Raw genomic sequence first — 72089 nt, forward strand, 5'->3', positions numbered from 1 at the left:
ACATGCCACACCGAGAATTGCCAAAATGACACTACGTCTGTTAGATTTTGTATATGAAGTTGAACATATACCAGGGCCACAGAACAAAGTAGCCGATTTTTTGAGTCGAGCGGCGGCCATGGAGGAAGCGAACGAACAAGTGCACCCACAGTGGGAAGGATACATAGTGGCCACTGTCCAGGACATGGAAAGAGTAATTAGTGCACAAGACTCGGAGGAAGCCTACAAGACAGATGAAGACATGGAAGTGATCAAGGGATATGTCACCCACTGATGGCCAGAAAAGAGACACCTGAAGGAGGCACTAAGACGGTACTGGGAAGTAAGAGATGAGCTATCTCTGGCAGAGAACCCGGTGTTTCTTCTTAGAGGCGACAAAGTAGTTCCACCGCAAGGAATAATCGAACACCTGATGGCACTCCTGCATGAAGGGCACCAGGGAATCACCAAAACCAAGGCCCTGGCCAGGCAGGCGTACTGGTGGCCGGCCATAGACGCCCAAGTCGAGAGGTATGTGAGAACATGTGAGTCATGTGCAAAGGCCGATAAATCCCAGAACGTCATGAGACCTGCGTTAGGAAAGTTCCCAGTGCTGGAAGGACCATGGGAAATGGTGTCGGTGGACATCATGGGACCCGTGCTCAACAAGGACGGAGTGGAGAAGTACGCATTCGTCATGGTTGATAGGTACTCTAAATGGCCTGAAGTGGCCATTGAGGAGAAGGTGGACACGGAAGCAGTGATAGACTTTCTGCGCAACGTCTTCATCAGGGAAGGAATCCCTAAGATCATTACTTGCGACAACGGACCGCAGTTCGTGTCTGCTAAGTGGGAAGAGTTCACTACCAGAAATGGAATTGTGGTAAATCACACCCCCATCTATCACCCAGCAGGCAATGGCCAGGTTGAACGCTTCAATCGAGTGATAATGGGCACCATACAAGCGGCTATTGATGATGGACTGGACTGGGAGAGAGAATTATTGAAAATGTTGTGGGCCTACCGAATAACCCCGGGGAGCACGGGGTACAGCCCGTTCAAAGTGTTGGGAGGAAGAGATGCCTTCACGAAGGACAACATGGCCTGGAAAAAATTGGTGGTGCAAAGTAAGTGGTCACCGGCGGTGGTCAGAAAGAACTTAGAGAGAGCACGAGATGTATACACTGATTATTTTAACAAAATACATAATGTGCAAGGAGTGGAGTTGGAGAAAGGCGACTGGGTCAAGGTAAAATCTGCCATCTTAAAAAGGAAAGGGGAAAGCAAGTTCTCACCGCCCCTACGAGTAATTGAGCCATATGCCTGGTCGGCCTTGCTCAGCGACGGCAAAGTGTGGTCACAGGACAGAATGGCGAAATGCAGCAAGATCCTGAAGTGAGGAAGACACTGTGAATGTAGACGAAGGAGAAGGAGAAAGTAACGGAAGATACGAGGAAGGTGTAGAAGAAGGAAGGGGGCAAGTAGGAGAGAGCAGTACGGAAGGAAATGGAGAATACAGAGCAGAGGAAGGAACAGAAGGCGGGAGCAAGGAAAGATCGGACAAGGATGTGATGGAAAGTGTCAAGGAGGGAGCAAGCGGAAGGAGCAACGGAGAGGTGCAGAATGGAAGAGCAGGAGATGGAGTGAGGAAGACGAGAACCGGTAGGACAGTAAAGGTCCCGGTAAAGTTCAAAGACTTTGAAATGGACTACAAGTAAGGACTAGAATTTTGTTTGTCATTGCATAAAAGGGGGGAGATATGTGGTGACGGTCTAGCGTCACGAACACAGGAAACGGAAGGGCGGGACCGGAAGCGGAAGGCGGCCATCTTAGGTCATAGGCGCCGACCGCGGGAAGGTGTGAGAAGCTGTTCCCGGCGCTCCGGTGATTAAAGCAAGTTAAACCTCACAACTGAATGCTGTGGTTATTAGGGGCTTCTACAGGCCTACCCCCAAGACCCCAAATTACTGGACGCACACACTGTGTTAAGGAGTTTCGTTGTTTATTTATATCTTCGGGGCGAGCCCTCCCTGAGAAGTGGTGCAGTAGTAGCAATGTACATGAGAGCCCGGATGGCTCTATACAGCCCTCCTTTTTAGGTCGAGCTGGAGTAAGCATCCGTAGGATGCTCCAGTCCAGCTCGACAACTATAGTGATCGACTTCGGGGGAAGGACGGACAAGAGGGTGCCACCCGCTTTTCCGCTGGATTTGACCTCGTGCACACGCACGTCGGCTCCGTCCACATTCCCAGCAAGTCAGTGCCACACAGAGACACGGAGCCTTGCACTGCCGTATCCTCTCACATTTGCCGTCGCGCATATTTATAATACAGTCCTTGCCCTAGTTACTCACACCTTGCGTATGCGCCCACTCTGCTTAACACAGTGACACTTTACTCAACACACCCCTATGCCATGCACAATCGAGCTCTGCCTTGCACACTCCGTGCTTTGCACACTCACCCCCCAGGATGTTTCACGTGCGCCAGGCTCCTCTCTGCTTTGGCCCGTGCTCCGTATAATCTGTCTGACCTGCGACACTGGCTTCGGGGCTGCCTCCCACCGTATTCCTCCCCCGGAGTGCAGGGCTGGGAGCCCGGCTGCCTTCAGCGGGCTACGGGGCTGCCTCAGAGGGTGCTGTGGGGCTCTGCGTGGCTGCAAGGGGGTCTACGGCTGCTATGGAAGCGTGCGGATCCGGATCACCACACTGGCCGCATGGGGGTGTCTCGGCGGGCGCAGGGCTGTCTCCCGGAGGGGGTAGGGCCAGTTGAGTCAGTCTGAAGCCCGCACGGTGCTGCTGCAGTCTAGCTCTTCCTCCCTGTCCCTTTCTCGCCTCCCCCTGCTCTGATTATACAGAGGGGGCGGCCCGCTCACCTTGCGCCTGGCGGAGGGAGCGGCGCCGTGTCACAGTAAGAGCCCTCCCTCGCCGGGCGGCGCGCAGCTCCCTCTGCTCCCAGGCTCTGACTCCAGACTCCCCGGCAGCCGCGCGGCGCTGCTGGCGCGCGCACTCTGGACGGCATGCGCGGGCCCTGGGTGCACACGCGCGAGGACCCGTGCACGCGAACTTACGGACATAGGAGTGGGGACTCAAGGGTGTGCACATCGAGGGTCAAAGGCACTGGCCTTCGAGGCACGCATGCCTATCTTTGGATTCATTTTTATTTTTATTTATTTATTTTATGCGTTTTTATATAGCGCAGACTTTACCCGAAGGTGTCAGAGCGCTTCACAATAGGAACAGTAATGATACATGAGGAGAAGATGACAAGTGAGCAAGTTACAAAAGCAAACATTACGTTACATGTGGCAATAGTGACAATTGTGCATGTATCGAGAGCAAATAAAATACAAGAGGTAGCAAAGGATACAGTACAAGGGGAAAAGTGACGTGTGCATGTTACAAAGGAGTACACAATACAAGTAGAAGTATAATACTGCAATAAAGACTAAGTCCGCCGTACTCCCATGTTGGATAACATGCACATCACTCACAATCACATTGCTCATGGTAGCGTCTGCTATAAATCGACTGCATACTCTTGTGGTGGAGTGCGATGTGAAAATTAAGATAGTGCTAATAACATCACGTTCTGACGTCACATAGTCCTAGATTGCAGTTCATTTACATGGTGGGAGTGACCACCGTGCTGCCAACACCGGGACCTTGTTTGGATCCACCGCCTGCACTGCTCTCCATGATAGGCCGTCTCCGCTCTGTGAAGGAATTAATATCACAGGCAGATTGTTTGCAAATCTGCTTCTGTTTGTTATGGTTGAGCAACTCCATAAGTGAGGAATATAATGGCTCTTTGGCTGACTTTTTCACTTCTGATTGGCCCGATTGGTGCAGGTAAGGACCGACCCAATCCTTTTAAACATGTTACTCCCCGTTTTATTCCTTATTTGTGATCTTGATAAGTCGCATTTCAGGCAGATCTGTTCTTGGATTTTCGTTACAAGAAAATACAATTTACATAATCTTCACACATTTTTTTAACAAAAGTTTAAGCTATTGCTATTATAAATTACAATAACTTTTATTTAAGTATTAATTATTAAAAAATGTAAAAGCCATTGTTATTTGAAATATCAATACATCTAAGTCACGTAAATGCAACACATATTGCATTACAAATGCTATAAGTGTCACATTTGCGAAAGTTAAAACTATTGGCATTGTAAACGACAAAGCTATTTAAAAACCAACACATAAATAAAAAATGTGTCATTTACAATACTAATAGCTCAAGCTTTCCTAATGCGAGACCTATTGCATTGCAAATGCTTGTTAGGTCGAGCTGACGGCCGGCATGCATGCACTGCTCTCTCTGGGAGGCATGTCTGAAGGCCGGTGCGCATGCGCTGCTCGCTCTGCGAGACATGCCTTATTAGGGTATGCACTGGAAGCCTCCCCAATTTCACGCCCATATTTGTCATTGGCTTGTGTCATTGCCCTTCGTAAATGCTGGCTCCTGATTCGTAAATAGGCTTGTTAGTCCCTACTTGGTACCGCCTTGTCTGCATTTGTTACCTTCCATAACAACAGGACCTTTTCCATGGCTTGTTACACGGTCTGCGTTATAAGTGGGTCAGCACTATTTTGTTTATTCACTAATAGGGACAATGGCAGCTGCATTTTTTTTGTATTTGCAGCGTGCCCACACAGGACAAAGGCGCCCGCTTTTCGTATTTAGCGAATAACTTTAAAAGTGGCTGCCACCTACCCCCACAGCACAATGGTGACGTTTGTTCGCCTTTTTACATTTTTTAAAATAAATTTGCATGCTGAGCACAGTGTCCGCTTTAGGGACACCGCGCTCTGTTTATTTGAATTTTTTTAAACTTTAATGATCATTTCAGCACCCACTTCAGGGACACCGCGCTCTGTTTATTTATTTTTCTTTTACTTTATTTGTGAGCGTGGCACCCGCTTCATGGACACAGCGCTCAACAATACAATAGGGGGCAGATGTATCAACCAGTTTTTTAGTCGCAAACGCGATTCACATAAAAACTGCGTTTGCTACTAAAAAATAGAGAAAAGGTATGTATGAAATAAATCGCAAAAGCAATCGCAAAAATTGCGATTCTTTACGTTGCGAGAACATTATTTCTGCGAATTATTCTGAGATTTCATATTTTGCAATGTTTTTTGTTTGCGAATATCGCAAACCAGAAATCGCAATGACGTATGAAAAAATCGTAAATTGCGAATTCATGAAAATCGCAATTTAAGAAATCACAATTACCACTAAGTGCATGCAGTTGGTAACCAGGTTGAAAGTATAAAAAGTAACCCAAAATGCAACAGTAACCTCCAAAATGGCAGGACTATACCTGATAGCCAGGAGGCTGCGTATCCGTGCCCTTGCACAGAGAAGACAGAGACATGAACGAATATTCAGACTGCGCATCACGCTGTTCCAGCAGACTGAAGAGGACATCTATGACAAGTACAGGCTGCATCCACACACCATCTTGGACCTCATAGATGAGCTCAAACCTTTTTTGGAGCACCCAACAGGCCGGACACAATCAATTCCTACCCATGTGCAGGTATTGTGCTCACTGCACCTTCTGGCCTCAGGGTCATTTCGAGGCATCATAGCATAGGTTGGTGGGGTGTCCCAGAGTGCTCTTTCAAGGTTTTTTCATGCCTTTTTGGATGCAATGCTGAACAGGCTACATCACATTTACTTTCCAAGCACCCAACAGGCATTGCAAGAAACAAAACTTTCTACCAAATTGCAAGTTTTCCCCAAGTGATTGGCTGCATCGATGGGACCCATATTGTCATCACACCATCAGCAGTTACAGAATATGTCTTCAGGAATCGGAAAAGCTATCATTCCCTGAACATCCAGATTGTGTGCAATGCCACATACATAATAACTGATATTGTGGCAAAATACCCAGGCAGCACACATGACTCCTTCATTTTCCGACATAGTGGGATACATGGACGTCTGAGTGCTGGACAGTTTGGAGAGGGATACCTGCTCGGTAAATATATCTCACACATCCATCCTTCCATACATTAGTAATTTGTCAGTGGAACATACACTTACACTTACTTTCCTTCAATGCAGGTGACAGTGCCTACACAGTGCGCGACTTCATCTTAATGCCCTACTAAAATCCATCAAATGCAAGTGAAAGAAGATACAACAGGGCACACGGTCAACGCGCAGCATCATAGAATGCACATTTGCCATATTGAAAAGCTGTTTCAGGTGCATACATAAAAGTGGAGGGGCATTGCAGTACGGGCCTGACACATGTTGTAAGATTGTAACAAGCTGCGCAATGCTACATAACATGGCAATGAGGAAAGGCACTGAAATTGAAGTCAGTGACTTAGACACATCTGATCACGATTGCACACCTCCCCCTAGCAGGGCAACAGCAGGAGCAGGAGTAGGAGCAGCGGCTGGACGGCAGAGACGGTCCGAGGTCACACAAAATTACTTTTAGGTAAGAAAAAAATGTAGTCTCACAAAATTTCTGTATCACAGGTGCTGCGTTTAATCACACTTCACATTAAGAAGAGAGAGATGACCCCTCTAGTTCCAGGGAACAGGATACTTAAGACAAATAAAGCCACAAAGGGAAATCCCTGGAAGCCGGTAATATCTAGTATCTACTATCACATCACCCTTTCACCCTTTCACTCTTGCATACTTCTCACTTTTAGAGCCAATATCGGTTCTCAAGTATATATACAGAATAAAATGTGAAGCTTCAAAAAGTTTTTTTTATTTATATCTTAGTAGTAACTCACGATGATTTCATATTAGCTTTTCTCAGGATTGTTATTTTATTCTTTTTATTCAAATTTTTCCTCATATGTATCACCTTTATGATATTCAAATGTTTGAATGCTCGTTTTATCCTAATAAATTTATTGAAATGATTCTGAAAGACATACATGAATACAGAGCACATTCTTTAAAAACAAATTGTCTAAGTACAGTTTATATATTGTGTGTCATCTTAAAATCATACATTTAACACACAATATATAAACTGTACTTAGACAATTTGTTTTTAAAGAATGTGCTCTGTATTCATGCATTCACCTTCTGTTGGATTTCTAGCCAGATCTTCCTCTTCCTGGACTCTGGTACCTACAATGCTTGTTTTCCAAAAAGCATTTCATGGCTGCAAACCATCTCCTCAATTAAAACGTCCTGCTTGTTTTCAGAAAACATATGCTTTATTTTCCTCTTTTCTGCATCCATGCCCTCCTGTGGCCTCTGGAACTCCATTGCAGAGCTAGCAGTTCAGTTCAGCTTCCAGTCTCCTAACTGCCACTGGGTGTGGCTCAGGCAAGCAGGTGCAGGTGATCACTCCGTCTTCCTGTTTGTGATGTCATTAACCTGCACCTGCTTTGCAGATTCACGTTTGAGCGATTTCTTAAATTGCGAATTTTGCAATTTAAGAAATCGCAACATATTCTGCGATTTTTTTGCGATATTTAAGAAATCGCAAATTTTTTGCGATTTATTACATAATCCCGTTTTGCGAATCTGCAACTGCGAATCGTAAAATTTCACAATTACAGAATCGCAAAACCGATTCTTAATACATCTGCCCCTAGGTCTTGCTTTTGCAGAAGTATGACCTATTGGAACTGTAAATGACAATGCCGTTTAATATTATATAAGGCTTTGCCATATGGCAATAGCTCAAAATCTCGCAATTGCCAAACCTATTGCATTGTAAATGCTTGTCTTTAGCGGCTACCAATCACATTCAATTCATGTTCAAGGGCAAATACACACAAAGTGTCTGAGCTGTTGGCTAGGTGCAGGGTTCGGCGAGAGACCGTACGTCTGGCTCTGGGAGCAGGAACTGGACTTGCTTCTGCTGGACTGCAGGTCAGCGATGCACTCGGGGTACTCTGACAGGGTGCACCGTTGGCTTGGTCAGCTCCACCAGTCCTTGCCTCCTCTTGGCTACTTCCGGGAGTCGGTACATGTGGCAAACTGTCGTTCAGGGGTTCTCTTGCCTGTTCGAGCTCAGTGGGTTCGTCCTGACCTGCGTAGGGTACGGGCATCTTCTTGAACCAGGACACATTCCTGGTGACCTCCTGCGTGCCTCTCTGCGCAGAGACCATGGTCCCCTTGATGCAGATTACCCTCCATACTTTGGGCTCGTATGGGGTCCGGAACTTTCAGCCAGGCGGCCTGTCCTTCACTACCACATAGTCGCCCATGCACAGTGACGGTAGCTCTGTACCTCGGATGAGACTTGCCTTCCGGTTGGTATTCTCCCTCCGGGTCTGCACTGGCATGCCGTCCCTTTCAGTGGGGTGCCAGGAGGGATCTGTCTGGATGCTGTCACATGGGGCCCACCTGAAAAGCAGGTGGAATGGTGCACAGAGGGTGGTGCTGTGTGGGATCTGCCGATATGCGTCAAGGAACTGGTGTAGAGATCTTTCAGCATCCCCCCCCTCTTTCCACTGCAATATGCAGTGCCCGATTGAGAGACTTCATAAATTGCTCGACTTCTCCGTTTGCCTGGGGCCATTGTGGTGTGATCTTCCAGTGTCAAAATGCCTTGCCTGCCAGATACTCCTGGAACTCTCGTCCCTGAAACGGGGGGCCCATTGTGGGATTTTTGTGCTGCTAGGCCTCCCCAAAGAGATCATCTCTTTGGGGAGGCCTAGCAGCACAAAAATCCTCTTGAGGGCCATTTGGACATGCAGAAATGCTGTGGACGCGAGCACTTCCAAGATGGGGAATTTAGAATGGAGGTCCATCAATACCAGAGTGCTGCGGCCATCGGAGAAACTTCCGAAATCGATGCTCACTTTGGACCCGGGTGTTCACTGGGTTCTTCTGTGATGACCGGGGGCGGAGTAGGGTCACCACCCTTGATTGCGCATGAGTGGAGGTTCAGGATTTTCTCCTCCACCAATGCATACATGCAGGGGAACCACACCTTGCAGCGTTGGCGTGCTTTTGTCTTCGCCATTCCCTGGTGTCCGACATGAGCTAGGTAGACAACTTGGACTTGCATCATCTTCGGACCACAATGACATGGCCGCACTTTACGATGCCTTGCTCACCTTCACTGAGCTCTCTGCGGACCCTACATAGTTATTGTCTCGCCAGGTGGTCCTCAGCATTCAGTGCATGCGCCCCATCTAAGAAGTGTGTCCATCCTCTGGCGAGCAGGGCTTCCTTGACCCTTGTCAGGTTTTCATCCAATGCTGTGGCTCTGCTGATTTCCCCCAGCGTTAGTGCCTTGGGGCACGCCTCTTGAGTGACCATCCTCATGAGCGTCTCAGTGCGCTCCTCCTCTGCATGTGGTTGTCGCATGTCAGTCATGATGGGGTGTCATGATAGGTAGTCGTTGGGTTGTTGGCCCCAGGGCGAAACACAACCTCGAATCTGTACGCTTGCAGTTGGGAATCCCACCGTTCTACCCTGGGAGGAGCTAGCCTTGATGTTCCCGCAAACAGGGGAATTAGTGGCTTATGGTTTGTTACTACTAGAAACTTCTGCCCATAGGGGTATAAACGGAAGTGCTGGCAAGCCCAAGGAGTAAAATTTGTGCTTGGACGGTGATGCCAGAAGATGCTGGTGCAAGACGTGACTGAAAGCCAGTTTCAAACTGCACCCTCACACTAACGCAAATGTGGCCTGAAAAGAATGACACCAAAGTGGAACTTCAGTGGCATTTCAGGGGCTACCAATGACACTGTGAGCAAGGAAAATAACCAAAAATATAGAAACAAATACACAAAATTGAAAGGCATGTTCTCCTTTCCAATGGATAAAAAAACACCAAAAAGCAACACACACAGCAGAAACTTTCCTAAAAATATATTATGATGTTTTATTACAGGTGCACCATAAGCATCCAGACGGTTTTCCATTCTCCCAACTGTAAAGTGTAATAGGGAAGAATCATCCCCAGCCCTGTCTTGGCACTGCACAAGCATGCAAGACCCATTTGGCTAAAAGGACGTTAGCCCACCACACTGTCAAGACGGGATTCAGCCTCTCTAGAGGTGCTGTTGCCAAGGTTCAAGCTGTTGCAAATAGCACAGATGATGGACGGAATGCTAAACAAATCAAATATTCACCTCAGTCACAGGTCAAGGTTAAATCCATCATTTCTTTGCTTGGCATGCCAGTTTAGACCCAGTCATATGCAAATCAGTCTTGACCCTGCTCTCCATGGGAGTCCTGCACGAACTGTCAATCCAGGTCCTCCCTGGACCAGAAACAAGCATCCTAGGGCCAAATTCGGAGTATCACCCAATATCATGCCAGGCTAGCTTGAATCCGGTGGCATAGCAGGCACAGGATCCATGTCTGGGAATGCCCTTCCCAATTAGGGCGACAAATGCAAAAAGAACAAATGATGAACAGAAAGTGGCATAGCAAGTGTGCCAAAGACCCTAATGCAAGGAAGGAAATGGGTCCCCTCACCACTGTTGGAACTGTGAAATGCAGCAATAATCAGGGTTCAGTGGGGCCCTTAGATCTCTGGGCCCCAGTGCCACTGCACGTGTTGCACCACTCCTTGGCCGAAAAGACCATCTATAGCTTCACAAGGTGCTTTTTGTCTTTGTTCACTGTACCCCCTGCAGACCTATTTGCACTGCCTAACAGTCCTTCTTGTGCAGCAATGAACAAGTACATTATCTGCGGGTTATTACAGCATAAGCAAAAGCCACAATTATTACAACGCCCCCTATCTACACATAAGCAGGGTTCCTTGCAAAGCCAGCTACAACGAAAGACAGAGAATGTCAGCTGCTATCGGAAAGTAATGGAGAGAGTGAGGTTCAGAGATATAACACAAACATTATTAGATGCATTTTTATATCCTTGAAAATGAAGGAAAAAAATGTGCAATTAGTTAGCTTAATTGTTAATAATGTATATTTTACTTTCCTAAGGGCTAATTATGAGTGCCCATGAGTTACAATATGTGTGGTAACTCCTTCTGCTGCACACACTGCAAATCCGAGTATTGTGTTGCTTTTTGCATGAGAAAACCCAGGGCAATGAGAAACATCACACTGCTAATTTTCCACATTTACAAAGACATGGAGCACTTCTGCTCTCTCCTTGCACTGGCGCACTGTGTGCTGCCTAGTACCAACGCAGGCACCCCTGCACACTAGTGCAAGGATGCCTGCATCAGGGTCAGGATTGATTTTGTGGAGGAAGGCACACATTACTGCACAAAAACAATCCAAAGAGGCATTTCTTCTTTCTCTGCATGATGCAGAGGCAAAGAAAGAGGAAATACCGAGGAGAAAAAAAGTGTTTTCTCCTCCTTGCGCAATCATCTGGGAGGCGTACTGACGACACAATCCCAGATCTACAAACTTTTGCAAACCTACACTAGCATCAAATCCATGGGTGGGTGCACAGGACAGCCATGCTTCACCAGTGGAATGCCTCCCAGCTCACAATGCCATCTAAGGCAGCATATGCAGCTTACATTTATTTACAAAGTCCCGAAAGCCAGCACAATTCGACCACTGCGCGGCTTTCCAACTCTGAATTAAGCCATTGTGCTGTCTTGGGTCGCCTTGTATGACGCAAAGACAGTGCAACACCTTAATAAAGCTGGCTCTTAGTGTATACACTGTCTGGGCCTTGGGTGATCAGAGGGTCTGATGAGGGGCCATGTCCCTGCCCCCTACCCTACATCCACTTAACGTTTCCCCCCCTTATCACTCACAGCCTGTGAGATCTGAACTTCCTTCCCTGAGGAACCAGAGCAGTCCCAAGTCCTACAGGTGATTCTAGGGCCCAGCTCCTTTAAGGGTATCATCTCACGACTAAATGCAGCCCTAAAAAATGATAGACAGATGAATATTGGGCTGAAACGAGTCACCAGGGACAGGGAGTTAGAGTCCCTGCTTACAGACGGGGAGTAGAACAGTGATCTTGCGCAGGTGCAAGAAGTAGCCAGTAACGCCCTATTTAAGTTGGTGCAATTTTACTTCCTCTACAGAGCATATATGAATCCATAGTGCTTGCACAGGGCTTCTCTGACGCGCCTGGCAGGTTGCGCTAGGTGTGGTGTGATACCAGCAACTTTCAGACATGTTGCATGGGACTCTACGTAGTTACAGATGTTTTGGGCTGAGGTACAACAGAAGTACAAAGAGTTTCACCCAACTGGGCTTACTGCTGGACGACAAAGCATAGCCATACACTGGGCTAGCCCCACCTCACCGACTCTGTCTAAATGGAGTGCTGGCTTCCTGGAATGGGCAGCTTCGCAGGAGTGCCGGCTCTGGAAGGTACGCACTGACAATCACGCAGAAAGAGACCTTGAGGACAGGGGTAGCCTGCTGGATACATTGGGTGGACACGATGCAACCCTGGGAAACAAATCCGACTTAGCCACGCCACAAAGGGGCGACACAGCCTTTGCTGCAATAGGTGACTCTGGGACTAAGCTACCTGAGCAGCTGCCTCTTTCACATCCAAACAACACCACTGGGTTTAGGCTCCCAACAGTAAGGCCAACCCTTGAACAGAAAAAGAACGTACCAAATGCCAATACTGCTCTCTTATTCCCGTTCTTTTTTATAAGTGGTCCTATTTAAGAACAAACAACATGAACCACAGACTACTTTTTCTGTCAGAAATTAATCTTCTTTTTTATTTTTAAGTATATCAAAGTTTATACATTATTTTCTTATTTTAAACTTTTATCCCATTTCGAAATCACACTCCTGATTACTTCTCATAAAAACTTCTACTCTCATTCAACATTCTTTCTTTCCAGCTCTCATATTCTGTCTTGATAGACACTTCCCTCTCATTCATTCGCTGCACATACCTCATACACCCTATATTTTATACACCTTTTTAGTCCCTTTCTTTATAACTAGCCATAGTTAACATTGTAAACAAATCAATTAAAGTATTCTCTATGAGTCAAACGTTTCGAGAACTTATGGCTAACAACACATGGTGATCTACGCGTTTCGACCTCTTGCCCTTTCTAGAGTTCTCTTCAGGACCCTGCAGCTTCTCATGTACTTTCTTGGCTCACTCTGCAGCTTTTTGTGTCAAAAAACGTAGGTATTCTGGACTTTTTCCCGTGTTTAATTTGAGCAAAACCGGAGTTGTGAAAGGAGGCTCTTGTATATAGACGGTCTAGTGCGCTGGAAAGGATAAGCGATTCTTTTTCTTTTTACACTCTGAATGTCCACATGGCGTAGCTAGGGGGGGCGAGGAGGCGGTCCGCCCCAGGCGGCACTATGTCGAGGGCGGCAGCTGCGTGGCACTGGCCCGTTGCGGCGGCCTTTATAATTTATTTGGGTACAGTGTCCCAAATAAATTATAAAGGCCGCCGCATTACTTGTGAGACTTCGCAATGAGCACTGCTCAGTGCTCTGCTTCTGAGACTGAGAGTCATTTCGTATTGCGCCATGATTAAGTGTTGTGTTCCAGTGTATGCACGCCTGCGACGTAACAGGCGTGCGGCATGAGTAACACGTGACCGGGTTTTAATAAAGGGGGCCCGCACGTACGCCGGCACTTGGCGACGGCGCGCAGAGCCATACAGACATCCCAGTGTCCGTGTATTATTTGATAAGTGGCCAAGTGAAGGCCTCAGTCTGTGCCCCAGGTGCCCCCTGAGAGTAGGCCCCCCTAGAGCTGGTCCCCAGGCATCACTGGCCCCGCCGACACAACAACTGGCGACGAGGGTGGTTGTGCCCTCGCTGTGCGCGCCACGTGTGCATCCTGGTGTGGGGCGGCTGCAACACACCGATCCTTTCTTGCAGTGCTCGTGCCCCCAAGTGCCGCACATGCTGTGCGGGGAGGAGTGTAGCTCTCGGCCTCCGCCGTGTCGCAGGTGAGCTGCTGTTTGCCCTGGTGCCCCGCTCCCACGCACGGTGCCGCCCGACCTTGCCTGCCGGCAACGAGTGTCGCTGCACCTGCCCTGTGCCACAACATCCCTGCACCCGCCCCCAAGTCCCGTGCAGCGCCTTACACGTGCGCATCGCGGGTGCATGAATCGCGCTGCCCGGGTGAAGCAGCGCCGCGGTGCGCACCGGCCTGGCCCCGCCCCTCGCTGCCGCGCGGACTGGGCGCGGCCCACCTCGCCCCACGCATCTCGCGGGCGTGCCTGCACGCGGCGGACCTCCCGGCCATCCTCACTCCGAGTGATAAGGTGGGGGCTATCGCGCTCCTGGGGAGGTGAGAGGAAGGAGGTGCAGACCTGTAGGCGCAGTTGGGAGGACACAGCTCAGGCCGGCCACGTGAAAGCACACGCATTTGGTGCAATCAATCACCAGCACCCACCAAGCACGAGTTGCCGCGGCCCCCATCACCTCGTCCAGAGGGGAAAGCATCATACAAAGTCCACGACTCATCAAGTGGCTCTCCAAACACAGTGACACTACACAAGAATCATGGCCACAATACCCCCCATCGAGCCGTTTGTGGTCGAAGGATCACCATCCTCGCTGGCTCCCAAATGGAAAGACTGGGTGGACCGCTTACTCATATTCTTTGAGGCCACAAAGGTCCACAAAGAACAGAAGAGGGCCATGGTGCTCCACTTAGGAGTCAAGGACGTCCACAATATAGCCAAAACCTTGGTGGAGGCCACGCCGAAGACTCATAGTTCACTCATGAATGCCCTGAATGCATACTTTGAGCCAATGGCTAATCAGGACTATGAGAGATTTATCTTTAGGCAAGCCAGACAACTGCCGGAGGAGTCACTAGACACGTATCATGCGAGGCTGAAACGACTGGCAATGTCATGTGGGTTTGTGGACGTCACTGAAGAAATAAGGGGTCAAATAATTCAGGGCTGCGCCTCGGCCAAGCTCAGGGAACGAATCCTGGAGGAGTCCGGGAAGCCCTTAGCCGATATCCTGACCTTGGGTCGCACAAAAGAACTGTCCAAAGCTCGAGCTGCTCACATGGAGGCGGCCCTCCAAGCACTGGTAAAAGCTGAACCGGTCAACAAGATCCAAGTAAAGTCACCGGCAAAATGGAATAAGAAGCTCCCTGGAAACTCGATGGGAGCAGCAGGGAAGTCGTGCGGATTTGCGGAGGATCATCCCATGTCCAGGCATCAGAATGCCCAGCTCGAGGGAAGAGGTGCTCAGGGTGTGGTCGGTTCAATCACTTTGAAAAGGTATGCCGATCAAAGAAGTTCCGCAAGCCACAACAATTGGTGAACGCCATACCAGAAGGTAACCACAGCCAGAGTGATATGGACGATGATGAGGAAGAGGAAAGGACAGTGCACAAAGTGCACATGATTGGCACGGCCACTCGAAGAGCCAGGAAGCTTCCCCAGTGCTGCATCAGAGTCGGAGACCAAGAGGTTATGGCGGTGGTCGACACAGGAGCAACTATCAACCTCATGAGTGCAGCCCTATACCGGACAATGGATTGTCCACCAACACTGAGTCCATCGCCCATCACCGTATTTGCCTATGGTCAGGACACTCCGTTACGAATCCGAGGAAGGTTCAGGACGGCAATCAATCATGGTGACAGGACCGTCACCACTAACATATTCGTGTCAGAGGATGGACAAGGCATGCTACTAGGATGCCGAGCCGCGGAGGACCTGGGAGTAGTCACCTTTGCATTGGGAGTTCACCAAGAATCAGTACAGCAACTTATAGCTGACTTCGCAGACATCTTCAAAGGAATCGGGAAATTCACTGGTCGCCAAATACACCTACATGTTGACCAAGCTGTTCAGCCAGTGGCCCTCAGACACCGCCGCATCGCGTTCCACCTCCGACCACTGGTGGAAGAAGAACTCAAGAAATTGGAGGAAGCAGGCATTATAGAGAAAGTGACAGGCCCCACCCCCTGGGTATCGCCCATCGTGGTCACCCGAAAACCGAAACAACCGAGTGCTGTCCGGATATGCGTAGACATGCGTCTTCCCAATGTTGCCATCAAGAGGGAACGCCACATCACGCCCACCATCGATGACCTCATAGGGGAAATGGCGGGGGCGTGCTGGTTCTCAAAGCTGGACCTCCAATCAGGATACCACCAACTAGTTCTCGATGAAGAGTCGCGGAATATAACAACATTCTCGACACACGTGGGGCTCCGGAGGTACACCCGACTCAGTTTTGGCGTGTCCAGCGCAGCAGAAGTGTTCCAAAACGTGATCCAAAAACTGATTGCTGACATACCAGGAGTTATCAACGTCAGTGACGACATCATGGTACATGCCCGCACCATACCCGAACACAACCAGAGGCTTGCCCAAGTGTTCCGAAAATTGAGGGACGCGGGTCTCATTCTGCACAGGGAGAAATGCGAATTCCTGAGGCAGAGAATAGGATTCTTTGGGTACACGTTTTCAGCTGATGGAGTCAACCCTGACCCAGAAAAGGTGAGAGATGTCAAAGAAGCTGCTCCCCCCACCTCAGTCACCGAAGTCCACAGTTTCTTAGGCATGGTCAACTACTGCGGGCGATTCATTCGGGATCTGGCCAATTTGACGCTACCACTGAGAGAACTCATGAAAGAGTCCATGCCCTGGACATGGGGACCGGAGCAAGAAAAGGCCTTCAAGGACATCAAAGCAGCTCTGTCAGATAACACCTCCTTGGCATTCTTCGACCCCCGGAAACAGACCCTGGTGGCGGTGGACGCTGGTCCCGCAGGACTAGGGGCGGTCCTCATGCAAAAGCAACGAGATGAGATGAACTGGACCCCCGTCGCTTTTGCCAGCCGCTCGCTTACGGACACTGAACAACGGTACTCACAAATTGAAAAAGAAGCCATTGCTATACACTGGGGGTGCAGACACTTCCACCTATACCTGTACGGGAAGCCATTCACAGTAGTCACGGATCACAAACCGTTGGTTGCCCTGTTCTCGGGAACATCAACAAAACCCCCTCCTCGCATAGAAAAATGGATGCTACAGCTACAGGACTACAACTGTCAGATAGAATACCAGCCAGGGTCCAGAAATCCGGCAGATTATTTCTCACGACACCCAAGAGCAGCCACCCCGGCGGAGATGGAAGAGGCCGAAGATACGGAAGCTTACGTCAGGTGTGTTATCGCGCGATCCTGCCTGCGGCCCATATCCATCAGCAGCATCGCGGAGGCTACCCTGAAGGATTACAGTCTACAGAGAGCGAGGAGAGCCCTTCAAAGTGGGAATTGGCATCGGGCCAAAGACAAATGGAAGTTACTGACACCACGCGCTCAACGCATCATGGAAAGCCTATACCATGTGAGAGGAGAACTGAACGAAGACCACTCCGGATGCCTGCTAAGGGGTCACCGGCTGGTGATACCCTTTGCCCTGACTGATCAGATGGTACAACTGGCCCACATCGGTCACCAAGGAATGGTGAAAACGAAAGCAAGATTGAGGACCAAGGTGTGGTTTCCGCTAATGGATGATCTGGTGGAGGAGACCGTAAGATCCTGTGCGGCCTGCCAAGTCACTGGAGATGCCCCGCGAGAAGCACCCGTCGTAGTCGAGCCTCGACCTCAGAATGGGAATGTGTCAGCATGGACTTCGGAAGTCTTTCCGACGGACGACACACCATGGTCGTGATAGATGATCACTCCAAGTATCCAGAGGTTGAACTAATAACCACTACCAGCGCCACCGAAGTGATACCCAAGTTGGAAAAGATCATAGCGGCCCATGGGGTAATGCGGGAACTCAGAACGGACAATGGCCCTCCTTTTCAAGGCCAGGAACTAGCCAACTACTTGCACGCCCTAGGAACACGACACCGCCGCATCACTCCTCGCTGGCCACAAGCAAACGGGGAAGCTGAGCGGTTCATGCGAACTCTCAATAAGGTCATCCGGATCGCACATGACAAGGGACAATCGGTGGAGATGGCGATATTCACATTCCTGCGTAGCTATCGCCAAACACCTCACACCACCACGGGGGTAGCTCCGGCACATGTTCTCATGGGACGGGTAGTGGCGGATTCCATTCCCCATCATCCCCAGTGGACACCCGAGATGGCCGATGAAAGCAGGATTGAGGCAAAGCGACAAAAGCTATATGCTCAGGCCAGCCGGCGGAGGAGAGCTGTTCATGCTCGAATCGAACGAGGTGATCTTGTACTACTGAAGAACAGAGTAACCAGTGGGAAGTTCAGACTAACATATGAAAAAAGACCGTGGAAAGTTATCAGTGTGAAAGGCACTCGCATCATTGCCACTCAAGGTCGAGAAGTAGTAACCAGAAACGTATCACATTTCAAACCATTCCATCAGGAGGTGGAGATGACCCCTAATGCCGAGTGCCTGGCACCGCGAGTGACTGCGAGCCCAGCAGCTGAGAACCTCCAGGAACTTAGCAATGATCCCTCAAGAGCCGTCTCTCCTACCACGGCAAGCGAAAACCTAGATTTATTTATTAATTTATTTATTCAGTGTATTTGTAGAGCGCAAAACCTGTCACCCAGAGGGCATCCTGGCGCTTTGATCAAGAAACCATAGACTTTTAACCACTCAGACCATTTATGGAAACAGGTGGGTTTTTAACGCTTTTCTAAATGGAAAGTAGTCCTTGTGGCTTCTCAAAGAGAGAGGCAGAGAGTTCCAAAGTTTGGCCGCTGCAACGCTAAAGGAGTGGCCACCCATCCTCACTCTATGAGGCTGAAAGCTCCAGTGTAGCACCAGAGGTTCCGGAAGATGAGCCTGTCAGCCGCAGCCCTGCTTCCCCGGCCGGGGGTGATGTCCCCCGAACTCGATGGACTGCCACCTACAAATTGAGAAGCAACCCAGCACCTTCCTGCCGCCTTCGGGACTACATCATGTAAGACTGTTCCTGTATGTTATACATGTGTTTATAGTGCCTTATTCTCTATGCTGATCATTGAACCTGAACAGTGCCGCAAACCACCAAGAACAGTATAATACATTCAGAGACTGCACTGATGCTTCAGATGTTTTGCCTGTTTGTTCTTTTTATATTTTAGGAGGAATGTTGTGTTCCAGTGTATGCACTCCTGTGACGTAACAGGCGTGCGGCGTGAGTAACACGTGACCGGGTTTTAATAAAGGGGGCCCCGCACGTACGCCGGCACTTGGCGACGGCGCGCAGAGCCATACAGACATCCCAGTGTCCGTGTATTATTTGATAAGTGGCCAAGTGAAGGCCTCAGTCTGTGTCCCAGGTGCCCCCTGAGAGTAGGCCCCCCTAGAGCTGGTCCCCAGGCATTACTGGCCCCGCCGACACAACAATTAAGCTCGGTGGCGGCTGCGTAGAAGAGCGCTCGTGCAGTACAATCACACCCACCCCGGAAATGATGACAGTAGCGCACGTGGGAGCAGCTGGAGCGCAGGCACCGGCGGCACCGGCCGTGAGCTGCTTAGGCAAAGGGCAAACAGGCATAGCACCTCTCTTATCATGCACAGCGCTTCTTCCCGACTCCTCTGGATGATGCATTTGCATAAGGTATGAATACACAAATGAAGTCTTGTTTATTTGAAAATATTATTTTTCATGTACTTCCGACCAACACGATAACTACATTATTTCTGCTGTCCAACAGAAGATCCGTTGATCCCTCTAATCACAGTTCGGTTTGGGATTATTTCTCATGGCGAACGGGAACATCTTTCTGTGCTGAATTAAGATCGGGCTGAAAAATAACTATGTTAAAGTGAATCTATTTCCCCCACACTACACACACTTCTCAGCCGGGCACATTGGCAGACTGGCGACTTTCCCAAGAGAGTCAACCTGGGCCCCTTAGAGGCTGGTCTCAGCTCCTGTACACCGGTTCCATTCCACCAGGGTCACAAAAACGGAAAGTTACAAGAAAAATAGTTCAGCTCTTCGCAGTCTTAAAAAAAAAAGGACTTCTGCCTGTCCTCCTTGTGAGTATTTTGTTTCTCTTTGTTGTTGCTGCTTTGCAAGGGGGTCAGATGAGTTAGTAGAGCAGGAGGCTCTATAGTTTGAGAAGGAGCAGTGTTTTGAAGGTAAGAATGGCATTTTACAGTTAAGATGTTGTTTAAGATGATAACGTTTACTTTAAAGGTAGGAGAGCAGAGTTGGTCTGTAGAGGCAGTTTTTAAAACCGGAGTGTAGTGTGTGGGTTTTGGTGATATAATGTGAGGGTAGAAGGAGTAATTTAAAGGTTGGATAGTTTAAATATAGGATGGGTTAATATAAGGCAGAGGTAGTTGGAGTATGGAGTAGTTTGGGTGTTGAAGGGGTAATTATGTTTGTATGCATTTACTGATCTAGTAAGTTATAAATGCAATACACTTGTGAGCAGATTTACAAAGATTCACACTATGCAACTATGTGCAATAGTCTCCCTTGCACAACCAAAATTAGCATTGCATTGTATTTACTGCGCATTGTGTCACAATGATGGCATCAGCCACACACATGCAAATAACTCTGTTATTTGTGACAATAAATATGATTTTTCATTTATGCAAAGACAGAGAAACAATACTTTGTAGTTTGTATGGGTTTTGTGATTTGAGTAAACCCTTGAATACAATTCTTTCATGCAGACAGCCTCCTAAGGGTAAATTTGACACTGTGTGTAATTTTAGCAAATATCACACCTAATATGCTTTGAAATATTTAGGAATTTCCCATTGTCTGTTGTTTGTACTGGGCTACACTAGTTTGTATGGCTTTAGTTTAGTTGATATGGCTTTGCTTGGAGTTCTAGGCCTGTTGGTGTGGTTCCTACCCCATTACACCCACTTTGCAAGAAGTGGGTTTTGTGCTACGCAACTAGAGTTAGATTACTCAACATTATGTTGTTACATATATATTATAATTTACGGAGTAATAAAAAGTAAGATGAGAGAGGGTGAATTTCAATATTTGCAAATAAGACCATTTCTATAAATCCTTGGTATAGTCAAGAGGAAGGGGCATGGGGTATTGAGGCTGAAATTGTGACATCAAAGATTTGCTCAGGTAAAATGGGTCATGCTGAGTGTCCAGGGTAAGTTGATACTGGGTGACTGAGTATAGGAGTAGGAGGTGGGGACAGTTTGAACGTTGGCAGTATTAAGAGGTCAGGAGGGATGTGACAAAATATAGGGTAGCTTCGGTGCTGTGGAGGGAGTTGGAATAGTTTACAACTGGAGGTAGTTTCAGTATTCGAAGGGTAGTTTGAAGGTGGAGTGCGCGTGAAGGTAGGGGTAGTTTGTTTGAAGGGGTGACTTTGTTATAGAAGGTAGTAAGTGGAGATACTCGACTGTAGGAAGAGTTCTTTGACAATAGGAAGTAGTTTGAGTGGCGGGGTAGTCTAAAAGTATGGGGTAGCGATAAGATGGGGTAGTTTTAGTGTTGGAGAGGTTGTTTTCGTGCAGTCTGGGTGAAGGAGGTTAGGTTTAAAGGGGAGGGATAATTTGAGCATAGAAGTGCTAGACTGAAGATAGATGGGGACAGTGAGAGGGAAGATTGGGATATCTGATGGTTGGAATAGTTTAAGGGGCAGTATCGGGTAAAAGTGCATTAGCCTTGGCTGTGTATTAGTGCCCTTTAAAATTTGTTTTAGCCACACTGCAAAGCATCTGTACTGCTGTACAGCATGGCTACAAAGCAATAGCTCTCATAAGCAAGACCCTTTGGCTTTGCCCGTGCTTGGTTTTTATTACAGTGTCAGCTCAGCAAAGTACGTCTGTGCTGAAATGGACATTTATAGCTGAAGAGTTAATGTGGCAAGCAACACCTGTATGTTCTTAGTAACACACACACAAAAGAGCGCAGGCGATATGAAGGTGCAGAGACCTTGGCATTACTCATGTGCTAACAAGAGATGTTTGTGAGGACAGGCACATACCGTGATATCAGGACTCACATTCAATTACTTTGCTTTCTAAACAATCACGAATATTGAAACAAGGCACCTTGGGTGCAATTCATTGTAATATTACATTGGCATACTGTTATTAGTATACATTGCCACGGTTCCTTCTGCAGATTCCGTGGGTTGTCCCCTCCTAGTGTACCCTTTCCCCCCCCACAAAAATATGAAAATATTTCTGTAGATTTTCACATATTTTTTCCGGGCATGGGGCTGTCTCAAGTGACAGGTGCAGGGTCAAGGCTGTCTCTACGATGAGCCACGGGTCAGACCCCTCTTCTGGCCTGGGTAGGTAAAAACTGCATTTTTCACATTCTACTGCATTCTCTGGCCTGACACTTCAGCTTATTGAAATGCTTTCGGAGCACTGACAGTCTTCAAAAACTCACACTACTTTACTGGTGTGACCGTAGGCGACACTGAGTTGGTGTTGAATGCTCTCTGGTTGACGGGAGGGAGGACTGGGATGGTCACACTGCTTTCTCCTGGGATGGGGGGGCGGTCAGGGTATGTAATTCTTCTGCGGCTGGGGCAGTGGGTGGCTCCACTGCTCTCTCCTGGGAGGGGCATGTGGGATGGCTTCTACTGAGCTCTCATGGGGGGCTTGGGTGGAGTGAAAAGGCTTCCACTGCAGGGCTGGTACTGCCCCAACTGAAGAACTCAAGTTAGTCTAGTGATCGGGTGCATTAGACTCACCTGTAGTATCCTGAAGGTGCTGCCAGGGGAATCGTGGTCAAACCCAGTGTGGTGGACCAGTCTGCAGACATTGCTGAGGTCATGGACGGGGCAGATAGGGGGCAGGGGACAAGGGTCCAGCACAAGCTGTAATGTTATGAGTGAGATGTCACAAAAAGGGTAGGTAGAACTGATGTAAGTTTTGGGTTCCTTCTGCTTTTCCTTCAGCGACGTAGCTAGGTGGGGGCGGTCCGCCCCAGGCGGCACTATTTTAGTGACGGGGCTGTCTATCCCTGGACCGTGTCTTGTATGTGCATGTAACTTGCATGATCGAGGTAACTATTAGCGGCGATACTACGTGTCTCTCGGACCTCTTTCAGGTCCTCGCCGTCGTTTTTCCCACAGCACCCCCCCCAGGGGGGCGGCAATCCGAAGGATAGCCCCGGGCGCCACAAGCTCTAGCTACACCCCTGCACATGGGTGTTGCCTCATGCAGATCCGGGAGTCACTTTCCGATGTGTTTCAGGTCAAACGGAGCAGCCGCAGCTACGGCGTCTGTCAGTCGTCCGGCTCCGAAAACGAAGGCTGTATCAATCTTTTGTGTATTCTTTTAAACTCTGAACATCCACATGGGTGCTGACTCATGCAGATACATGGATTGTTTGCCGATAGCTCCCAGGGCAAATGGGGCAGCCACGGCCGCGGCGTCTATTAGTCGATCAGCTCCGAGCACGAAGAGTGTATCAATCTTATGTTCGTTGTTTGCAGGCGCGCCACACCCATTGGACTCACCGGGCTTCAGCCCCCCCCCTACCCCCCCACACGTCGTGTGTGGCAGCCCGGAATGAGACAGATCCTGGGCACACACACAGCCACACCCGAACGTTTCACAGGTCTTTAAAAGACCATTTGAATGTTAATTAGGCCTTGCTGTTGTTTCACCCCTTGTGGGAGGCCCTGCAGCTCCAGTCTGCCTACTAATTAACGGTTCAGCCCCCCCCCCCCCCCCCGAAATTTGGCTCTAGTTGCGCCTCTGGTTCTTTGTATCTTGTGATTTAGTCCTAGTCTAAGTCCATGGAACTTCCGAAATACGTCTTTGCGCGCTCACACACTATACAAGAGCCTCCTTTCACAACTCCGGTCTTGCTCAAATTAAACACGGGAAAAAGTCTAGAATACCTACGTTTACAAAAAGCTGCAGAATGAGCCAAGAAAGTACGTGAGAAGCTGCAGGGTCCTGAAGAGAACTCTAGAAAGGGCAAGAGTTCGAAACGCACAGATCATGTGTTGTTAGTCATAAGTTCTCGAAACGTTTGAATCATAGAGAATAGTTTAATTGATTTGTTTACAATGTTAACTATGGCTAGTTATAAAGAAAGGGACTAAAAAGGTGTATAAAATATAGGGTGTATGAGGTATGTGCAGCGAATGAATGAGAGAGAAGTGTGTATGAAGACAGAATATGAGAGCTGGAAAGAAAGAATGTTGAATGAGAGTAGAAGTTTTTATGAGAAATAATCAGGAGTGTGATTCCGAAATGGGATAAAAGTTAAAAAGAAGAAAATAATGTATAAACTTTAATATACTTAAAAATAAATAAAAAAGATGAATTTCTAACAGAAAAAATAGTCTGTGGTTCATGTTGTTTGTTCTTCAATAGGACCACTTATAAAAAAGAACGGGAATAAGAGAGCAGTATTGGCATTTGGTAAGTTCTTTTTCTTTCACATCCACGCACACCTGCTCCCTCTACCACTAGCAGGTCCACTTCAGAATCACGACTGGACTTACACCTGACCCCTTCATGAAGCGCCTGTCAGTATGTGGATGCCTGGGATTTGGGAAATTCCTGAATCTGCAATTACCTCATTAATAATGTGAAGGTGCTTGAAGATGCTTTGCTGCACCATTTGTTTTGTATTGTCTTGAAAATTGAATAAGCACATTTTCAACCAAAAAAAAACACTTTTCCTCCCAGGCCACACTGCCAGGGCATTAAGGTGAGGGGCAGAGAGGTTAATGGCTTCTTCCCTGTGTGGGCAATGTAAGGCCTATGGCAGTAACAGTCCTGCCCTGCCACAACCTCGCATCATGTCCTCTATCCATCCTCTCATCCTCCTAACCTGACCACATTCATCCACAGGATTAAACCCCCACCTTCCTTCACCTGGGACCTAGAACCACACATTCTGCTCCTCCAGCGGGATCCACTTATGCGCTAATTTGTCCCACAGGATTTTCCTTCCAATTGACACCCATCCCCCAGGACACACCAGAGAGGCAATACTGGTTACATCTCAGGACAATTCCTCAGATATTATACTATAAAGTTCAAAACCACGCACTCATTAGGGATGCTCCTCAACTCAAGCTTTGGGTACCACAACTGGTAGCAGGAGAAAAAGAAAAGAAAGACCAGGGGAGAGGGAAGGAGGAAAGACAATAGAGGGGATGATGAAGCAGCCTTGACGGGGATCGGTCTTCCCTTTAACACTATTGGAACACCCACATTCAAGCAACAGATAAACATCTTAGGCCGCAGCCAACCCCACCCTGGCCATGGTACGAAAGCCTGGGCATCGCTTTCCCAATCACATTGATAAAGTCTTCCAAGTGAAAGTAGGAAGACATCTTTGGGGCCTGGATAAGAGAAGAAGCTGCACCGGCTGCTTCTAGAGGAAATTTTGGAAATCAGTGCTCAACCTGCCATCAAGCTTCTCCATGGCCATTTGGAATCAGGCGAGGGTTTCATTGCAATAGGAGATCGCTGTTAGATGGCCGCCATACAATGCAGGCTAAGAAGATTGAGCACAAAGTGACAACTTGATTGACTGGGCCTGGAAAGAACACTTTGCTATGAATATCAAGTCACCTTTCACAACAAGGAAGCCAAGAGACTCATTCTGGTACTACCTCCCACCTCTTGCAACCTCGACCTGCTTAAAAAAAGAAAATAAATTCTAGTGTTAATAAACAATTTTTGAGCCTTGCAAGAGACAGAAACTTGAAGCCCTAGAAAGACTTGGCTGATCCCTCACATAGTGTAAAACAATATCTCACCTTGCTGTCTAATCACTGGGAGAGGAGGGTCTTCGCTCTCGCGAGAGGGGGTGCTTATTGGAAATGACACCCCGAGCAGACGAAATCCAGAAATTTGGAATAAATGCCTGTGGGTGGTCACAGATAACACAAAACACGTGCTGCTGAACTGCAACATGCATTATTCCATTAGGTCCAACACAGTCAACAAGATAATGCGCGGAAAACAGGTCGACCACCCAGATCAACACATTTGTTTCCTCCTAAGCGGCCTTTCAGGCTATACAACAAAACCAACCGGTCTGTATCAGAGTAAAAGATGGGACCTTCGGGTGAAACTTTAGCAAATGGGAAATACAGAAACCTTCCCTGTTCCCCAACACTGAACAATTAAGGGCAAAGCAGAAACCAAATATAAGTTCTCTAAGTACTAAGGGCCAGAGCAGAATACTGGAGAACTGTATAAGAGCCAGCCTTCTAAGGACTAGGGGCAGATTTACAAGCCCCTTGCGACATCTTTACGACACCGTTGCATCACTTCTGTAACGCAGTGGTGTCATAAACAATGCGCCACTATGCAACATATTTACAACGTGACGCATCTAGTGAGATGCGTCATGTTGTAAAGCCCTGCGCTACATTATCCCTGCGTCAGGTATAATGTATGCAGGGTGGGCATTCCGTCGCAAACAAGCCCTGTAAAAGTGACCCAGTGAAATCTACAAGATTTGATGGAGTCACTTTTACGACGCCACTGCGTCAAAACCTTACGCCTGCTTGAAGCAGGCGTAAGGAGTGACACAGCATGTTAGGATGTTGGGAATAGGCATTCCCAACCATTGCTGGAGTTGCGCCGTGCTTGCGACACAACGTCAGCAACATGCTGCCTTTACATCAGAAGATGCACCACGCATCTTTCCATCCTTGCGCCACTGTGCGACGCATTGTAAATGCGGCGCATCCATGGTGGCGCAGGGCTATTTTTCTGTGATGTAATATAACTGGCGCAGCTCTGCTAATATGCAGAAATACACCAGTTATTGTAAATATGCCCCTAGATGCACATTAATGTGTCTTATGTTTGTACAGAAATAATTGGGTTTTTTGGGTTTTTTTTTTCCTAGTACTCACATTTGTATGTAAAATTCTCTGTGTGAAAGAGAGGCAGCTCTGCTTTGAATTATCAGCCAAAAACATCTTCAATAAATTCCAATTTCTTCCCTTAGACAATAGTAGCTCTTCATAAATGCCCACATTGCTTCATGGGGCCATCCTTAGGCACCGGTCCAACAGGCAAGGGGGAAAGAAAAATTAGAAGCAATGCCAGAGAGGAGAGATAAGGAGCATATAGGAGAAGGAAAAAATAGCCTAGAGGGCAGCGCGGTGGGAGTGGAGGAGCAGCAACCCCCCCCCCCCCCCCCCCCGCCCCCGCCCACACACCGTTCTGGGTAGAACATGTAAACAATAAAGTGGTGATAAAATGATTTTCTTACTATTTTATTTTGGACGCTTTCTGCCAGTAAATGGAGTATGGGGGCAGGGCAGGGTGGGGTGGGGTCAGTGCCCCACCCTGCCCAATGATTGGCAGCAGTGAGGAGTGACCACCTACGTTTGAAGATTGCATGTTATTTTGTCCAGCTACCTTGCTACTGCCAAACTGACATGAGCAATTCAAACCACTCCAACCTGGCTGTTGGGGAGCAGGCACAAGTCTACGGTGCCTTTTGGAGCCTTGAGCCAGCCTGCTCCAGCCAATCAAAACATTTTACTGGTGCTGTTAACAGCGCGAGAACAGCGTCTTGATTGGATGAGAGAGTTGGCTGTGGGCTTCATGCTCTGAGGACGTGCTGCAGAACAACGAGGACGTACTGTAGAAAATAGAGCAGCAGTGTAAGGTAAGTGATTTTTTTATGTAAATATTTATAATAATGTGTATATTATTGTGTATATTATTATGTGTGTTTTGTGCTTATTTTTGGAGACACACCCCCCAGTGGGATTGGCCCCCAATGCCACCACTAGAGGGTGTCTGTCAGTGAGAGGGCTTGGGGTGCATATATAGTCATAAAGCATTGTTCAAGATTTACTGGGAAAGGCCAGCGAGCATCCTTTGTATTAGGAGCCTTCGGCCCACTCTCTAGTGTCCAACAGCCAGCCCCCTCATAGGCTAAACAACTTAGCAAAAGAGGGAGATGTAAGAAAGGCACATCACCAGTCTCTGGTAGGGCAGAAACCTTCAGGTTCGAGGTATGAGGCCTTCAGCCATGAGGTAAGAGGCAGAACACGTTGTGTTACCAGCAGAGCAATGCTTCAAATACAACATTTTAAGTGCAGTGTTTTACTGATCTCTAGAGTGCCCCACCTCTGAAAATCAGATGAAGATGTGATCGTGGTTGCTGTGCCTGTCTGTTGTGTCTTCTTGCTTGCTTGCAGCAGGAAGTCTGCAACTCAGCCTTTCTGGCACTGAGTACTCACTCTCATCTGCCAGAAGTATTTTCAATTTGTTTTCTGATTCAGCCCCACTGCTCCTGTTCGAAGGCGGGTATATGCACTGTCTTCCTTCTGCATGAACATTGCTATACTACAGATGAGCGTTCCCCCAAGAAATCATGTTGCAAGATCTCTCCCATGTGCACAAGTTACACATTGTAGTAGATCAGAGCTGCCAAGTTGCCCAGGTCCCTGTGTGAAGTGCTCCAGTTACGTTTTTTGTTTCTTTGAACTCTGGGACTTGTAGTTTTGTTTTTAGTGGAATAAACAAGACTACAAGTCCCAGTATCCAAAGAAAAACAAACATTTGCAATGCAATAGGTCTCGCATTTATGAGAGTTTGAGCTATTGGCACTGCAATAGCTTAAACACTCCCAAATGTGAGACCTATTGCATTGCAAATATTTGTTTGTTTACTAGCGCCCATGGGGCACTTTCACATTCTTGAAGGCCGCACCCTTTCTTCGAAAAGCCGCAACTAAAGAAATGGGTGTGGCTGACATTACAGTGAAACTGCGGCATGGGGCGCTTTGACAAAAAAAAAATCTGCTTGTCAGGTTGACAAACAGATGTTTATTTTTCGTAAAAGCGCCCCTGATGCGCTTTCACTTTAATAGCGGCCATGCACCTTTCTTTAGATGTGGCTAGTCTAAAAAAAAGGGGCACGGCCTCCATGAATGTGAAAGCGCCACATGGGCGCTAGTAAGCAAAGAAAAAAATAAATAAAATAATAAGTAAGAGCGGCTGCTAAACATAAGGCGAACCGCACTGCTAAAATAAAGAAAGAAATGCGGCTGGTATAGTTAAAGGAGACCGCCATTAGTAAATAAAATAAAAGCGGGCGGCGTGCTGTGACGTAGTGAGTGGAATGGGGGCAAATCATTAAACAAATAGTGCTCACAGCCAAGATAAAGAAGACTGTGTAACAAGACAAATAAAAGGTCCAGTCCTTATGGGAGGTAACAAATGCAGACAAGGCGGTACCAAGGAGGGACTAACATACCTAATAACGACTCGGAAGCCAGCGTTTACGAAGGACAATGACATAAGCCAATAAAAAATATGGGCGGAAAGTGGGTGGGGCTTCTAAGCCATACTCCAATACTGCATGCCTCACAACAGCGCATGTGCTGCACAAGCTCGACCTAAAAGAACGGGCCTGGAGAAGCACATTTGAACCTGTAAACTTGTCAGAGCCGGTAGAACAGTGAAGGCCGCACCGACAAATAAATCTGACTTGGGCTCTGTAGATACCCCCAACCCCACCGTTCAGAATCTTAGCCTCCCTCCATCCCTCCAACCCAAAGTTTGAGTGTGGTTGCACCCCGGACATTTTCCATGAAAGAGGTATCGCCTAGAAATAAGCCAATGATATACTAATTATACATGACTGCCATCTAGTGGATTATTACAACACTACTTGCAGAACTATTTTCCACGCGAAAGACTAATAAAGCCGCCAATTCTACCCTACGTTCTGCATCTCTAATTCATCGGCCAGTCATCCGCCGGGCTCTCTACCTCATGCTATCACCCGCACACAGTATTTGCTGCCTGAATCAAAGAGGAAGGATGCTGTGCTTTGATCACTACTGTGCCTAAAGCCAGGGTTGGATTGGGATTAAAAATTGGCCAGGGCATGCTAAAAACAAGCATTTACAATGCAATGGTTTTGCCTTTGTTAAAGTTAGAGCTATTGGCATTGCTCTTGACATTATTTTTATTTATGTTTTTTTAAACATAAATAAATGTCATTGTCATTTACAATGCCAATAGCTTATTCTCTCGCAAATGACACACACAAACACCCACAGAGAGCCCCCCCACACACAGAGCCCCCCCCACACACACACCCACACAGAGCCCCCCACACACACAGCCACACAGAGCCCCCCCCCCACACACCCACCCAGAGCCACACACACACCCAGAGCCACACACACACCCAGATCCACACACACACACCCACACACCCAGAGCCACACACACACCCACACACCCAGAGCCACACACACCCACACACCCAGAGCCACACACCCAGAGCCACACACACCCAGAGCCACACACACCCAGAGCCACACACACCCAGAGCCACACACACCCACACACCCAGAACAACCAAGGTCAGCCTCTTGTGCTAAAGAAATGGCTAGGAAGGACACAATTTCAGATTCTCGCGTTTGTAACTCATTTACAGAGGTCCCAGCACTTCTAGACATCTGCGTGCTTCGTGCCATAACTTTAAGTGGACTTCTGGTTTGAGGTGTAGAGCAACACCCGTAGTCAGACAGTTTTTACCAGTTTTATTAGACAGACCTTCCTAGCAGGCTGAAAGCCCCATTACAGATCTGTGATGGTCATGTTAGCGCTACACCTTGAACCATGAACCGAAGAACACAGATGCATGGCCTGAGGGTGGGAATACAGAGGACGCTGCCTACGACCTTCCAGATAAGGGGCTCTTGCAGAAAAAACATTGATTGGAAGGTCTGTAGGATGGAACTGTACAAATATAGCACATACTTCCCGGAGAAACAAAGGCCTGTACCATACAGTAAACTCGAGATTCCCTGATTAGACATTGCTTCTAAGCTGGTGGTTAAGTAGTGTCAGACTCGTATGTATCAGGCATGGGAAAAGACATGCAGCGGGCTTCCTTGAAAGCAACACAATGTGATGTCCTGCACAGTAGTGCAATCCTTTGACACTGAAAGTTATTGTTTGAACCCACCTTTCATATTAAATACGACAGACTATGCCCATTCAGTTTTTGACCTCGCAGCAGTGACCGTTCTCTCGTACTTGCACTTTCACAATAAATGTACAGTAGCCTTTTTGAACATTGCTAATAATGGGCACTGCAGCACGGAAATAAAGAGACCAGTGCGAAATGGTAGTATGCCCTTACTGAAAGTAATGATTATGTGCATTAAAACCACCGCTATTAGACCTAAACGCACTGGTGCTATAATTATTTCAACCCAAAATAGAATTGGCAACACTTCTCTTAGCTTCCTCCACTAACTACCAGGGTACATCATACTTACTCAGAAACATAAAGCATGGATTGGAGATGTCATGATCATACACTCCTTGGCCTCTCACACTGAGACATCTAACAAGTAATACGAACGGCAACAAAATTATAGCAGTGTACAGTAAAAGGTTGCCCAACAGCGCTGAAAGCACCACCTGCAGGCACGTGCTTGCGACCCTGACACCACCTGAAGCCACGCGGGGGCGCTTGCGCCCTGACACCACGGCGCAGGCGCCCCTCTCCCAGCTGCAGGGCCACGCTGCGCCGGACGGGCGCGTGGGCCGCGCTGACCCAACACCAGCTCTGCTCGTGCTGTTCTTTACGTGTTTGGCTGGACAGCCGAGACTTTTAATAATAAATCATTCTAACGAAATAATTATTGTGCAAGCTGTGTTCTAGTTTTCTGTCCATTGTTAAAACCGTATTGAGTGTGCGCCGTTCTCTCCCAGCGAGGACGGAACACGATTTGAACAGATTTTTTTTTTACCTGCCCCTCCCTCCCATACGGACATGGAGTAAGGACCTTCCTTCAGAGGGTTCGTGCACATGCCGCAGTACTGTACGCTTCTAGTACAGGCCTCGGGCTCAACCTTTTCCACTCTACCGTCCAAAATGATTTGTGTTCATAGCCGCATCTGCTGCTACCACAGCGCTTAGAAGCCAGGCCGTGTAAGCAAGCGGTGTATATGCACATTGTTTTTCTTGGAGGGGGGGGGGGTGTTGCCTTAGCGTGAAATCGACCCGAATGTATCAGAGCGCTTTACACAAGTACCAGTTGCTTACCCAAGGACACATTCATTTTTGTTAGGCTCGGGCAGATTAAGTGATTTGCCCAGAATCACAGGATGAAATTGGGCGTATGTCACACTCGAACCTGGTTTCCCCAACACCAAAGTCGGCAACTCTGGCCCTTACGTCACATCCTCCATTAATAATGAAGGCGCTATATTTGCTTCAGGCCGAGTTATTAGCACGAGTTTAACCAAATGCGCGCAAATGTTACAGCGAGTCAGCTTGCTGATATGAAACACACTTGACGTATTAAGATCCTTTGCAGAATTCATTAAAAAAACACAACTTACATTCTCTTATTTCTCGCCTTCTGTGTGTTATACTCCCGTCCTACTTAAACCCAGATAAATTAAATACGAACCACTGAGCTCTGTTGCTCTTACAAGGAATTGTCTTACTCAAAGAGATTCGCAGAGTCATTTTATTACAATTGCAAGTAACTGCCACCACGGTTTGCCAAGTGTCACACAGTTTGGTCAAGAGAGGTAGCCGGGATCACAGTTCGCTTATTTTGGAACCCCAAACTAACTATATATCCAGTACCTGTACATTAGGTTTGGAGATAGTTCTGCATTTCTCGGTGTATTAGAGCTTTTTCTTACACTCACACGCATATGTACTTACGCTTTTATTTCCTCAGGTGAAGAATTCTGAACTTGCAATATACAATGTTAGCAAGTTCGACCGGAAACGGCCTGACTACATTTAAAACATCAGGTGCGTCAGTATCATCCTCCTCAAATGCCACTAACTCATTTGCATCGACCCCAGGAGGATGAAAGTCGGAGTCAGCGCGCAGGCCCCCCCCCCGACTTTTTCGCTAAAGTAAATATAATTTTAAAAAATCTGCAAATTCAGATGCAATGACATCAATTGGGCACGCTGTCTTACCTCTATCAGAATACGTGAGCATAATGTGTTGACACTTAACCGGGCTGACTCCGCCTTTCATCTTTCCACGGTCGATAAAAGGAATAGCCCTGAGTTGGGTCATAATTTGTAAAACTTTAATATCATTTGTTATTACAGGTACTGGGTACACGGGGGGATTAAAATGTACGTCATTGTGCGTTTTAGACATGATAACGACTTTGGGCCTCTTCGGAAGCATTAGAGTACATGTACATCACTGACATTCAAAGGTACGGAGCACTATACTGGCCAGCTGGGGGTGCAGCCTCACCACCTGCATACTCGGCAGGAGAGTAAACACCGTGAAATCTCGGCAGAGATTTAGTGAGGAAAGGCACGAAGAGCGGGAGGGGGGTCGGGAACGGCCACACACGAGGTAAACGGAGGAGGGGGGGCGGAAAGGCACGAAGAGCGGGAGGGGGGTCGGGAACGGCCACACACTGACAGCGGGAGGGTGAGGGGCGGGAACAGACACACACACACGGACAAAGCAACAAACTAAAAAACAAAGCACTCACCTGGACATCTTCCGGCAGATCTCTTGCTTCCTGCTCTCCACTCCTCCTCCCGATGACGTGGTGGAGGCTCGGCCGGCTGGGCCAATCCCAGCGCGGCCCTGGCTGGAGGCGGACGGCTGCTTCCTTCGGCTGGCCGGCCTGAGGAGAGGGAGGGAGACGGGCTGCCACGGAGCGGGAGGGAGGGGCTATCGAGCGACTTTTGTGCAATGTCCCGAGCAGGAAGGCAGAGGCAGGTGCCGGCAATGCCGGACCAGATTCGGGGGCGTTCCCGGCTTTCGCCTGACGTCGCGTGACGTCGGCAAAAGCCAAAGAATCTCGGGAACGCCCCCGTGTCTGGTCCGGCATTGACGGACAGGCCCCTCGTCCAATGGCTAGGCTCCATTTATGGAGCCAGCCAATGAATGACGAGGGCCGACCCAAACACACACACACAACTCAAGAGGTTTTTTGGCACATGCGCAAAGCGCATGGCCAGTCAAAACCTAAAAAGTGGCCCACATTTGCATATTGCCTTTCCGCAAAACACTCCTGCGAGGGGGAGGGGGGGGGGGGGGGGGAGTTAAAAAAAAAAATTTCACGTATTAGTTTCCACTGGTGAAACACACCTGAAAACAAGTTAGGCCACTTTTGCTCAGGCCCCCTGTCCCTGTTCAACATGCATACATTAATGGGCCGGCCCAGCGAGAGAAAGGGAGGGACACCTCTGCCTGTTGATAAAAGGGAGGTAATGAACGCCCATCTGCTACTAGAAAGACCACTCTGGCACCCACTGGGCCGCTGGCGATATCCGAACAACGCAGAAACCACCCAAATCGCCCCCCAGACTGCATTGCCCGAGTACCCGTGTTACCAATCTGACCCTGCCTAAAGCTACTCTTCATCACTCACCACTACGATACGCACTCAACATCTGTTGGCAAACTGTTCAAGTAACAGAGACCAACACCTAACTACGAGGATGTTAGAGATCAAGAGTCAGATGTGGAAAATAATTAATACATTTTTGTATCAGAAGGTAATCCTTATGTAATTTGCCTGGTTCCAGTGTGTTGAGTTTGCCTCAGCTTGACGGTAACTGGCACTCAACATAGAACTAGTGTCACTTATATTTTACTCCTGTTTTAACCTAACACTGACACCTTTTATATTTTTTACAATATATATATATGCAACTTGTTAGCGTTGGAACTGCATATATGTAACTTTTTTGCATGATCAGCCTATCTTGTGTACCTTTTGTAACTTACCTGGTTCTTTTGTAAAGCACTCTGACATCTTTGGGTAAAGTTTGCGCTAAATAAAACTGCATTAAATAAATAAATAAATGAAACTTGGGTGTATATTCAGGGGCATGAGGATTGAGTGGAATAAAGTAAGGTTCTGCCCACAGGTAGACAAAAAAACGATGGATTGTGATGTGGCCCAAGTGAATGCCGGTGGCTGAGATTAATTCAAGTATTCCATCCATCACCTTGTTGTTTTTGCATTTGATGCCCAACTGTGGGTCTCGGACGTATGTCCTGGGCTCACTGTGACACTGGAACCAAGCTATACCTGGCTGAAGAGCCTTAACTAGGGCGAAACCCGTCCTAGGCTGCTTGTGCTCCGGTTCGGAGAGGACCTGTCCTAGCAGTTTGGGCTGGACTGTTCCCATGAGGAGAAAGGTTGAGACTGATTTGCATATGGCTGGATCCAAACTGATGTGTCACGGTGGGCAAAAGACAATGGATTGGGATGCGGCCTCAAGTGATTGCCAGTGGCTGAGATTAATTAAAGCATTCCATCTGTCACCTTGTTGTTTTTGTATTTGTCACCCTAAGTGTGCCGGATATACCCAGACGCGGGTCCCAGGCTCACTGTGCCAATGGAACCAAACTATACCTGGATGAAGTACTCTAAGTAGGGCCAACCAGTCCTAGAGTTCTTGTCTTCTATTTAAGACCTGAGCTGGCAGTTCGGGCTGGACTGTTCGAATGAGAAGCAGGGTCAAGGCCGATTTGCATATGGCTGGCTTCAAACTGAGGTGGCATGGTGGGTGAAAAAAGCCAATTGACTTAGATTAATTCAAGCATTCCATCCATCATCTCATTGTTTTTTTAACGTGTCGGACAAAGTATTTAGATACCCTGGAAAAAAGAAACCTTGGATTCTACTTTTGCCAGATTTGCCCCATTTAGCGCTATTGAGAGCGAAGTATGAGGCTACTGCGGGACCAAGACAAGAAGGCATCCGACATTGTGGCTCCCTGTTCAGCCACAGCATCCGGTTGAAGGATTCTGACCTCTCAGATTTTTTTTTAAGTTCGAAGGTAAAATTTTTGACCAGGGTGAACCGCTCACCCTTAACAGACTCTCACGTCACCTTCAGTAGAATACAAAGGATGCCTAAGTATGTGTCCCTCAGATAAGCGGGCGAGGCGAACCCTTGCCCTTAATCGACCTTTAATTCACCTTCAATCGACCTAGAAAGGTGCCGAAGCATCTGTCCCTCGATTAAGTTGGACGAGTTGAACCTGCAGCCTCCTCCATCTATGATCGAGCGGCAAAGGAGGACACCTTTTATACATTTGATTTTGGACCCAGTTGCTTTCTTTTGCTGTTTATTTCTTGATTTTTTTTTTGTTTAGGCGCAGCTTCAAGGCTCAGTTCAGAGCCCCAGAGCAACCTAGTGCACAAGCGCACCAATTGAGGAAAAAAATGATTTAAAGTTAAAGCGCGACATCGCACACTTTAAAAACAAGTCCTTTGCTGAGGAGCAGGTGGGAGGGGGGGAATAGACAGCAAAGTAAAAAGAAAAAAGAAACGCGCGGCTGCAAAAGTGAATGCCATCTGTTTCCAATTAATGAGACAGCGAGACAGGCAAATGTAAACAAGCGCCGGCGCGATAATTGGAAACAGATGGCGCCACTGTTTGTACCCGCAAGGTGGAGGCCCTACATGCACAAGTGCTCATTGGAAACAGTGCAGTACATGCATGAGTTTCCAAAAAAGTCATGAGTTACTCCAAAAGGTTAGCTCCTAGAGCAGCTCATGCTCGCTGCGATAAGGCTCGACATAAAAAGAAACCTTGGGTTCTTTTTAGGTCTCGCCTAGCGTTGCAGAGTGCATGCGCTGCACGCTCTGCGAGGGCTAATGTGATCAGGAGATTTCAGTAGGGGACTTGAAGCCCCGCCCATCATTTTCATTGGGTTGCATCAGCGTTTATGCTAAACGCTGGCTCTTTATTGAAATGGATGCTTCTTGGTTACCGCCCTGTCTCCCTTTTTGACGGCCCAGCCGGACTGGGTCATCTGCTTCATGGCTGTAGTGAAACCATTTCTTATCTATAAGGGGCGTGTAGTGAGGATCATGTTTACGACGTCTTGTTTTTTTGCTTGCTAAATTTTGTTGTGCGTGGTTGTTTGGTAGCTTGCTGTTTCTTGCTTAATTTTGTCATGCGTGGGTGAATTTTCGTTCTCTATACTTTGCTTAATTTCGTTGTGCCTTGTTTTTTATTGAGCTTCTCGACGACGACATTCTTTGCTTATATTCAGTAAGCTGGCCAAGCCTTCAGTTTCTGAGCGCAGCCGGGACAATGGCGGCCGTTTGCAATGCCGTTTTTTAAAATACTTTTTACAAATCAATCTGATGATCTGAAGACTGCAAGGCACCCGATTGATGGTTCTTCAGATGGTCGCCTGCTTTCAGAATCCACACGGGCGCCCGCCTCCACTTTAACACGGGTGCCCGAAATGTATTATCCCAATGTCCCACCCACCCCGTCGCTACAGGCAGCACATAGGCGCCCGCTTTCAAAAACTACATAGGTGCCCAGCATTCATGATCAAAAACACACCACCAACCCCGTTGCTACAGGTTTTGAAACTGTTTTACTGTATGTAATCTGAAAGGTAGCGTGCATTTACATTCAATAATTTCTACAATCGCTCCTCTTTTATCGTTTTCGTTTTGCTTTTTGTGCATCATACAAATGTTTTTCCATGTCCAAGGCGACACTTGAGTGTATGTGTGACTCACATTGATGTGATGGTGCACATAAAATGTTCTGGTTGTTTACTTTTAAAGAGACAATGACTTTGTGTTAATGCTCGTTTATAACGGAGGTGTTGCGTTTTGCAAAGCCTTCCAGGAGAATTGAATCATGTGTTCAACATTAAAAACTTCCCTGGTGCACCCCTCTGTGATGCAGTCCAGGCTTCAGCTGAAGTGTGCCTGTAGCAGCATCGGATAGCTATAAAAGGTTTTTGAAGGAATATCAATTCCACCGTCCAACACCTGGCAGCCCGCAAGAACCTGGAAACTCTGGGGGGATCCGCAATGAGGGAACGGGAACCAGGCAATTCAGCGTCTCCCTTTTGAGGAAGATTAAGCAAGGATTGAAGAGCATGGTGAAGCTACAGCGGAGAAGTATTTAAAAACTGCAGCACCCCTAGGTACTGCCCAGGACCGAGAGCTGTTGACACTGTCGGGTTGAAGCACTGCTGAGTCGGGTGAGCAGCCATGGAGCACTGGCGTAACGAAAAGTGAGGGGGCCTCCCTGCACGGTACTTAGAGTGGCCCCCTCCGGGCTCAATCATGAGCTCTCCGGCCAGAGTGCAGTGCTGAGGGGGCCCCTTAGAGCTGGAGACCCCCTGCACCGCGGGGGCCTGTGGTACGCCCCTGCCATGGAGGAGAAGGACTAAGAGGCCTGTCCAGAGCCTCAGGAGGAGATGGGCATGTTCATTGGCTTTTCAAGGCTCTGGACCGATGTGATGGGAATGCTGGTGAGTTGTGTGCAGCCGGTAAGAGACTTGGGGGGGGGGGGGAGCACTGGGGAGCTTGAGGTAGAAAAGACCCAGCAGACCTGAATGACACCTGTTCGGACCCGAGAACTTTCATAGCATTCGCAATGCATTAGTGATCCCAAGATGTCCCCTTGCAGGCGTGAAGCGATCATCCAGTCATATTTGTAAAGGTGCATCTGTGTACTAAAGTCCTGCGTATGCAGGGAAGAAAGAAAATCTAAAAGTACCGGGAGGGGGCAAAAAGGACAGAGCCCTCCCTACACACTCCCGACATAATGCAACATTATACTGTTCGTCATTGTTTTGTTGGCTGTTGCTTCTGTAGCGCTTCATACCTTGTAGGTGTATGTGTGATTTAAGGAGCTACAGTAGTTGCCACCCACTAAACCTGATACTCATTTTTCTGACCTCGGAAGCATGAATGAATGCACGAACCCTTGAGCAGATTACAACTCTATTTTTAGGCTGCTAATTTATTAGGCTTCTCTCGTGCTCACTTCTAACAGCTGAGCCGATTTATTTTTTGACACCGCGCTCAGTTTACATTTTGTTTTAAACTTTAATACTAAGCGCGGCGCCTGCGTCAGGGATACCGCGCTCTGCAATACAATAGGTATTGCTTTTGCAAAACTTTGAACTATTGTCATTGTAAATGACAATGCCTTTTAATATTAAAAAAGGCATTGCCATTTACAATGCCAATAGCTCAAAAACTCGCAATTGCGAGACCTATTGCATTGTAAATGCTTGTTTGACAGATTTGTTCCATTTAGCGCTGTTGAGAGCGAAGTTTGAGGCTACTGCGGGACCAAGGCAAGAAGGTATCCAGCTTTGTGGCTCCCAGTTCAGCCACAACATCCTGTTGAAGGATTCTGACCTCTAGATTTTTTTTTTTAAGTTCGAAGGTAAAACTGTTGACCAGGATGGACCGTGTGGTGATCCGGTGGTGAGGGGCGCTAGGCCCTCATGACGCAGCAAGCACACAATGAGGCAGACACCGACACAGTGTTAACAGATGGGTGAATGGGCCACGAGCCCGAGCGCTCCGCCCCTTTATTGACCAGTGTCACATGACCTGTGACGCCTGGTGGTGGGTGGGTGTTAGGTGTACAGTTACATAAAGAACTGAGACACTAGACCGTGTCTTACGTTACTACATCCCTCCCAACCTTAGTTAAGCAAATTACCCTAATTAGAGTTCAACCTGTGGGGGAAAAATAACAGTTCAAACAAAACCTATGATTTACACGACGATTCCCACGTGGTGGTCTTTACTGCTGGTTCAGTGGATTGCTGGCAATATCTTTTCTTTTGCCTTGGCAGACTTGCAGCTTGTAAGTGGGTTTTACAGTCTCTCTCGCTCTGTTTCACATCCTGTGAACGTGCAGAAGTATAAATATACATTGAGTCCCAAGTGTGTTAACTTTTCGCTGGACCGTCCTGTTCCAAGTGCTTGGTTGAAACTGGTGTCTGTTCCTGACTGGACTTTCAGCTGCAGGTTATCCCTCTCACGGATACCCCTCTCTCGTGGGTGTCCCCTCTCACTGGACGACCCGGAGGCCTTTCTGCCAGGCTTCCACTGGACCGGTGTGCATGCCGCCTTGCCTCTTCAAACAAGTTGAAGGTCGTCGCTACGGGTCATCTTCTCCGTGTCCGAGTTCCACCTGAAAGGGTGTTGTTGGCACTGGTTCAGTCGTGTGCGACCTTTGGTCTTCCAGGATCTTCAGCGTGAGCTTCAACAGTCCGTCTCTCGTGTGGGACCCGCTGCCACCGGTGTCCCTGAGGCCTCTGCCCCTGGATTTCCGCGGCCCTTTCGTCCGTTCCATCCCAGAGGTGGGTGTTGCCACAGACTGGCGTGCTCTCTTCTGTCCTTCCATGGATGACTGTCGAGTTCGCATGTGGATGCTTCTTTCCAGTGATGTTGCTTGTCCCGGTCGTGCTTGTGGACTGTCGTGCACCTCTCACGTTCTCCTCGGTGTTTCCCCTTTTGAGTGTCGTGGTGTTTTGGTCCACACTCCTCTTGATTATCCTCCATTCTCTTGTCGTCCTGTCGTCGTGCTTCTGACCTCTTTTCCTTTTCTTCTCTTCGGTGGTGGCAAACGTGCCACTCAGACCTCTTCTCCTTTCTCCTTCTTTGGTGACGTCATGCCACTCAGACTTCTTCTCCTTTCTCGTTCTTTGGTGACGTCATGCCACTCAGACTTCTTCTCCTTTCTCGTTCTTTGATGACGTCATGCCACTCAGACTTCTTCTCCTTTCTCCATCTTTTTCGCAACGCGGTCTGGTCACCTTGCTGTTACATCTTCCTAACCAGACTTCTCCAGGCAGCGTGCACTCCACCTGCTTCCATCCGGTCCTGTCCCGGTTCACGGACACTGTCTTCTCTCGTCAGTCTGTGACTGGACCGGGCGTTGCGATCTCTCTTTAAACGTTACATGTTGAATTGTGGTTGTCGAAGTTCGTTAGTCGCTGATCGTGGACTGTGTCTTGGTGTTCGAACTTCTTGGACCTCTGCTGGTCCACTCTGCCGGTGCTGGCAGGCTATCTTCGGTCCTCTTGTGGGATACTTGCTGTGTTACGGTTTGTTGACCCTTGCTTCGGTCACCTCCTTTTGCGACCGCCGGTGGGTCAGCTTTTGGTGCAGCCATCTGGCTGGCCGGCTTCTTGAGTGTGGCACGTGTGTGACTGTCTGTGTTCTTCATGCGATCGTCTGAGGGGTCGGTTTTTTTTTTTCCTTCTCTGCAACCAGACGGGGTGGTTTTCTGCGTGAGTCCTCATGCTTCGCTGTTTTCAATTGGGTCACTCTTCGCTCCGTTCCGGTGCGTGAGTATTGGCGCGCTTTCGTCCGCGCTCTTCCTGTGCTTGCTTTTCTTCTGGGACCTTGGAGCAGTGTTGACGGTCGTCGCGCTTCCTCCCTGTGTCGTACTTGTTTGCTGGGGAGTCTTGGGACCTCTGTTCTGTTCCCGTGGTGAAGGAACTGCAGTTCCTTCCCTGCTGTTGCAACGACAACCTGTGGCCATCAGGTGCCGCTCCGCTGGCAGTTGGTCTCTGCTTGTCCCCTGTGCGTCAGGTGGTCTGCGCTTCTGCTCTGTCTCCTGCTTCTGGTCACTTGCTTGTGAGCGTCAGTCCTTGCGCTCTCCTTCGTGCGTGGAGTTACTTCACTCCTTGTGCTTTCCTCTGCGCCGTGTCACGCTGCGTCCTTGGCAGGGCTTCCTTGTCGCTGTGCGGCGTTCCTACGCCAGTATGGCGTTGCTGTGTGTGTTCTGTGGTGCTGGTGCGGCGCTACTGCTGCGTTCCTGCGCCCTCACTTATCAATGTCCTCCTGTTACAGGTACTGGGTTGCATTGGTGCGTGTGTGTGTCTTCTATCCTTTAGTTAGGTGCTGCATTAATTTAATTCTGGCATACAGCTGCCTGCTAGCTCATGTCACTGTGTAATTGTTGCAGCTATAGTCTTTTACTGTGTGGGCGCAATTACCTCCTTTGGCCGCTAGATGGCAGTGCTGTACGATTCCTTACCGATGCCCCGGCAGCTTTGTACTTGCTGGGGATCTTCATGCTGACTCTCGGGGATTTTCGCTTGGTGGTGCCGGCTCTGTCCCAGGACTCCCTACAGTCCCCACAGTCATTAATTACCCCCTTGGGCTGGGCATCTCCTCGGACGGCTGCACTGCAGCAGGACCGCCTCTATCTTCGCGGTAAGTGTTTATTTTCTTCCGTGCACCTCCAATTGGTGCACCTACAATCCATGATGTGCCTGCTGCTCTCTTGTAGTCTCTGTGCACACACGGTGCGCGAGAACAGGCATCAGCGCAATGCTGGGTGCTCCAATCGGCCACGGGCCGCTAGCTGTCCGGTCCTTGCTCTCCCTGCCCGCAACAGCCTCTCAATTCCACGCGCTGCGCAGGGTGGAGAACGGCTGGCGCTGACTCCGTTTGGGTCACGATTGCTTCTGTCCCAGGGGCGGGAAAGTAGGAAGCGACTCGCGCTCCATGCCTCTCGTTGCAGGCGCACCTTCTCCTCCTCAACGCGGGTGAGCACCGCTTTTGTACACGGTCATATGGTGGGGTCGCTGCAGGCACACGCGCCCCCCTAGGCACTTCCCGGCTCACCTCAGGCCTACGGGCCTCTTCAATGGGTACGTCCGTGGCGGGTCGCGTCACACCCCTCAGGGCGCCATAACTTCGCGGGTGGGCTCCGCTGGTTCTGCAGTCTTTGCTGGGGCTACCGGCGGGCCGCGGGTGAGCTCCGCTAGCCCACTAACTGTCCGGACCACGTTGCGAGGGGGTCGGGAGGCGGGTAGCTACTCCGCTCCTTCTCCCTCGTTATTCTTCTTAATTGCGGTTCCGGTCGCCCTTTCCCACGCCGTCTCTAGTCTCTATGCCCCACCGCTTCCACTCACACACGCGGCGGGGGCAGGGGACGACTCTGGCAGGCCGCGGTTGACGCGGGTAGGCTCCGCAGTGGTCTCCTCAGTTCACTCACGCCGCCGCCGCAGCCTTTCACCACACACGCTGCGCGGCGAGGACAGAGGACGCTTCAGACAGGCCGCGGGCGGGCTCCGCTGGCCTTCTTGCACTCGGGGCACACTGCGCGTAGGCTCACCTTCGGCCACAAGGCCACTCTTGCCACGCGGGTGGGCTCTGCGTTGGTCACCTCACGGTAGGGCTCAGTCGCGGCCCAGTTTTTAGCCGCTGCAGGTGGGATCCGCGCAGTCCTCTATTTTTTCTCGCGATGTGCTCATGAGGTGCGTGGTCGGCTCCCGGTCACCTCCTCGGTCTTGTCGGCCCAGGGCTTGGCTCACGCCCCGCGGGCCTCACGGAAGGCAGGCGCCGATCCTGTGGGGAAGGGGGAGGGGGCGCGACGTCGCCTCACAGCTCTCTCCTCTTCCTCCACGATGGTTTCAATCGGCTGTGGCACGCTGGGCACAGCTCCGCCTCGTCGCCATTGTGGTGATCCGGTGGTGAGGGGCGCTAGGCCCTCATGACGCAGCAAGCACACAATGAGGCAGACACCGACACAGTGTTAACAGATGGGTGAATGGGCCACGAGCCCGAGCGCTCCGCCCCTTTATTGACCAGTGTCACATGACCTGTGACGCCTGGTGGTGGGTGGGTGTTAGGTGTACAGTTACATAAAGAACTGAGACACTAGACCGTGTCTTACGTTACTACAGACCGCTCACCCTCAACAAACCCTCACGTCAGCTTCGGTAGAATGCAAAGGATGCCTAAGTTCCTGTCCCTCAGATAAGCGGGGCGAGGCGAACCCTCGCCCTTGACCGACCCTTAATTCACCTTCATTCGACCTACAAAGGTTCCGAAGTAACTCCCTCGATTCAGTTGGACGAGTTGAACCTGCAGCCTCCTCCATCCATCATCGAGCGGCAAAGGAGGGCTCCTTTTGTCCATAGGAGTTTGAACCCAGTTGCTTTCTTTTACTGTTATTTCTTGATTGTATTGTTGTTTAGGCGCTTATAAAGTAGTTTGAACTCAGAACATGCGTCTGCTCCAAAACGTAAAGAATGCTGTAACTTGCCAAATATGAATGCTAAAATAGATTAAGGAGTGTAATTGTTTTTACGCCCGAACGTAAATCATAATGGAGCAACAGTGCCACCTCGTGGATCTCTACAGCACAACATGCATGTTCAATTAAGGATTGTGCCTCGTTCTAAATAATAATGGAGTTACAGTGCCCTCTGGTGGATCTGTAAAAGAAATCCCAAGGTTCCCAACTAGTTCATGTTTTGCTCATTATCTCATTATGCTGGAGCGTGCTCACATTTGAGAGCAGACAGTCGACCGACTGTCACGTGTAAAAGCTTGTAACTGAAGAGGACACAAATGCAGAGGCACTATTGCATCACGTAACATTTGTGACTGCGACTTTTGGGCTCTACAATGATTGCAGGTACGGTGCTTGTCAAATACCAGGCATTTATGTATCAATTTTGATAGCGTTGAGCACCGAGAGGTCTGAGAGCGCGTTGCTGAACAGGTATAATTTCACATTACACCAGTGGTCGAAGTGGGGAAAAAAAGTAGGGTAACTGTGGGTGGAGAATCAGGGGGGCGGAAATAACCAAGATTGATTCAGTGGGCGGAGTCAGGGGTGTGGCTAGAAATAGCAAAACATACCAATTTTTAGTACGTTTACCATTTCACTGACCAGTTACAGCTTATAACTTTATTTAATTAAAACAATGGATAAACATGTTTATTTGAGGTTTAATTCAGGAAAAAGCAAACACTCATAGGGAATACAGGTTTATGTAAAGCGTGTTAAATATAAGCAGGAACAACATGTTACCTTAATGCTTTTACTCTCATTGTTCAGAAATCCATGATTATTTTTGTCTCAAACATTGAGGTCATGAATGCAGGGTTCCTCCTGTACACATGTGTTAAGCAGGGCTCAGAAGAGAAAGAGACTCTTCAGGAGAATCTAGACTCACAGAAACCCACAAAGGCTCCTTCATATTCATGTCAGCCAGCTAGCTGCTCAATCATAATATAGCATAAAGAACACCTGGTGGATAGAATGCAGAACAATGTCTTACATTTACCCCAGTACAGGTACCTGGACCTAAATCCATTGTTTCTTTGTTCGCCATGCCATTCCAGTTTGGAGCCAGCCATATGCAAATCAGTCTTGATCCTGCACCCAATGGGAACAGTCCAGCCCAAACTGCCAGGCCATATGTATTCAAGTGTCCTTTCATTCGGGAAGTGAACACAAGGCAGTACCCACTGAACTATGCACATAACATATTGCTCTTTGATATGCATGGTACATGTTCTTTGCAGCAGGCATATTACCCCTCTGCGCTACCTTAGATGAGTAAAACAGCCACTAGACAAAACATGCTCCCATCTCTCTCCAGCAGGTACATTGATCATCAACGTTATCTTGGCACTTGTATTGTTGACCAAAACCTGCTGAATATACAAAGAACTTTGCCGTGTTTTTATAAATTCCTGCACTTGTACAAAACCGGTCCCCTCCAAACTAAACTGGCCCCATACCCTTCCAGTCGCCCTGGGAAACGCCTGCTCCTGCCCTTTCACTGCTCCTGTCCAGTCAGTACTCCTGCTCATGCTCGATCAACACTCCTGCTTCGTCAATTCCCCTGTCCGCTCCCTTCTTCTGGCCCGTCACTTCTCCTGGCCCGTCACTTCTCCTGCCCGTCACTTCTGCCCCGTTCACTGCTCCTGCCCCGTTCACTGCTCCTGCCCCGTTCACTGCTCCTGCCCCGTTCACTGCTCCTGCCCCGTTCACTACTCCTGCCCCGTTCACCGCTCCTGTCCGTTCACCGCTCCTGTCCGTTCACCGCTCCTGCCTGGTTACCACTCCTGCTCATGCCTAATCAACGCTCCTCCCCTGTTACTTCTACTACTTTGTCACTTCTCCTGCCCCGTCACCTCTCCTGCCCCATCACCTCTCCTGCCCATCACATCACTTGCCTGTCATGTCACCTGCCCGTCACTTCTTGTGCCCGGTCACCTCTCCTGCCCTGTTGCGTCTCCTTCCACGTCATCTCTCCTGCCCTGTCTCCTCTCCTGCCCCGTCACCTCTCTTGCCCCATCACTGCTCCTGCCGTGTCACTGCTCCGTCCCCGTTCACTGCTCCTTCCTCGTTCACTGCTCCTTCCTCGTTCACTGCTCCTTCCCTGTTCACTGCTCCTGCCCCGTTCACTGCTCCTGCCCGTTCACTGCTCCTGCCCCATTCACTGCTCCTGCCCCATTCACCGCTCCTGCCCCGTTCACTGCTTCTGTCCCGTTCACCGCTCCTGTCCCATTCACCACTCCTGTCCCGTTCACAGCTCCCGCCCGGTTACTGCTCTAGCTCATGCCCCGTCACCTGCCCTGCCCCTTCACCTCTCATGCCCCGTCACCTGCCCTGCCCCTTCACCTCTCCTGCCCCTTCACCTCCCCTGCCCCTTCCCTTCTCCTACCCCGTCACTTCTCCTACCCCGTCACTTCTCCTGCCCGTCACTTTTCCTGTCCAGTCACCTCTCCTGCCCAGTCACCTCTCCTGCCCAGTCACCTCTCCTGCCCCATCACTGCTCCTGGCCCGTCACTTTTCCTGCCTCGTCACATTTCCTACCCCCTCATTTTCCTGCCTGTCACCGCTCCTGCCCGTTCACTGTTCCTGTCCGGTCAGCACTCCTGCCCGATCACCACTCCAGCCCCATCACTTCTCCAGTACCATCACTTCTCCTGCCCTGTTCACTGCTCTTATCCGTTCACTGCCCCTATCTGTTCACTGCTCCTGCCGGTTACCACTCCTGCCTAATCACCGCTCCTGCCCCATCACTTCTCCTGTCCCGTCACCTCCCCTTTCCTGTCCCCTCTCCTGTCCTGTCGCTGCTCCTGACACGTCAACTCTCCTGCCCAGTCACTTCTCCTGCCCAGTCACTTCTCCTGCCAGTCACTTCTCCTGCCCGTCACTTCTCCTACCCTGTCACTTCTCCTGCCCGTTACTTCTCCTGCCCGGTCACCTCTCCTGCCCTAGTACCTCTCCTTTCCTGTCTCTTCTGTCCAGTCACTGCTCCTGCCCAGTTCACTCTGTGTACAACATTGACAAATTACACAAGGTGTCAAATTCCCCACAGTACTCAGTCTGGGGAAAGCTCCTCTAATCACCAACTCCGATCTCACTGGCACTTGATATGCTAAAGGCAGAGGGCGGGAGCATTGTCATTCGAAAGGGGATAATCTGCCTCAATCGGAATGACAATGGGCCTGCCCTCAGTCTGTGCGAGCTCAGGGAGGGGCTGCTGCAGCCTCTGGAGTTCAACAGAGAAGTGCGAGCAGCCCCTGGAAGCTGAATGAAAAAGTTATCGTTTGCCGTCCCAAGATGATATTTTGAAAGAAAGAAGTAGGGGAACGGACTGAAATAATTTTTGGAAGTAGGGGCACGCCGTGCCCTTCCGTCCCTGCCCACTTCTACCACTGCATTACACACTTCTTCCGTCTGTAGCAAATATTCCGTCCAGTTTACTATAAGTATTTGTCTTCCCCTTACATCAATTGCTAGAATGGGGTTGACATTTGAATAGAGCCTTCTTTACCTCCTTAACATGGCCTTAGATGTTGCTTCTTGGACCCTGCAATATGGTATGGTACGACATGTAACACGATAGTACTGAGCTACTGAACTTTGGTATAGTGCCTGGAGGCCACCTGGGACGTGCAGTGCCACATTGTTCTGGACTGTGCAATGGGATATTTATCTGATAGAGTCATAGAAGGAATTTTTGCTAACTATATTTCTGGCTGTGGTTGTATCTCAGAACATCAGTAGCATAAAAACTCTTACAGAAATGTTGAGTGTTCAATATTATTTACATAAATATTATTGCATTGTGTGAGGGCTTTTTTCTATCATGAACTTCAATGGTGCGATATTTTTGTAAACAACAGTGAGGGCACAATATTTCTGTCACAAGACATGTTGGCAACAATATTCTGGTACAACACTCTGTGTATATCACAAGGAATTTCACCACTGTTCTCATTTAGTAGTCACCAGGAGACACAAATTTAGCTTAGGACAGATCTTTACTACTCTTGGTAGCCCTCCCCTGCTATTTGTAGTCCCACCCTGTCATTCGGTCAGAACATGCAAGCTCAATGGCAGACCCTTAAAAGCACACAGAGCCCAGGAGCTGTGACAGCACAGGGGTTCGGGCCTTTTCAGTACCACAAGCCATTTAGGAACTGGAATCAAAACCTTTCAAGCCATTGTTACCAGCCTGTCTATCTGACTTCACTAATGCGAGTGTTTTTAAGAAGCTGAATTTCCCGTAAAATCCAAAATCATTTACAGTCAAAACTTAGCAAATGCACTTTTGTCTGAAATTATATTTAGCACTGAGATACGACGAAGTGCAAGCTTATTGGGCAAACAAAGGGGACACTTGCGACATTCCGATGCTTAATTCTGATACGTATGCAAGACTGCGGCATAGGGCAAGTAATGTAACATTATTTACAACTGTAGCCTTTCAGTCTTTGAAGATATAGAATTAGAGGTTGACATATAATTTTTTCAATAGCAGAATGCTTTTCTGCCAATGTCATGCCTATGTTTGGGAAAGTGGGGTTCTGTTGCAGTAACCCCCACACACTTTTTGCCAGATCTCTGATGCACTTTGACTGAGTGTGAACTGGGTCCCTGCCAATCAGGTTCCCAGGGCATGTGTTCTTTCCCAACATAGTACCTTTCTGTCCTCAATTGGCACAGCTCTTGACCACATGCAAGTCCCTTGTAAAAGGTATCATATCAGTGGTACCAAGGGCCTGATCACTAGAGAGGGCCTCTGAGGCTGGCACCATGTATTATGCCAAATTCAGAGACCACCACCTTAACACCCACGCACTGCCATTGCGGGCTGAGTGTTTTGGTGCAGACCAAACTGAAGAATCGACATGGCACACATGCCTGTGTGTCATGCCCACCAGCACTGCTTGTGGCATGGGTAAGTTACCCCTTCAGCAGGCCTTACAGACCAAAGGCAGGGTGCACCACACCACAGGTGAGGGCATGGCTCCTTGAGCAATGTGCCCCTACAGCGTATGTGCCATTCACAGACAATGTAAGTGCAGTGAAGCCATTTTGAGTACATGGGCTGGGAGTTGGTCATTACAAACTCCACAACTCCATGATGGCTTTACTGAAAACTGGGAAGTTTGGTACTAAACTTCTCACCATATTAAACCTTCTCTGATGCTAGTGTTCGATTTATCATAAAATGCACTCAGAGGGCCTCTCTGAGATCCCGCCTTAAAAAACGACCAACTTCCAGTGTATTGACTGACTGGTCCCTGCCGGCCAGCCACCACCAGGCAGGTTTCTGACCTCATGGGGTGAGAGCCATTGTGCTCTTGGAGGTCAGGAACAAAGCCTGCTCTTGGTGGAGGTGCTTCAGACCTCCCCTGGCAGGAACAGCAACAGTTGGAGGTGAGCCCCAAAGGCTCTCACCTTGTGATGTGCTGATTTGGGAAGCTCCAACTAGAGGAGAGACCCACCCCCTGTCCAGCCCCCACTGTTGGTGGCAGGACAGGTGGGAAAATTAGTGAGTAGGAGTGTCCACCTCAGCATGGCACACCCTTAGGGTTGCCAAGAGCTGAATTCAACCCCTCTCTTAGAAATTCTCTATCTTGAATTGGAGAATTAGGTCCAATAGGAATAGGGATGTGCCTCTCCCAAAAGGGAGGGGGCACCCAAAGAGTGCAGTCACCCTAGGGGACAAACTTCACCCTACGGGACAAACTTCCCCCAACCTTGGTAACGCCCTTAAATTTAGTATTTAATGGCTTCCCTGAACCTTATTCTTCAGATTCTTTTTTTTTTTTTTTTTTTAAATCTTTTTATTGAATGATTTTTTCCCACTTTTGCATACAGGGCACGGAAATATATTGCATTTAACAAAGACATTAAAAAAAAGATTAAATTTGTTACAATTTCCTTCTCATTTACAGGATCAGCCACAATAATTTAAAAGTGCAACATTAATCAGCATGCTGCCAACCTTCCTATTCTACCCGATCCATTCCCTTTTATTTATCGCTCCTTTTAGTATGCTGATTAGCAGACAATAATAATACCAAACACTTAGAAAGAAAGGGAAAAAAGTGAAGTAATTTAAAGTCCAAACGGGGTTGCAAAATATCTAACCCGCTAAGCAAGGCATCAAAACATAAATTAAGCAGTCCAATACACATTAAGCGTATATAATTCAAGCCTTCAATCCCGACTCCCTTCTTTCCAATGAGTAATAGGATCCCAAATCTGTTTACCAATTTTCCTTCCCTTTTTCCCCTTCCTTGCATAAACCTCAATCTCCAAATTATATATTGTTAGTAATTTAGCCAACCAATGATGAAATGAAGGTGGCAAAGGGTCCAGCCATACAGATGCAATGCAAAGTCTCATAACTGACATAGCTACAAATAAAAATTCCCCCCCACCCTGCTGTTGCCCCTCCTCCTCCTTTACACCCAAAAGAATTATTGAGGGGGTTAGGAGAGTATCTGTTCCTAATACTCTATTTATGAAGCCCTCTATGTCTTTTTTGAGCGACTGCAGGTGAGGACATGTTGCAAACACATGTATTAAATCTGCATCTAAGTTTCCACATCTAAAACAGGTGGTTCCTGCTGTGCCTCCCCACTGAGCCATCTTTGCAGGCGTGTGGTAAAGATGATATATAGTTTTATAGTGTTGTGCCTGAAGAGGCGCTGAGCACAGCAGTGTATATCCCATTTCTAAAGACATGTAGAAACTTTCCTCACTAATATCCAGACTACATTTCCATTTATTTGCCCTTTTTTCGATATCATCCTCCTTTGAAATCAATAGTTCCGCATAGAATCTCTTTATTGTACAATCCTCCCCTGCTTGAATCACTTCCATGATTGAATTTTTGCTAAATCCTAATGGGCCACCTTTTTTGTTATACAAAAAACTCCTTATTTGTAAATACTTAAAGAATTGTCTTTTATCTAGTGCATACTTGGCCTGCAGTTCAGAGAACTGATAGACCCCTTGCTGTCCCAGAATGTCTCCTATCCTTCTGACTCCTTTACTTTCCCATTCTGCAAGTATAGGACCAGCAACAACTTCCTCCGGTAGATTTGGGTTTCCTTTCAGTCTGGTGTATGAATTATATCTCCCCAAACCAAATCTTTTAGTGAAAGCTTTCCAGACAGTATGGGCCGCCATAAGCGTTTTGAACCGTGTCCTTTTGAAATAGCTAGGTTCCGTATATTTTAAGAACACGTTCTCCGCTTCTGGCCCCAATATCAAGCCATAAATTGCCAATGATCCCAGCTCATTCCATCCTTCAAATTCTGCCCCCCCCCACCAAGCCAACCATATTTTGCAAAGCTGCTGCCCAATAATAAAACTTTAAATCTGGCAATGCCCACCCGCCCCTCTCCTGTGGAAGTGTCATAAACCTGAGTGCTCTCCTGGTTTTCCCCTTTGCCCATATAAATCTATTAATCAAATCTTCAATCTTCTTAAACAACTTGGCCTCAAATAGTAAAGGTATTGCTCTAAAAAAATAAAGGAACTTAGGTAAGACCAGCATCTTTACTACGTTCGTCCGCCCCACAATCGATAAGTGTAAGTTATCTAATCTGTCCAGGTCCTTCCGCACTTTATTAATTAAGGGTGTTATATTCTTTTCCACTAAGCAATCTAAATCAGCCGAAATAGTCACCCCCAGATATGTTCCTGCTTGAGTAACTCGGCTATCTGCACAGGTAGTATAACGATTTTTAATTATCTGCGTCTTGGTGGTGTTGAGTTTATAGCCCGAGATTTCTCCAAACCTCAAAGCCTCGATTTCCACTTGGGCAATAGCCTCCGTTGGAGTTGGTGTAATTACTGCAACGTCATCGGCGTATGCTAATATTTTACAATGGCCAATTCGTGTAGGTAGTGATTTTATTAGATCGCAAATCTCTATTCTCCGGATCAGTGGATCCATATACATATCGAATAACAATGGGGAGCAAGGGCAACCTTGCCTCGTACCTCTCCTTATCCGAAATTGTGCTGTAGTCCCCGCATTCACTCGTACAGAGGCCACTGGGTCTACATATAGTGCCTGGATTGCTTTGATAAATCTTTTTTTAACCCCTGATCTTTCCATGGTATGCCACAGATAGTCCCAGGAGACCCGGTCGAATGCTTTTTCCGCATCTAGTAACATGATCGCCATCGGGTCCCCTGAGACTGCTGCAGCATCGAATAGAGTTATCACCTTGAGCGTATGATGGGTGGTGCCCCTTGGAGGTATAAAGCCATGCTGGTTCTTACTCACCACCCTATCTATTATCTTAGCATATCTTGTTGCTAATGCTTTAGAGAAGACTTTAGTGTCCGTATTCATCAATGTAATGGGCCTATATGACCCAGGTTCTTCCGGAGGCTTCCCTTTTTTTAAAATTATCACTATTTCAGCTCCCCCCCATGACCCAGGTATAGATTCACCTATCTGCGCCTGTTGCATTGTCCTAATTATATCAACTTCTAAGATATCCCAAAATACTTTGTAAAATTCTATTGGAATTTGGTCCGGGCCTGCAGCTTTTCCAGAGGGGAGGTTCGAGATAGCGTTTTTTATTTCTTCCCCCTGAAGAACCTCTTCTAAGCTTTCTGCCTCCTCATCCGTGAACATGACCACCGGAATTTCCTGTAGATAATCTCTAATTCTACTGGCATCTCCCCTTATCGGTTCATCATACAGTTTCTCATAAAAGTTTCTAAAGACTTCCCTTATTTCTTCTGATTCTGTATGAATCCTACCGGAGGTATCCCTGATCTCCCTCACAGTACCTAACGCTTCTTGCTGCCTTGTTCGTACAGTCAAAGTTCTACCTACTGTTTCACTAAATTCGTGACATTTCTCTCTTTTTGTTGTATATAGTTTTGCAGCCTTTCTGGCGATGTCTCCCTCGGCATCCCCTTTCGCTTTTAGGAGTTCCATCATTGCATTATCTAATGGGGTTCCACTCATAATACACTCCTCTAGTTTCTCTTCAGCCTTAAGTACTGCCCCTGCAAGTTCTATATTCCTCATCTGCTCCTGTTTACGCTTATAGGAATTAAAGCTCAGGGTCTCCCCCCGCACCCCCACTTTAAAGGCATCCCATACTACCCCTACAGTAGAACTATCTCTATTATTCTCAAAAAATTCTTTAATCCATATTTTCATGTGATCCACATATTTATCTTCCTGCAGTAACCCTCTTTCAAAAGTCCACACTCTTTGCTGTTTGGTGTTTACTGACTTTGTTGTTGTAAGGATTAGGGGATTATGATCACTTTAAAATCCGTGGGAGTCTTTCTATCCTTGATTCCGATAAGAGTGTGTTCGAAACAAAAAAATAATCCAATCTTACACAGATTTTATGTGGGGCAGAATAATATGTAAAACACGTATTTCCTACCCTCCTTTTCCCCCAGACATCGGATAGAGCATTATTTACAACTAATCCCTGTAGGGCATGACATACACGCCTCTTTCTACCTGAATATTTACCAAATGAGCCCATGCCCAAACCATCAGCGCCATTGATATTCAGATCCCCTGCCATGATAATTCTGGGTGCCCAGGTAGCTAATTCCACATCCAAAAATTGGAAGATCTCCGGGTCATCCTCGGTTGACCCATATACAGTTATCAGCGTAGTCCACTCCCCATCTATCATACACTCAACCATTGCCCCTCTCCCCCATTAATCTTGTGCCTTTTTTCTCAACAGCACATTTTTATTCCTGGATAGTATGGCTACTCCCCCTTTTTTTACTCTTTGCTGTGAGCTTGCTAATACCTGAAAACCCAATTGTTTCAAATAAAATTCTTGCGAAGTCATAACATGTGTTTCCTGCAAAAAAATAAAATCCACGGTCATTTGCCTTAGTAACACTGAAGCCTTTAACCTTTTCTGAGCATCGTTTAAACCGCACACGTTCCATGTTACATATCTAGTCCCCATAAATGATTCATTGTTTTGCTGCCATATATACTCATATTTATACAATTTATTTATTTTTTCGTTATTTCCTGTTTTCTCAAATCTGTGCCCACCACCAAATAGACCTTTCCTTCCTTTCAGCCCCAAATCTCTTATCTTGTCTCCTCTTTCTCCCGCCTCTACTTCTGTAAGTGATTCTACCTTTTGCTGCTGTACCGTGCCCTGTACCCCCCTCCCCCCCCTGACCCCTGCCCTCCCTCCCACCCCTACTGGCAAACAGGTCAATAGTGACCTATGTCTGACAGCCGAGCCCCCCCCCAGGAAGCCTCTCCCCTTCCACTCTCCCAGCATCTCAGTATCCCTTTCTTGATCCTACATCGCCAGGGTTATCCCTGCTGCTCCCTCCCTCGCTTGCTCTGGCTTCCTTCATTTTTGTTGTGTCACATGAGCGGTTTGCCTTATAGCTGCAGCCCTGTCACTTTGCGCTTTTCCTTCTTATTCTTCAGATTCAATGACCTACGAAGAAGGACTGAAGAGCCGTGCAGCAGCGCAGCGAAGAAGAACGACAACTACCTTGGCCCCGGATCTACCGGCCCGTCTCCTGCTTCAAAATCCTGCGTGCAGCAACCAGCGTGTCCTACAGCCAGCCTACTTCAAAAACCCATGGACACTTGACCTGCCTCAACAAAGACTCTTTTCTACTGTGGACAAGGATGTGCCCAACAAAGAAACCCCGACATTCTAGGACCCCGGATCGAAGCGGATCCATGACTGCTGCACACTCTGCACCCAATACTCCCAGCCTGTGAGAAAATACCTGTGTACCCCCCCCTGCCCTTCACCCCCCTCACCCTGGAACGCCCCCAGTACTGCCCTCCCACTCCAACCCCGGTCCCCTCATCTACCCCCCACCACATGAGGCATGGGGACCAACAGTCCCTGGTGATGCTGAGATTGCACACCCACCCCTCCACGTTGCTAGACCTTTATCTATATTCCGCAAATATTGTAGTGCAATTAATAACATCCAAAAAAAGAAAACGGGGGGGAAGGGAAACAGGGATTCTCCAGGATAAAAAGGCCAGCGGAAACTCACTAACAGTCAGGGAAATCCTGAAGTCCTTAAAGTTCAAAACTTGAAGAAAGCAGTTAACAACTGACCAGCAAAAAAAAAGACACAGCGTTCTGACCAAAGGACTTTAAAATGGCTTCAGTGACAATAAGAATTCTTTGGCCTGGATTTCTGATTGAAAATACTGCGTGTGCCCCTGAAAAACCACCTTCAGTTTGGCCGGATTGAGCAAAAAGACCTGAGCCCCCTTTGCCTGAAATTCCGGCATTAATTGGCGGAGAAGCCAGCCCTTTTCAACTGTCCTTTGACAGAAATCAGGGCGCAGAAAGAAATTGCATCCCTTCCCGGCCCTTTTCCGATCTGACCTGGCAAGATCATATAAGGATTCCGCGCGTGGGCGATTATCAGATTGCCCCCCTGCTCTGCGCTGATTGAAAGGGAAGCGATGGGCCCTTTAGATTTGAGTCTTGCCATCCCATCGTTGGAGATCTGGTAAGGCCTCTTCAAACAGCTCAATCACGAACTGACGGGTATCCAACCCTTCTTTACCCTCAGGAATACCCAAAATTCGCAAATTACTTCACCTAGCCCGATTTTCCTGATCAGCCAGTTTCAAAAAGATATCATCTCTTATAGATTGCACTGATTCAGTCTTATTCTTCTGCATGGCCAGCTCATCTTCCAGCTGGGAGATCCTGGCGTCTGCCTATACAATTCTTGCTGCGAAGTCCGAGCATTGCTTAGCAATCCTACGGCTGAAGTTTTGCAATTTCCTACAAGCACCTTGGGTCCGAGAGCTCTCGGCCCTTATTTCCTCCCGCTGGGCCATAATCACTTGATATATTGTGGAGGGTGTAATTTCTTCAGGACAATTAGGCTTGATGCCAGGTTCTACGGATATTTCTCCATTTCCTTTATTCTCTTTTCCCCCCAGATTTGGCGAGTAGGAGTAGTCCCAAGTCATGATACCGGTGGCCCCCTCAACCAATGTAGGGAAGGCGGGAAGCTCTATCCTTACTGTCCCAGGATTAAGCAAGGATCTATCATTCTCTTCTTCCCAATGTAGACAGCTTGTGTCACTCCCTTCACAAGCCCAATCTTTATCACAACTGTCGTCTTCAGAGGTATTAGAGTGATCTGATAAAGAAAAAGACTGTCAACAACATCCTCCTCCCTACCGGTATGTTTGTTGCCTTCTCTCTGGGTGGCCATACTAGCTTGATGGATAATGTCCGAACCCCCTGTATCCTGACCCTTGCATAAGGGAACTCCATTTCCCATAATGCATTGGGTTTTCTGTGTAAGAATTGTGCACTCTATTGCCACCGAGGGGAGAGTTTCCATGATGCCACCGAACTCACCACTTGTGTTAGGGAGACTGATCGCCTCCACCTGCTCCTCCCATGAATCGGCACCCCTTCAGCAGCAGCATCACCAACAATGCTGTAATCCTGTGTCAGAGCTACCAGTTCCATCGTTTCTTCTCGCACCAAGAGAGCTGATACAGCTATTCCTTCTGATGGAGATGAGCTGGCACACCCAGCAGCATTGCCAGCTATTTTACTTCTAGCGGTCTGTGACTTAAACAGTGCCGGCACAGTTTGCTTACCGTGGGTAGCGGTTTTGTTCCTGCCCGCCTTTGACTGCTCACCGGAGTCCGGTATCTCCACCACAGACCAGCGATTCGCGACTTCAGAGCTTCCTCCATCACCAGCACCGACAGAAGCTGTCTTCCCCGAGCTATCCGAGCCAGCGGGCATGCAGCCCCCTGAGACTCCTGCTGCTCATCTTCGGCCTTTTCACCTGTTGTGTTTGCTCATCTTCGGCGGCATTGCCACAGTATCCTCTGTCAGTGTAACTGGAGGAGGCGAAACAGTTGCTGGGCTATACAGACTCTGGAACGCCAGACCACAAGGGAGCGGGACACCCCACAGCCAGAGCCACAATCTCCAAATCATCCAAACAGACATAGGGCTGGTAAGATATGTAAGCGGTGTCTATTTCCTCAGTAATCCCGTTTTTTCCCCTCGCGAAGCGATGTTCAGAATCGCGGTAGGAATAGGTCTAGCAGGAGAGAGTAAGTGGTCAGCTCACTCGGCCGCCAAACGGCCGCCATCTTCATATTTTCTCACATGTGTAGTTATGGCAATCATTGCAATTTTGGCAATAATCAGCACCTAGATAAGCTTTCCTTTTTAAAAATGTTTTTAGGAAAATTTGCGGCAAAGTGTCTGTGCTACTATGCGCTGTTGACGGATAGAAACAACTATATCTGAGTTTGCTCTTTAAATTGCTGTGGCCTTAACGACAGGAAAAAGAGAGGTATATTAGCAAAACTTATTAGGTATATGAAGATTGACGTATTATGTCTTCAGGAACTCATATCTCCTGGAACAATCGAGGCTGTTTAAACGATCTGGGTCTTGATCTCCTTGCATGCACTCGGCAAGCTACGACCACCCGTGGGATAGCTATAATGGCAAGGCACAGCATATTATTGAGTAAGAGTGTTAAGGAAGACAACTTAGGTCGATGGGCAATTTTAGAAGCAATTATTAGGGGGACATCATACACTATTTGCTCTTTCTAGGGTTCAAATTTGGACGATCCTACTAGCCTAGTTTTTCTGAATATTGAACTTGCTTTATGGCCCTCTCCGATAGTTTTTTTGTGGGGTTTTAATATCCACCTGAATGGCAATTTCAATCTTCACAGTAATATTCCATACTTGGGCAGGAAGGGTAAGACTTTTAAGGCTCTACAGGGGCTCCGTCAGGAACATGGTCCGGTTGATATCTGGCAAAGACAGCGACAGACTGAGCCTGTGTATATGTACTTCTCTGCCCCTCACTGTAAATTTGTACGATTACATTACTTTTTTGTATCTAATTTAATTGCAGGAAGGATTAACTGTGAGCTCTTTCCTAGATTAATATCGAACCACAATCCGCTAGTAATTCAACTTCCATCTAGTAGATCGATACAAGCTGTGGCAACCTGGTCATTTGATAGAAAGTTATTACTAGACCAGGAATATTGTATGTATATATATGGCTAGGTGGATCGTAGAGTTTTATGGCAGGAAAAAGTGCACTGCATCTGAGTTAGTAGTCTGGGATGCCTTTAAGGCATGGGGTGAGAAGTGAGACTCTTAGTTTCTCCCTTCATCGACAGAGGACGATAAAAGAGAAGATCAATGGTTGGGTGGGTCAGCTTCGGGGAGCTGAGGAAGAGCTTATCCGGGTAACTGGAGAACTGCAGAAAAGAGAGGAATGTCAACGGCAGATTGCAGCTGTAAGAACTAAGATACACCAACATTATAAGGAGGAACTTGCTATTAAATGTATTCAACATTGGGCTGATATATATGAATTCGGTGAAAACACTGGCAGATTGTTGGCTGTGATAAGCGTGGCTCAAATCCACCGGAGTGACTTACAGCACTCACCTATAATTACCTTATAGGAAGTCAGCCGGACAGTGGAGAAGTATAAACAAAAGTCTTTATTAGGCCAAACAACACTCATATGAGAGGGCCCTGTCCGACCTCACTCCTAGGAGTGCGAACGAGAGGACTGACTCTCTGCATCACAGCAATACATTATAATGCAATACAGTAAATGGGGTACGCCCCTTGTGGAAAATTACCGAGCCTCAGACCAGTGGACAATGCTCTCATACAGCAGGCATCTGCACCTGCAAGGGATACATTATTATCTCTGCTCAAGGCCATGGAGCTAGGCTTCGGCGTCTCTGGGCATGAGAACATTACAGATAACGAAACTTGCTAGTTTCGACCACAGTAAGCCGAGAAACGAAAACTGCTGTCTTAGTATATTTCTGTATTCCTGCGGGAGGGGCATGAGCGAGCAGAGCCCGCAGGCACAGAAAGTTACACAAAATGGTGGCACACAGGCTAAGCTAAGAAACTAATATGGTCACGCATACATTGAATATAAGCAATAAGTAAGAATATGAATTCAGCATAAGTGCATATACGAACTGCATTAGTTAGTCATATGATGCTAACTCGCACGTCATCATAGGGTAATAAGGGCATCGAAAAGTGAATTCTATCAGACCCTCCTTTTAGCATCATTGGCTAACTATAGCCTCATTTATTTGCCAAAGGTAGTGCCGACATCCATTTCTAGGGGCAGGACTGTATTTCTTCAGTCTAGAACATCTTCTGCAATGAACATCAACCAACTTGCATCAGCAGGAATTTCAGTAATCATAGAAGTGGCATATTGACCATGTAACTTCTTTTTCGGACGTATACTTGCAGCACACATTGAACAACATGGAGGGAGGCAATATATGCAAAGGCAGCATGACAGAATTACACTCACCACTCCAACCAAACCCATCAGTATTTTCCAGCCCCAGGAAGAAAAGGCACCCCAGAGCCACCCTTGGAGAGACCATGTCCCATTATCTTGGTGCAGTTCAGTCGCTAATCTATGCAATTTTTGCACTGCCAAGTTAACAGTCGGGGCGGAGTCAGGGATATAAACACAGCAAGAGGTCCCGATGACGCGACAGGCCCCGCCCCTATCAGCTAGTATGACGTCAAGGACCATCCTATTCTGGATCGTAAATAATCTCATAGCCTGAACCTCAACAGAGATGTTAGTCGTAATGTCAGCCTCAACCAGAACCACCTTTTCCATTACCCTAGAGAGTCGTCTAATAGCTCTACTGTTGAATATAGGGCCCCAGAAAGGAAGCAAACCTTTAGAAAAATCAGTCCATTGCTGATACGAGGTATCTGTCTGATCAACGTCCTCTACCTGAAGTTCCCTCCTTTTACGCTGCTCTTGCGGCTGCTCCTGAGTACTGGGGAATCGTCGATGAGTTCTGTGATAATCAGAGGGAGCCACATACACGGGAGGAATCATATAAGCCAGGTAGCACACCCCACCCCAACCCTCGGGCAACCATAAGTATCCATTGTCACCACAAACAAAATAGACACTGGGTGGGGCAATCAAAGAGGGGCTAACGGGCAGGCGTATTGAAGCAGTCACATTACAAGAGCTATTTCCAACCTTGATGGGACCCCTTCCCTCTATACAGAAAAACGGAGGAGGACCCACCACAGCCAGGGGTATCAAAGACTTGGAGCTGTCGTTACTCTTAGGGGGATGCCTATAGGACAAAGTGGCGTTCAATTTCATGAAACTATCCCTGAGTCGATCAGTATCATTAGGTGTCAAAAATCGACCCAACTTTTTCTCACATGTCTCTATAAAAGTCTGGTCAAAACGTCCGTCAGTGTATATTCGTCCAAGGGAAGCTGAAGGCAAAGGCCGCACTCGCATTGTCATTGTCCACCCCCTATTCTGCAGGCGTGGAGTCAAAGAATCTGGCTGCTGAAAATATTTAACAAGACCTATAAGAGTATACCACCCCACACAACTATTCACTGGAGTTAAAGGGAGAGCGAGGAACCTATCTTTTTTATAGGCAGCAGAAGGTAAAAGCCCACAAACCCAGCAATCTGTCATGTTGGTAGTGGCATGTGCATGATGCAAAGTTTTAATAAAAACATTGTCTTTATAATTTTTACGTATCATTCTCTCACCATAATCGACAGTTATCATTTTGTGTTCCGGAACAGCAGTAGGCGTGGGTGCAAATGTATGAACGGGATAGTGTTTATCTAGGAAAAACAGTATTCCAAGAGTCACCAGAAAGGCAATTAAAACTATTACGATCACTACTATTTTTCCCTTTCGGGGAAGGGCCAACCAGGGGGAATCAGGCTCACGTCTCGGGGGAGCTGCAAAAGGCTGCTCCTCATCAGGAATGGGCCGCCCAAAGGGGTACATTTCGAATAATCGTTCAAAAGTATCAAAAATCAAAAAAAATAAAAATCACACTGTTACTAAAAAAATAGTCCCAGACAATCCTCAACCGGCCAGAGGGGTTCTTCAACCCTTAAAAAGGGATCTTCTCCCTGTGTCCTTCAAAGCCTCACAGGCAGGCTTTTACCGTCCATACCTACTCCAACGTCGCTGGTCAACACTTTGAAACAAGGGAAGCACTTAATTCGGGCCCCGCGCCACTCTATAGTCTCAAAGAACACAATCTTCGGCTAAACACCAGGGCTCTTACAAGTCCATCCCTACCACTAAATCTTCTTTTTCAGAATGTCCACTAAGCCCATCTTCCAGTATTTAGTCCATCATATTCCAGCACTGTACTTATTTTCTTCGGGGCCGCAAATTATAGCGAGTGCTCCCTGGCACTTCGGGGTCAGAAAACAAAGCAGGTGTATCAGTGGCAGATGCTGAACTTTCCGATATCTCTTTGCTAGCAACAAAAGGAGTGGTAGAGCTCACAGTATTCTCAATTCCGCTTCGCTCTTCTCCAATCAGTGAAGCATCCGAGAAAGGAACATACCTCGGGATATGTTCGAACTCCTGGTCAGCGATGCCATCTTGTACCCATTGATCATAGGGCAACGGGAGCGGGACCCTCTTCACATGAGAGGCATGGGTCCACGCTTTTCTGCCTTCAATCCGAAGCGCCGTGCGCGTAGTGAGGAGCACCTGACGAGGCTCTGACCATCTCGGCTCCAAACAGGACTTCCGCTGATATCTTCGGACGACAACCCAGTCCCCCGGGTGGATGGTGTGTCCAGGCCCCTCTGGCAGCGGCTTCAGAGTGTCTGCTACCTGCTGATGAATAGAACGGAGATCTTTAGTCAAAGCATACAGATAATCTGTCAACAAAGGGTAAGGTATTTCAGTGAAGCATTTAGGCCTAGGCACCCCCCAGATATTGGCCGGGCGGCCGAATACCACTTCATGTGGGGAGACGCCCATTTTTGCATTTACAGTGACTCTCGTGGAAAGCAAAGCTAAGGGAAGTGCATCTGGCCAACGGAGACCTGTACTCTCACATATTTTGGCCATCTTGAGCTTGAGCGTGCCATTAAACCGCTCCACAAGTCCTGCTGCCTGAGGGTGTAAGGCTGAATGAAATTTCTGCGATATGTGCAGACCTTTACTAATTTGTTTCACTAATTCTGCATTAAAGGATGTGCCATTATCACTCCAGATCACCCTAGGTAATCCGAAGCGGGAGAAATACTCCTTTATAAGCATTTTCGCAGTAGACATGGCCGTACAGTCTTTCGTTGGGAACGCCTCCACCCACCTACTAAAAGCACAGACGACTACAAGAACGTACTTCAAGTTATTCACTCTTTCCATTTCGATGTAATCCATCTGAATCACCTCAAAAGGGAAAGAGGGGGGTGCAAAATTTCCTGTTGGGACAGGGGTACCCTTTCCAGGATTGTGTCTCAAACACACCATACACTGACGAACCAAATTGGTGGCCATCTTAGAGATATTTTTATTGCTCCACACCGGGTCTAACAATTTGCAAATGCCCTTGGCACTCACATGGGCAGGCCCGTGTGCCATTGTCACTACTGGAAGGACATACGCATTCGGTAACATCCATCGTCTCTTGTCTGTCACATCCGTCCAACATTCATCCGCATCCAGTCGTCCCTGCCCATCCTTCCATGCTCTCAATTCCTCATCCGTCGCTTTACTTTGTATGTTCTTGACACTCTGTACCGTGTCTGCGAACATATGAACATCTGGGACCCATCGTGCTGGTCCTGCCACAAACATGCGTGGTAATTTTTCTCTAGCAGTCTCTTTTGCTGTCTCATCGGCAAAAGCGTTGCCTCGCCCGACATCGTCCACTATTGTCTTGTGTGCACTACATTTTATCACAGCCAATCTTTTGGGTAATGTCAGTGCCGTTAGCAGTCGTAATATCAGTGGACCATGTTGGATGCGTTGTCCATGGGAGGTCAAGAATCCCCGTTCTGCCCAAAGTCGCCCATAATTATGAACCACGCCAAAGGCGTATTGGCTATCGGTGTAAATGTTCACATCCAACCCCTCACTCAACTCACATGCTCTCAGTAAGGCAATAATCTCGGCAGCCTGAGCAGAATTGTAAGGTATTCTAGAAGTCTCTACCACCGTCTGTAATGTCGTTATTGCATATGCTGCTGTCGATGTCCCGTCTGGTAATTTAAAACAGGATCCATCGACATACAGTTCCCCGTCTGGTTCTTCCATGGGCCTGTCTGTCAGATCCTCCCTCCCCTTTGTCTCCTCCTCAGTCCTATACAAACAGTCATGTATGTCATCATCATTTGTGTCAGTATCTGTGGGGATAGGTAACAAGGTGGCGGGGTTCAATGTGGCACACCTTTTAATTGTTACATGGGGCGCAAAAAGAGTCATCTCGTAACCCGTCAGACGAGCGCTTGTTAAATGCTGCGTCTGTGTCCTGTTCAGTAAAATATCCACAGCATGCGGTACCATTACTGTGAGATCTGATCCCAGCACGAGCCCTGCCGATTGTCTTATAGAGACCGCAGCAGCCGCCGTGGCTCTCAGACAGCTCGGCAGCGCTCTTGCCACATTATCGAGCATTGCAGAGAAGTACGCACACGGTCTCTGCTTCCCCCCAAAACACTGAGTTAAGACAGACAACGCGCAACCTTCCGCCTCGTGCACGTAAAGAACAAAAGGCTTCTGGTAATCAGGTGTTCCAAGAACTGGCGCAGAAACAGGATCCATCGACATACAGTTCCCCGTCTGGTTCTTCCATGGGCCTGTCTGTCAGATCCACCCTCCCCTTTGTCTCCTCCTCAGTCCTATACAAACAGTCATGTATGTCATCATCATTTGTGTCAGTATCTGTGGGGATAGGTAACAAGGTGGCTCTATGCGTAGTGCATTCTCATACCCCACCTGTTCCCTCGCTTTCTGCGCCATAGTCTGGGTGGACTTTTTATACTCCTCTTTCTCCTCTCGCATCTTACGTTTCCTGGCCTCTTTCTGCCATACTCGCAAAGAGTCAAACATACTCTGGCGGCTACGCCTAGCAAACAGTTTGTCTTGCAAATAATCCAATTTAGCTTCATCAAAAGAACCCGTCAAAGGCCATTGTAAATCCACATTATCAGCAGTGTACCGATGCCACAAAGTACCAAACAAAATCGGGACCAATCCATGTTTAACATACATATCAAAACTCGGTGTCCCTTCAGGGGGTGCAGGTTGGCTCTCGGCCAGTCTAGTATCTGAGGGTCGACAACAGCATCCAAAACATCGTAACTTGCTAAAACACGGCATCTTTACTTTATCTGGAATCACAACTCAAGTTCATTCACACACAAACATATAGACGGACATCAGAGAACCACGTACACATATACAATATCTCCAAACACGTGTTACCAAATGGGACAAGGCCCGTCGACCAAGTCCTGGGGAACCTGGACTCTACCGCAGACCGAACAGCACGCTAACTGTTCTGAGGAAGGGGAACAAATCCGCCACCCGTGCGGCACTGTGGATCACTGCGCACTTTACCGCGGGAAACCCAGATCACACCTCCACTGAATCACCACACTAGGAGTTCAGGGTAAGCGCACCAGAGTCTGCCCACAATGAGCCACGCCTTCACCACAGTACCATTCGGTCGGATCGCTACAAACAATTACCTCGACATACGTCCCCAACCCCGTCAAGTCTGTCAGAGCACCAACTCGTACTCTGAGTTCCCCGGAGCACACTAGCCCCAGGAGCACACCGGCTCCTCAAACCATCGGAGACACTCTAGTCTCCCGGAACACTCCCGTTCCTGCAGCAATCACAGGTGGACCACTCACCTTCCGTAGGCGGCACCGACCTCTACCGTTCTCCACCTCCGGCTGCCAGGACCAACACGGTCAACTTCAAGTTCCGCCTTCTGGACCCCGGCGTAAGATCCGAACCGGGACCTCTCCCGATCAGCAGGGTGGGGCAGCGCTGCGAGAACCAAGCTCGGCATCAAATGGGATCCCGGGCCCACCGTGCCGACCAGCGGGTCCCCGGTCTTCTGCTACCCACTTACGGGTGAGAAAGATCCTTATCGCGGGGTCCCTATTCGGGCGCCATCTGATAAGCGTGGCTCAAATCCACCGGAGTGACTTACAGCACTCACCTATATTTACCTTATAGGAAGTCAGCCGGACAGTGGAGAAGTATAAACAAAAGTCTTTATTAGGCCAAACAACACTCATATGAGAGGGCCCTGTCCGACCTCACTCCTAGGAGTGCGAACGAGAGGACTGACTCTCTGCATCACAGCAATACATTATAATGCAATACAGTAAATGGGGTACGCCCCTTGTGGAAAATTACCGAGCCTCAGACCAGTGGACAATGCTCTCATACAGCAGGCATCTGCACCTGCAAGGGATACATTATTATCTCTGCTCAAGGCCATGGAGCTAGGCTTCGGCGTCTCTGGGCATGAGAACATTACAGATAACGAAACTTGCTAGTTTCGACCACAGTGAGCCGAGAAACGAAAACTGCTGTCTTAGTATATTTCTGTATTCCTGCGGGAGGGGCATGAGCGAGCAGAGCCCGCAGGCACAGAAAGTTACACAAAATGGTGGCACACAGGCTAAGCTAAGAAACTAATATGGTCACGCATACATTGAATATAAGCAATAAGTAAGAATATGAATTCAGCATAAGTGCATATACGAACTGCATTAGTTAGTCATATGATGCTAACTCGCACGTCATCATAGGGTAATAAGGGCATCGAAAAGTGAATTCTATCAGCTGAACACTTACAACAAAGTGGAGTTTCTAATAGAATCAGCCGAATAAAAGATCAAAGGGGGCAGATTCAGGATTTGCCGGCAAGGATCTTGGAGGTCTTTCAGGATTTTTACCAGGGGCTCTATTCCACTGAGAGGGATGCTCCATCAATGTCGGGGGATGAATTCCCCCGCGACTATTTAACTTCTAAGGTCACTCCGGAACAGAGAGATATGCTTTCCGCCCCGATTTCTGTGGAGGAGATCGAATCTGCCATAACCTCGCTGGTGGCTGATAAGGCTGCAGATCCTGATTCATTACCTCTGGAATTCTTTTTCGCACATTCAGACAAACTCTTTTTGGCGAGCTTGAATCTCTGTTTCAACGAGCTCAAAAGGGTCAGACTCCCGACTCATGGCATAAAACGACTATTGTAGTCTTTAAAAAAAAGGATAAACCAGAACTTAGTCCCTCATCCTACCGACCTATCTCTTTAATATGTGCCGACAGCAAGATCTATTCTAAAATAATTGCGTTAAGGCTCAGAAAGGTTATCGCTCCCCCGTGTCCATCCGCCAACACAGCTTTATCCCAGGTCGTGATACATCAGACCACGTTAGGCGGGCAATAGCCTTGTTTGATTGGGTCCAGGCCTCAAAACACCCTTGGGGATAATCCTGTTGGGCGCAGAGAAGGCGTTCGACAGGGTCTCCTGGGGGTTTCTCTGGCTGATGATAAAGACCAAAGGGCTCCCGCAGGAATTTATCGCAGCTATACAGGCTTTGTATGTTTCTCCTGAGGCCCGCGTTCGAATTTCTGGACAAGAGTCTAATTCATTCTCTATTAGCAGAGGAACCCGCCAAGGGTGCCCCTGCTCCACGTTTTTATTCTCAATATACATCTACCCTTTTCTTAGCAAACTGGACACCAATTCGCAGATCAAAGCGGTTATGGTCAATGGCGTTGCTTATAAGGCACTAGCCTACGCTGACGGTGTTGCAATTTTTACGGTCGACATAAGATCTGCTCTTCCTCTAGTGTATGATCTGGTGAAACAGCTTTGTTCTGTTTCCGGTTATAAGTTAAATGCTGACATAACCCAGGTCATACACTCGAACTTCTCAATGCCGGAAGATATTCCAACCGTATTGGCAGCAACTTATTTGGGTGTGAAGATCACAGCTGCGGTCAAGCAGATACCAGAGATGAATTTATTGTTGATTATAAAAAATACTGATCAGATACTTGCGAGATTAGATCACCTCCATCTTTCGTTGCATGCCTGGTGCAATGTCATTAAAATGCTGATCTTCCCCAAATGTTTATATTTGTTTCGGACCATAACCCTAGAATTCCCGGCTTCGTTTATTTCTAGAGCAGAAAGAGTATGTATTAAATGTTTATGGGGATATCATAAAGCTAGCTAAATGGCTAATTCTTCCAAGACTCAGAGTGGGCTGGGGAACACCTTCTTTAATGCTATATCACTGGGCAGCACTATTACAACAAATAGGGATATTGGTGGTCGAAGCTAAGGCAGTAGTCCCTGAATCAGCCAGACCTACTATTTATGAAGTCTTACTTGGGGAGGATGCTCGACATTGTTTAACTAAAGTTATCGAACCAAGCTATTATAGGAAAACTAAATTTTTAATTCTTTAATCTGCTTACGCTATCTGGAAAAAAATGCGGTATCAGCTTGGCATCTCGAATATAAATGCTCATACCCCTCTGTTTTCACATGGGCTTCTACCGCCAATCTTTCAGGACCAGATAACTACTAGCTGGGGGGTTCTTGGAATTAATGTTTTTTTTTGTGATGGTCAAATTACCTCGTTCTCTAAACTACAAGAAAAAATTGGGCTCCTCATGAGACACTTCTTTAAGTTTCTCCAGATTAAAAGTTTCTTGGTTAAAACCGTGACACAGGGGAGGGTCAAGTTTGGGAAAATACCCCTGGTGGGAATTATAGAGACTAGGTCCCGTATTGGAAAAATGTATCAAATGCAGCTATCCGGTCTTCCTGATGACTTGGCTATCCAGAACGATAGATGGGACAGGAAGGAAATTTAGACAGGAGGGCACTGATTTGGAAGCCTGTCTGGAATTGGCTAATCAGATTTTAATAACTGGCAGCTTGATGGCCCAACATTATATGTCGGCCTTCGATTTATATTACACCCCTTGGCATAATCTCTAATTGGTCTGGGTCACGTGGGAATTTATGTAGCAGATGTGGGGCACTGGCTGTTGATACGATCCACCATGTTCTTTGCCTGTCAAGACAGTGAATTATTCTTGGGCCAGACACTTGGCAAGGCGATCTCAATAACATCTGGCCTAGTGATCCTGGGGATAGAGTTGACTCAGAACATGGCGGGGTGGACTAGATCAGAAATAGGCTTCGTTTTTATTGCAAAGGCCATTTTGAGAGCAGGTATTACATCTCAATGGATTAGCCCCAATTGCCCCACGTTTATAAATTGGAGGGCTAGGATACTTGCTATATATAGCATGGAATCAGTGGTACACAGATTATAAGGTCTCAGGAGACGCGAAATGGGGAAGAAAATATTGGCGGCAGTAACTAGCTGGATAGGGTGAACAATGTTTGCTTTCGACATATCTGCTATTGTGTAATTTGATGTTGCTTAGTTAATAGGTAATGCCTGACATTTTCTATAGTCTCTGTTTTTTTCTTAGCACTGATTTGCCAATTAATACTCTGATGTATGTTTTGCCATAACTATTGTCATTGAAAATGAATAAAAAAAAAAAAAATACCCCCGGCCTGAGTTTGAGTGACCTTCCCATCCTGTGAAGTCTCCCCGGCGATCCTGACCTCATCTGCATTTGTGGCTGACCTCACCAGGATCCCTTCACGACCCCTGCAGCCTCTGTTCAAAGGGGTGCCCCTGACCGCGACTGGAACCAGCTTAGGAAATTCGATCCTAAAGGCACCCCTGCATTCTCTACCCCCAACTTTGGGGAGCCCAGCTGACAGTGCCCAGGTGTCCCCCAGCTAGCCAACTAAGCTGCCCAGCCACTGGTCACCTTTGTGCAGCCTCCTGATCCCAGACTGCAGCCTCCTTCCAAAACCAATGACCGCAATTGGAAAGCCTAGGGCGCCCGATGCAGACTTGCACCCTGCACTAGGCTGCCCCTGTGCTGCTGGTGGTGTAGATTTGCTGCTGCTTTGTGCCCCCCTCCCTGTGCTCACCTCAACCCCTGGGGCCATTGCCCTAAGACTGCTGGTACCTACTTGCAAGCCGTGGGCCCAGTGACCTCTGTACCCGGGTGCCCTGTGCCGCTGGTGGTGCCATACCTACCTGGCCTTGAACCTTGCCCTGTTTTGTCCTAAACCCCCAAAGCCTGGGGCAGTAAGTCGAGTACTTACCTGCAAACTGTTTAACAGTGTTCTCCTCCATAGGATTGCATTGTAAGTCTATCTATTACATTGAACTCTCAAACCTTATCATTGCAAAAACATACACCTGTACTTGATTGCCATTTACAGATTAGCATTCTTACATACTGTAAAGTATACAACTGCATTTTACAAAGTATTACTGCATTATTGCTACTTTTACATCACTGTAAAACTTACCTGCACTAAGTGATTCTTGGTTCTAGAATAAAATAACAAAGTAACAACTTTTTGTACAAACCATAGGTCTGGATGCAGTTTGAGTGTGTGACATAATTTCTTGCCTGAGTGTTTACAATACATGCTTAACACTACCTTCTGATACGCTTGACTGCTCAGCCCAGCTACATCTAAATTTGGAGTAAGGTATTATCTACTTTATCATCTGTTATACCTTTGGGGACTCACTGGACTCTGTGCACACAATAGCTCTTTTTGGTATATTATATTCAGACCCAGCTTCCTACACTAACCCCTGGCCAGAAGAATGATATCTAAGCATGCATATGTCTGACCATCTAATCTGGGGCAATGTGTTTACCACCTGCTTTGCAAAATGTCTTTAAATAAAGCACTTACTAACATCTCCAGTCTGTCTTTTTTGATTTCTCTTATGTAACCCTCATTTTATACTTAACTAGCTTACCCGTCGCGCGTTGCTGCGATCTCAGAAGAATGGAAAGTTAAGGAAACTTGTTATAATAACATTCAATTTACATTGTGTCATTTTTATTGAAACTTATTCATTTTAATATGGAAAACATTTTAAAGTGTTGTTTTAATTCTGTTTATTTATTCGAGTGCTTGTGGATAAACTGTATTTTTTGTTTTTTGTCTGGTGTGTACACGAATAAATCAGAAGCTTTTCCGACACGTGAGCTGGCCACATACAGTTGTCCATGTGAGAAGCACGGATTCTACAAATCTAGTCCACACACTTGCAGCGTTGTCCTTGTGTTTTGTTGATGGTCATTGCAAAAGCGAGTCGCACCGGAAACTGTAAACGTTCAGTATTGGAAAGATTATGAGGGCCCTGGGGGGCCGGGGGGCCGAAATTTAACTAATTTTTCTTTTTTGCCAGAAACCTTCGCGGGAGTGTACTCAACAACGTTTAACAATTTTTTTTGTGTGTAAATTGTATTTATTTATTTATTTATTTATTGCCAGAAACCTTTGTGGGAGTGTACTCAACAACTTCCCAAAGTTTCATGCCGATCGGATGAATGGTGTAGTAATGCATAAAGGACAAACAGAAAGACATACATTCGTTTTTATATATATATATAGATTTTGTCACAACCCTTCCTTCTTAGGCAGCAATACTGACATCAGGCAAATGAGTTCGGAGATGGGCTTCAAGCTCTCTGATGGCATGTTTACATAAAGGATGGGATGTTTATCAAACAATATTGAATGCAGCATGCCTTTCACTCTGAAGCACCATTGTATGGAGTATATATAGCGCAAACCTGACCCAACGGTTTCAGGTATCGGAGCGCTTTACATGAGCACCAGTTGCGTTACACAAGGATATATTCATTTTTGTTAGGCACCGGACAATTAAGTTATGTGCCCAGAATCACAGGCTGTTGAGCATCCCTGCCAAGACATTCAATTTTATTTATTATGTTTTTGGCTCTCAAAAGAGGGCCACATAAAAGTTCACAAAAAGCAAAAGACAAATACATTTCAAAATTATGGCATTTACAAAACATATTAATGTGCAGAAATAACCTACAATGACAGGTCTACAGCAGGAAGCAATGTCAGACAACTCCAGAGACATATTAATAAATAGCTAAAAAACCTTTAAAAAAGTTAAAAATGTAAAAGCAGAACATTTCATTAGGAGGCCAATAAAGTGCTTGGAGAAAACTGTTCAAAGTAGCAATGCCCAGGCGGAGACAAATAGGTTTTAACCATCTGAGTCGCAATATACGGAGCGCAGGGCAGATCAATAAAACATGCATAAGATCCTGGGTACTCAGGTTACATAAATTGCACATAGGAGAAGAACCATACCATTTAGATAAAAGTAGATTTAAGGGTAACAGATCATAACGTAAAAGAAACCAAAATCTACGAATACCATGCGGCAAGGTCCATGTGACATAGGGTTGGGCCGACTTAATCACATAAGAATTAATAAGAAGGTCTACATCCCTTTTTCCACAGATTAAATTCTTATCTGTCAGAAAACATAACTCCCACGAGGCCTGTTTTAATACGAGTTTTAACTGTAAGGGGGAGTACAAAAACAAATTGTTTTCATCTACTTTTAGGAGAGTTGCAGCTTTTCTAAAATTCCTTACCAATTGTGAAAACTCTTTAAAATTACCCAGCAGTTCAATTCTGAGGAGAGCTCTCATCGTCCCCAGTTCAGCTCTAGCCAGGCAGGCCACCCATCTTACTAGGGCGCATAGTCCCTGTACCCAGCTGCTCCTGAGACCGAACTCGAGCCTACAAGCGGCCAAAGAGCACGCAGTATTTAAAGAAGATAGGGATCTTAAGAGTTTCCCCTCGATCTTATGGCAAAAGTCCCAATATTTCACCTCTATAAGTTCGATACCGTACAGTATCGTAGCGGGAATTTTAGACCTGTACACCTCCAGTAAACACGAAAAGTGCCTTTTCCCCGTAGCCAAATAGAGGGAATTTAAACCCTTGCCATGGGCAAGGGCTTTGCGTGAACTATGCTCAATATGTGGCCTCTCACTCAAGTTAGCCGCTATAATTTTCCCCAGAAAAGTATAGGAGTTAACGACCTCCAGTTTTTGGCCGCCGATATACCATCCGAAATTTTTTGATCGGCACTTCTTCTTACCGGCTATACACATTACCTTGCTTTTAGATATGTTAATCTTCATGCAATGAGCACCAGCAAAAACATGAAGGGCATGTAGCCGGTTTGAAAGTCCTTTGGGAGTCAGATCTAAAATAAGGACGTCATCGGCATACATCAAGCAAGATATTGGGGTCCCCCCTATCACCGGTGCAATACCCTCACTGACAGACAAGGCGGCGGGTAAGTCTAAAGTATACAAGGAGAACAAAAGGGGAGCCAATAAGCAGCCTTGTTTAAGACCATTCAAAGCCGAAATTTGCTGAGATAGCCCCCTTTCGCCCCCTTGCAAAACACTACACCAAGTCTCTGTATGGAGGGTGCGAACAAGCTCCAATAGATAGGCTGGAACACCAAGAGCTGCCAATTTTCTCCACAGCGTTCTACGGTCTACTTTATCGAACGCTGTGGAGAAATCAATAAAAGCCGCGTACACCACCCCCCCTCTCACCTGCACATATTTATCAGTAACCACATGGAGGGTGGTGAGGTTATCTAACGTGCCATGTCCCCTACGGAAACCAGTTTGTTCGAGAGGCAAAATATTATTCTCATCGACCCAGTCGGAAA

This window comes from Lissotriton vulgaris, chromosome 9 (genome assembly GCF_964263255.1).
Source record: "Lissotriton vulgaris chromosome 9, aLisVul1.2, whole genome shotgun sequence".
In the NCBI taxonomy this organism is placed as follows: Eukaryota; Metazoa; Chordata; class Amphibia; order Caudata; family Salamandridae; genus Lissotriton; species Lissotriton vulgaris.